This window comes from Salvelinus fontinalis, chromosome 38 (assembly GCF_029448725.1).
Source record: "Salvelinus fontinalis isolate EN_2023a chromosome 38, ASM2944872v1, whole genome shotgun sequence".
In the NCBI taxonomy this organism is placed as follows: Eukaryota; Metazoa; Chordata; class Actinopteri; order Salmoniformes; family Salmonidae; genus Salvelinus; species Salvelinus fontinalis.
The window spans coordinates 8,823,249-8,895,337 of NC_074702.1; the positions used below are offsets into that span (position 1 = coordinate 8,823,249).

Here is a 72,089-nt window from a genome sequence, read left to right on the forward strand (position 1 = left end):
CAGTAGTCTATATATGATATGTACCATACAGTAGTCTATATATGGTATGTACCGTACAGTACCATACAGTAGTGTATATATGGTATGTACTGCACAGTAGTCTATATATGGTATGTACTGTACAGTAGTCTATATATGGTACGTACCATACAGTAGTCTATATATGGTATGTACCGTACAGTTGTCTATATATGGTATGTTCCGCACAGTAGTCTATATATTATATGTACTGTACAGTAGTCGATATATGGTATGTACTGTACAGTAGTCTATATATGGTATGTACTGTACATTAGTATATATATGGTATGTACTTTACAGTACCATACAGTAGTGTATATATGGTATGTATCGTACAGTAGTCTATATATGGTATGTACCGCACAGTAGCCTATATATGGTATGTACCATACAGTAGTCTATATATGGTATGTACCGTACAGTTGTCTATATATGATATGTACTGTACAGCAGTCTATATATGGTATGCACTATACAGTAGTCTATATAGGATATGTACTGTACATTAGTCTATGTATGGTATGTACTGTACATCAGTCTATATATGGTATGTACTGTGCAGTAGTCTATATATGATATGTACTGCACAGTAGTCTATATATGGTATGTGCCGTACAGTAGTCTATATATGGTATGTACCATACAGTAGTCTATATATGGTATGTACCATACAGTTGTCTATATATGATATGTACTGTACAGTAGTATATATATGGTATGTACTGTACATTAGTCTATATATGGAATGTACTGTACAGTAGTCTATATATGATATATACCGTAGAGTAGTCTATATATGGTATGCACTGTACAGTAGTCTATATATGCTATGTGCCATACAGCAGTCTATATATGGTATGTACCGTACAGTAGTCTATATATGGTATGTACCATACAGTTGTCTATATATGATATGTACTGTACAGTAGTATATATATGGTATATACCGTAGAGTTGTCTATATATGGAATGCACTGTACAGTAGTCTATATATGCTATGTGCCATACAGCAGTCTATATATGGTATGTACTGTACAGTTGTCTATATATGATATGTACCGTTCAGTAGTCTATATATGATATGTACCATACAGTAGTCTATATATGGTATGTACCGTACAGTACCATACAGTAGTGTATATATGGTATGTACTGCACAGTAGTCTATATATGGTATGTACTGTACAGTAGTCTATATATGGTACGTACCATACAGTAGTCTATATATGGTATGTAACGTACAGTTGTCTATATATGGTATGTTCCGCACAGTAGTCTATATATTATATGTACTGTACAGTAGTCGATATATGGTATGTACTGTACAGTAGTCTATATATGGTATGTACTGTACATTAGTATATATATGGTATGTACTGTACAGTACCATACAGTAGTGTATATATGGTATGTATCGTACAGTAGTCTATATATGGTATGTACCGCACAGTAGCCTATATATGGTATGTACCATACAGTAGTCTATATATGGTATGTACCGTACAGTTGTCTATATATGATATGTACTGTACAGCAGTCTATATATGGTATGCACTATACAGTAGTCTATATAGGATATGTACTGTACATCAGTCTATATATGGTATGTACTGTACAGTAGTCTATATATGATATGTACTGCACAGTAGTCTATATATGGTATGTACCGTACATTAGTATATATATGGTATGTACTGTACAGTAGTCTATATATGATATGTACCGTACAGTACAATACAGTAGTGTATATATGGTATGTACCGTACAGTAGTCTATATATGGTATGTACTGCACAGTAGTCTATATATGGTATGTACTGCACAGTAGTCTATATACGGTATGTACCGTACAGTAGTCTATATATGGTATGTACCATACAGTAGTCTATATATGGTATGTACCGTACAGTTGTCTAAAATGATATGAACTGTACAGTAGTCTATATATGATATGTACTGTACAGTTGTCTATAAATGGTATGTACTGTACAGTAGTCTATATATGGTATGTACTGCACAGCAGTCTATATATTATATGTACCGTACAGTAGTCTATATATGGTATGTACTGTACAGTAGTCTATATATGGTATGTACTGTACAGTAGTCTATATATGAAATGTACTGTACAGCAGTCTATATATGGTATGTACTGTACAGTTGTCTATATATGATATGTACCGTACAGTAGTCTATATATGATATGTACCATACAGTAGTCTATATGTGGTATGTACCGTACAGTACCATAAAGTAGTGTATATATGGTATGTACTGCACAGTAGTCTATATATGGTATGTACTGTACAGTAGTCTATATATGGTACGTACCATACAGTAGTCTATATATGGTATGTACCGTACAATACAATACAATACAGTAGTGTATATATGGTATGTACCGTACAGTAGTCTATATATGGTATGTACTGTACATTAGTATATATATGGTATGTCCTGTACATTAGTATATATATGGTATGTACCGTACAGTACAATACAGTAGTGTATATATGGTATGTACCGTACAGTAGTCTATATATGGTATGTACTGCACAGTAGTCTATATATGGTATGTACCGTACAGTAGTCTATATATGGTATGTACCATACAGTAGTCTATATATGGTATGTACCATACAGTTTTCTATATATGATATGTACTGTACAGTAGTATATATATGGTATGTACTGTACATTAGTCTATATATGGTATTGACTGTACAGTAGTCTATATATGATATATACCGTAGAGTAGTCTATATATGGTATGCACTGTACAGTAGTCTATATATGCTATGTGCCATACAGCAGTCTATATATGGTATGTACTGTACAGTTGTCTATATATGATATGTACCGTACAGTAGTCTATATATGATATGTACCATACAGTAGTCTATATATGGTATGTACCGTACAGTACCATACAGTAGTGTATATATGGTATGTACTGCACAGTAGTCTATATATGGTATGTACTGTACAGTAGTCTATATATGGTACGTACCATACAGTAGTCTATATATGGTATGTACCGTACAGTTGTCTATATATGGTATGTTCCGCACAGTAGTCTATATATTAATGTACTGTACAGTAGTCGATATATGGTATGTACTGTACATTAGTATATATATGGTATGTACCGTACAGTACCATACAGTAGTGTATATATGGTATGTATCGTACAGTAGTCTATATATGGTATGTACCGCACAGTAGCCTATATATGGTATGTACCATACAGTAGTCTATATATGGTATGTACCGTACAGTTGTCTATATATGATATGTACTGTACAGCAGTCTATTTATGGTATGCACTATACAGTAGTCTATATAGGATATGTACTGTACATTAGTCTATATATGGTATGTACTGTACATCAGTCTATATATGGTATGTACTGTACAGTAGTCTATATATGATATGTACTGCACAGTAGTCTATATATGGTATGTACCGTACATTAGTATATATATGGTATGTACTGTACAGTAGTCCATATATGATATGTACCGTACAGTACAATACAGTAGTGTATATATGGTATGTACCGTACAGTAGTCTATATATGGTATGTACTGCACAGTAGTCTATATACGGTATGTACCGTACAGTAGTCTATATATGGTATGTACCATACAGTAGTCTATATATGGTATGTACCGTACAGTTGTCTAAAATGATATGAACTGTACAATAGTCTATATGATATGTACTGTACAGTTGTCTATAAATGGTATGTACTGTACAGTAGTCTATATATGGAATGTACTGTACAGTAGTCTATATATGGTATGTACTGCACAGCAGTCTATATATGATATGTACCATTCAGTAGTCTATATATGGTATGTACTGTACAGTAGTCTATATATGGTATGTACTGTACAGTAGTCTATATATGATATGTACTGTACAGCAGTCTATATATGGTATGTACTGTACAGTTGTCTATATATGATATGTACCGTACAGTAGTCTATATATGAAATGTACCATACGGTAGTCTATATGTGGTATGTACCGTACAGTACCATACAGTAGTGTATATATGGTATGTACTGCACAGCAGTCTATATATGATATGTACCATTCAGTAGTCTATATATGGTATGTACTGTACAGTAGTCTATATATGATATGTACTGCACAGTCGTCTATATATGGTATGTACCGTGCATTAGTATATATATGGTATGTACTGTACAGTAGTCTATATATGATATGTACCGTACATTAGTATATATATGGTATGTACTGTACAGTTGTCTATATATGGTATGTACCGTACAGTAGTCTATATATGATATGTACTGTACAGTAGTCTATATATTGTATGTACTGTACAGTAGTCTATATATGGTATGTACTGTACATTAGTATATATATGGTATGTACTGTACATTAGTATATATATGGTATGTACCGTACAATACAATACAATACAGTAGTGTATATATGGTATGTACCGTACAGTAGTCTATATATGGTATGTACTGCACAGTAGTCTATATATGGTATGTACCGTACAGTAGTCTATATATGGTATGTACTGTACAGTAGTCGATAAATGTAATGTACTGTACTGTAGTCTATATATGGTATGTACTGTACATTAGTATATATATGGTATGTCCTGTACATTAGTATATATATGGTATGTACCGTACAGTACAATACAGTAGTGTATATATGGTATGTACCGTACAGTAGTCTATATATGGTATGTACTGCACAGTAGTCTATATATGGTATGTACCGTACAGTAGTCTATATATGGTATGTACCATACAGTAGTCTATATATGCTATGTGCCATACAGCAGTCTATATATGGTATGTACTGTACAGTTGTCTATATATGATATGTACCGTACAGTAGTCTATATATGATATGTACCATACAGTAGTCTATATATGGTATGTACCGTACAGTACAATACAGTAGTGTATATATGGTATGTACCGTACAGTAGTCTATATATGGTATGTACTGCACAGTAGTCTATATACGGTATTCACCGTACAGTAGTCTATATATGGTATATACCATACAGTAGTCTATATATGGTATGTACCGTACAGTAGTCTATATATGGTATGTACTGTACATTAGTATATATATGGTATGTCCTGTACATTAGTATATATATGGTATGTACCGTACAGTACAATACAGTAGTGTATATATGGTATGTACCGTACAGTAGTCTATATATGGTATGTACTGCACAGTAGTCTATATATGGTATGTACCGTACAGTAGTCTATATATGGTATGTACCATACAGTAGTCTATATATGGTATGTACCATACAGTTTTCTATATATGATATGTACTGTACAGTAGTATATATATGGTATGTACTGTACATTAGTCTATATATGGTATTGACTGTACAGTAGTCTATATATGATATATACCGTAGAGTAGTCTATATATGGTATGCACTGTACAGTAGTCTATATATGCTATGTGCCATACAGCAGTCTATATATGGTATGTACTGTACAGTTGTCTATATATGATATGTACCGTACAGTAGTCTATATATGATATGTACCATACAGTAGTCTATATATGGTATGTACCGTACAGTACCATACAGTAGTGTATATATGGTATGTACTGCACAGTAGTCTATATATGGTATGTACTGTACAGTAGTCTATATATGGTACGTACCATACAGTAGTCTATATATGGTATGTACCGTACAGTTGTCTATATATGGTATGTTCCGCACAGTAGTCTATATATTAATGTACTGTACAGTAGTCGATATATGGTATGTACTGTACATTAGTATATATATGGTATGTACCGTACAGTACCATACAGTAGTGTATATATGGTATGTATCGTACAGTAGTCTATATATGGTATGTACCGCACAGTAGCCTATATATGGTATGTACCATACAGTAGTCTATATATGGTATGTACCGTACAGTTGTCTATATATGATATGTACTGTACAGCAGTCTATTTATGGTATGCACTATACAGTAGTCTATATAGGATATGTACTGTACATTAGTCTATATATGGTATGTACTGTACATCAGTCTATATATGGTATGTACTGTACAGTAGTCTATATATGATATGTACTGCACAGTAGTCTATATATGGTATGTACCGTACATTAGTATATATATGGTATGTACTGTACAGTAGTCCATATATGATATGTACCGTACAGTACAATACAGTAGTGTATATATGGTATGTACCGTACAGTAGTCTATATATGGTATGTACTGCACAGTAGTCTATATACGGTATGTACCGTACAGTAGTCTATATATGGTATGTACCATACAGTAGTCTATATATGGTATGTACCGTACAGTTGTCTAAAATGATATGAACTGTACAATAGTCTATATGATATGTACTGTACAGTTGTCTATAAATGGTATGTACTGTACAGTAGTCTATATATGGAATGTACTGTACAGTAGTCTATATATGGTATGTACTGCACAGCAGTCTATATATGATATGTACCATTCAGTAGTCTATATATGGTATGTACTGTACAGTAGTCTATATATGGTATGTACTGTACAGTAGTCTATATATGATATGTACTGTACAGCAGTCTATATATGGTATGTACTGTACAGTTGTCTATATATGATATGTACCGTACAGTAGTCTATATATGAAATGTACCATACGGTAGTCTATATGTGGTATGTACCGTACAGTACCATACAGTAGTGTATATATGGTATGTACTGCACAGCAGTCTATATATGTTATGTACCATACAGTAGTCTATATATGGTATGTACTGTACAGTAGTCTATATATGATATGTACTGCACAGTCGTCTATATATGGTATGTACCGTGCATTAGTATATATATGGTATGTACTGTACAGTAGTCTATATATGATATGTACCGTACATTAGTATATATATGGTATGTACTGTACAGTTGTCTATATATGGTATGTACCGTACAGTAGTCTATATATGATATGTACTGTACAGTAGTCTATATATTGTATGTACTGTACAGTAGTCTATATATGGTATGTACTGTACATTAGTATATATATGGTATGTACTGTACATTAGTATATATATGGTATGTACCGTACAATACAATACAATACAGTAGTGTATATATGGTATGTACCGTACAGTAGTCTATATATGGTATGTACTGCACAGTAGTCTATATATGGTATGTACCGTACAGTAGTCTATATATGGTATGTACTGTACAGTAGTCGATAAATGGTATGTACTGTACTGTAGTCTATATATGGTATGTACTGTACATTAGTATATATATGGTATGTCCTGTACATTAGTATATATATGGTATGTACCGTACAGTACAATACAGTAGTGTATATATGGTATGTACCGTACAGTAGTCTATATATGGTATGTACTGCACAGTAGTCTATATATGGTATGTACCGTACAGTAGTCTATATATGGTATGTACCATACAGTAGTCTATATATGCTATGTGCCATACAGCAGTCTATATATGGTATGTACTGTACAGTTGTCTATATATGATATGTACCGTACAGTAGTCTATATATGATATGTACCATACAGTAGTCTATATATGGTATGTACCGTACAGTACAATACAGTAGTGTATATATGGTATGTACCGTACAGTAGTCTATATATGGTATGTACTGCACAGTAGTCTATATACGGTATTCACCGTACAGTAGTCTATATATGGTATATACCATACAGTAGTCTATATATGGTATGTACCGTACAGTTGTCTAAAATGATATGAACTGTACAGTAGTCTATATATGATATGTACTGTACAGTTGTCTATAAATGGTATGTACTGTACAGTAGTCTATATATGGTATGTACTGCACAGCAGTCTATATATGATATGTACCGTACAGTAGTCTATATATGGTATGTACTGTACAGTAGTCTATATATGGTATGTACTGTACAGTAGTCTATATATGATATGTACTGTACAGCAGTCTATATATGGTATGTACTGTACAGTTGTCTATATATGATATGTACCGTACAGTAGTCTATATATGATATGTACCATACAGTAGTCTATATGTGGTATGTACCGTACAGTACCATACAGTAGTGTATATATGGTATGTACTGCACAGTAGTCTATATATGGTATGTACTGTACAGTAGTCTATATATGGTACGTACCATACAGTAGTCTATATATGGTATGTACCGAACAGTTGTCTATATATGGTATGTTCCGTACAGTAGTCTATATATTATATGTACTGTACAGTAGTCAATATATGGTATGTACTGTACAGTAGTCTATATATGGTATGTACTGTACATTAGTATATATATGGTATGTACCGTACAGTACCATACAGTAGTGTATATATGGTATGTATTGTACAGTAGTCTATATATGGTATGTACCGCACAGTAGCCTATATATGGTATGTACCATACAGTAGTCTATATATGGTATGTACCGTACAGTTGTCTATATATGATATGTACTGTACAGCAGTCTATATATGGTATGCACTATACAGTAGTCTATATAGGATATGTACTGTACATTAGTCTATATATGGTATGTACTGTACATCAGATGATATATGGTATGTACTGTACAGTAGTCTATATATGATATATGGTATGTACTGTACATTAGCCTATATATGGTATGTACCATACAGTAGTCTATATATGGTATGTACCGTACAGTAGTCTATATATGGTATGTACCGTACAGTAGTCTATATATGGTATGTACTGTACAGTAGTCGATAAATGGTATGTACTGTACAGTAGTCTATATATGGTATGTACTGTACATTAGTATATATATGGTATGTCCTGTACATTAGTATATATATGGTATGTACCGTACAGTACAATACAGTAGTGTATATATGGTATGTACCGTACAGTAGTCTATATATGGTATGTACTGCACAGTAGTCTATATATGGTATGTACCATACAGTAGTCTATATATAGTATGTATCATACAGTTGTCTATATATGATATGTACTGTACAGTAGTATATATATGGTATGTACTGTACATTAGTCTATATATGGTATGTACTGTACAGTAGTCTATATATGATATATACCGTAGAGTAGTCTATATATGGTATGCACTGTACAGTAGTCTATATATGCTATCTGCCATACAGCAGTCTATATATGGTATGTACTGCACAGTCGTCTATATATGGTATGTACCGTACATTAGTATATATATGGTATGTACTGTACAGTAGTCTATATATGATGTGTACCGTACATTAGTATATATATGGTATGTACTGTACAGTTGTCTATATATGGTATGTACCGTACAGTAGTCTATATATGATATGTACTGTACAGTAGTCTATATATTGTATGTACTGTACAGTAGTCTATATATGGTATGTACTGTACATTAGTATATATATGGTATGTACTGTACATTAGTATATATATGGTATGTACCGTACAATACAATACAATACAGTAGTGTATATATGGTATGTACCGTATAGTAGTCTATATATGGTATGTACTGCACAGTAGTCTATATATGGTATGTACCGTACAGTAGTCTATATATGGTATGTACTGTACATTAGTATATATATGGTAAGTACTGTACATTAGTATATATATGGTATGTACCGTACAGTAGTCTATATATGGTATGTACCATACAGTAGTCTATATATGGTATGTACCATACAGTTGTCTATATATGATATGTACTGTACAGTAGTATATATATGGTATGTACTGTACATTAGTCTATATATGGTATGTACTGTACAGTAGTCTATATATGATATATACCGTAGAGTAGTCTATATATGGTATGCACTGTACAGTAGTCTATATATGCTATGTGCCATACAGCAGTCTATATATGGTATGTACAGTACAGTTGTCTATATATGACATGTACCATACAGTAGTCTATATATGATATGTACCATACAGTAGTCTATATATGGTATGTACCGTACAGTACCATACAGTAGTGTATATATGGTATGTACTGCACAGTAGTCTATATATGGTATGTACTGTACAGTAGTCTATATATGGTACGCACCATACAGTAGTCTATATATGGTATGTACCGTACAGTTGTCTATATATGGTATGTTCCGCACAGTAGTCTATATATTATATGTACTGTGCAGTAGTCGATATATGGTATGTACTGTACAGTAGTCTATATATGGTATGTACTGTACATTAGTATATATATGGTATGTACCGTACAGTACCATACAGTAGTGTATATATGGTATGTATCGTACAGTAGTCTATATATGGTATGTACCGCACAGTAGCCTATATATGGTATGTACCATACAGTAGTCTATATATGGTATGTACCGTACAGTTGTCTATATATGATATGTACTGTACAGCAGTCTATATATGGTATGCACTATACAGTAGTCTATATAGGATATGTACTGTACATTAGTCTATGTATGGTATGTACTGTACATCAGTCTATATATGGTATGTACTGTGCAGTAGTCTATATATGGTATGTACTGCACAGTAGTCTATATATGGTATGTACTGTACATTAGTATATATATGGTATGTACCGTACAGTACCATACAGTAGTGTATATATGGTATGTATTGTACAGTAGTCTATATATGGTATGTACCGCATAGTAGCCTATATATGGTATGTACCATACAGTAGTCTATATATGGTATGTACCGTACAGTTGTCTATATATGATATGTACTGTACAGCAGTCTATATATGGTATATACCATACAGTAGTCTATATATGGTATGTACCGTACAGTTGTCTAAAATGATATGAACTGTACAGTAGTCTATATATGATATGTACTGTACAGTTGTCTATAAATGGTATGTACTGTACAGTAGTCTATATATGGTATGTACTGCACAGCAGTCTATATATGATATGTACCGTACAGTAGTCTATATATGGTATGTACTGTACAGTAGTCTATATATGGTATGTACTGTACAGTAGTCTATATATGATATGTACTGTACAGCAGTCTATATATGGTATGTACTGTACAGTTGTCTATATATGATATGTACCGTACAGTAGTCTATATATGATATGTACCATACAGTAGTCTATATGTGGTATGTACCGTACAGTACCATACAGTAGTGTATATATGGTATGTACTGCACAGTAGTCTATATATGGTATGTACTGTACAGTAGTCTATATATGGTACGTACCATACAGTAGTCTATATATGGTATGTACCGAACAGTTGTCTATATATGGTATGTTCCGTACAGTAGTCTATATATTATATGTACTGTACAGTAGTCAATATATGGTATGTACTGTACAGTAGTCTATATATGGTATGTACTGTACATTAGTATATATATGGTATGTACCGTACAGTACCATACAGTAGTGTATATATGGTATGTATTGTACAGTAGTCTATATATGGTATGTACCGCATAGTAGCCTATATATGGTATGTACCATACAGTAGTCTATATATGGTATGTACCGTACAGTTGTCTATATATGATATGTACTGTACAGCAGTCTATATATGGTATGCACTATACAGTAGTCTATATAGGATATGTACTGTACATTAGTCTATATATGGTATGTACTGTACATCAGATGATATATGGTATGTACTGTACAGTAGTCTATATATGATATATGGTATGTACTGTACATTAGCCTATATATGGTATGCACCATACAGTAGTCTATATATGGTATGTACCGTACAGTAGTCTATATATGGTATGTACTGTACAGTAGTCGATAAATGGTATGTACTGTACAGTAGTCTATATATGGTATGTAATGTACATTAGTATATATATGGTATGTCCTGTACATTAGTATATATATGGTATGTACCGTACAGTACAATACAGTAGTGTATATATGGTATGTACCGTACAGTAGTCTATATATGGTATGTACTGCACAGTAGTCTATATATGGTATGTACCATACAGTAGTCTATATATGGTATGTACCATACAGTTGTCTATATATGATATGTACTGTACAGTAGTATATATATGGTATGTACTGTACATTAGTCTATATATGGTATGCACTGTACAGTAGTCTATATATGCTATCTGCCATACAGCAGTCTATATATGGTATGTACTGCACAGTCGTCTATATATGGTATGTACCGTACATTAGTATATATATGGTATGTACTGTACAGTAGTCTATATATGATGTGTACCGTACATTAGTATATATATGGTATGTACTGTACAGTTGTCTATATATGGTATGTACCGTACAGTAGTCTATATATGATATGTACTGTACAGTAGTCTATATATTGTATGTACTGTACAGTAGTCTATATATGGTATGTACTGTACATTAGTATATATATGGTATGTACTGTACATTAGTATATATATGGTATGTACCGTACAATACAATACAATACAGTAGTGTATATATGGTATGTACCGTATAGTAGTCTATATATGGTATGTACTGCACAGTAGTCTATATATGGTATGTACCGTACAGTAGTCTATATATGGTATGTACCATACAGTTGTCTATATATGATATGTACTGTACATCAGTCTATATATGGTATGTACTGTGCAGTAGTCTATATATGATATGTACTGCACAGTAGTCTATATATGGTATGTGCCGTACAGTAGTCTATATATGGTATGTACCATACAGTAGTCTATATATGGTATGTACCATACAGTTGTCTATATATGATATGTACTGTACAGTAGTATATATATGGTATGTACTGTACATTAGTCTATATATGGAATGTACTGTACAGTAGTCTATATATGGTATGTACTGTACATTAGTCTATATATGGTATGTACTGTACAGTAGTCTATATATGGTATGTACCGTACAGTAGTCTATATATGGTATGTACTGTGCAGTAGTCTATATATGGTATGTACCGTACATTAGTCTATCTATGGTATGTACTGTACATTAGTCTATATATGGTATGTAATGTACAGTAGTCTATATATGGTATGTACTGTACATTAGTCTATATATGGTATGTACTGTACATTAGTCTATATATGGTATGTACTGTACATTAGTCTATATATGGTATGTACTGTACATTAGTCTATATATGGTATGTACTGTACAGTAGTCTATATATGGTATGTACTGTACAGTAGTCTATATATGATATGTACCATACAGTAGTCTATATGTGGTATGTACCGTACAGTACCATACAGTAGTGTATATATGGTATGTACTGCACAGTAGTCTATATATGGTATGTACTGTACAGTAGTCTATATATGGTACGTACCATACAGTAGTCTATATATGGTATGTACCGAACAGTTGTCTATATATGGTATGTTCCGTACAGTAGTCTATATATTATATGTACTGTACAGTAGTCAATATATGGTATGTACTGTACAGTAGTCTATATATGGTATGTACTGTACATTAGTATATATATGGTATGTACCGTACAGTACCATACAGTAGTGTATATATGGTATGTATTGTACAGTAGTCTATATATGGTATGTACCGCATAGTAGCCTATATATGGTATGTACCATACAGTAGTCTATATATGGTATGTACCGTACAGTTGTCTATATATGATATGTACTGTACAGCAGTCTATATATGGTATGCACTATACAGTAGTCTATATAGGATATGTACTGTACATTAGTCTATATATGGTATGTACTGTACATCAGATGATATATGGTATGTACTGTACAGTAGTCTATATATGATATATGGTATGTACTGTACATTAGCCTATATATGGTATGCACCATACAGTAGTCTATATATGGTATGTACCGTACAGTAGTCTATATATGGTATGTACTGTACAGTAGTCGATAAATGGTATGTACTGTACAGTAGTCTATATATGGTATGTAATGTACATTAGTATATATATGGTATGTCCTGTACATTAGTATATATATGGTATGTACCGTACAGTACAATACAGTAGTGTATATATGGTATGTACCGTACAGTAGTCTATATATGGTATGTACTGCACAGTAGTCTATATATGGTATGTACCATACAGTAGTCTATATATGGTATGTACCATACAGTTGTCTATATATGATATGTACTGTACAGTAGTATATATATGGTATGTACTGTACATTAGTCTATATATGGTATGCACTGTACAGTAGTCTATATATGCTATCTGCCATACAGCAGTCTATATATGGTATGTACTGCACAGTCGTCTATATATGGTATGTACCGTACATTAGTATATATATGGTATGTACTGTACAGTAGTCTATATATGATGTGTACCGTACATTAGTATATATATGGTATGTACTGTACAGTTGTCTATATATGGTATGTACCGTACAGTAGTCTATATATGATATGTACTGTACAGTAGTCTATATATTGTATGTACTGTACAGTAGTCTATATATGGTATGTACTGTACATTAGTATATATATGGTATGTACTGTACATTAGTATATATATGGTATGTACCGTACAATACAATACAATACAGTAGTGTATATATGGTATGTACCGTATAGTAGTCTATATATGGTATGTACTGCACAGTAGTCTATATATGGTATGTACCGTACAGTAGTCTATATATGGTATGTACCATACAGTTGTCTATATATGATATGTACTGTACATCAGTCTATATATGGTATGTACTGTGCAGTAGTCTATATATGATATGTACTGCACAGTAGTCTATATATGGTATGTGCCGTACAGTAGTCTATATATGGTATGTACCATACAGTAGTCTATATATGGTATGTACCATACAGTTGTCTATATATGATATGTACTGTACAGTAGTATATATATGGTATGTACTGTACATTAGTCTATATATGGAATGTACTGTACAGTAGTCTATATATGGTATGTACTGTACATTAGTCTATATATGGTATGTACTGTACAGTAGTCTATATATGGTATGTACCGTACAGTAGTCTATATATGGTATGTACTGTGCAGTAGTCTATATATGGTATGTACCGTACATTAGTCTATCTATGGTATGTACTGTACATTAGTCTATATATGGTATGTAATGTACAGTAGTCTATATATGGTATGTACTGTACATTAGTCTATATATGGTATGTACTGTACATTAGTCTATATATGGTATGTACTGTACATTAGTCTATATATGGTATGTACTGTACATTAGTCTATATATGGTATGTACTGTACAGTAGTCTATATATGGTATGTACTGTACAGTAGTCCATATATGATATGTACTGTACAGTAGTCTATATATGACATGTACTGTTTAGTAGTCTATATATGATATGTACTGTACAGTAGTTTATATATGCTATGTGCCATATAGTAGTCTATATATGGTATGTACTGTACAGTAGTCTATATATGATATGTACTGCACAGTAGTCTATATATGATATGTACCGTACATTAGTATATATATGGTATGTACTGTACAGTAGTCTATATATGGTATGTACCATACAGTAGTCTATATAAGGTATGTACTGTACAGTAGTCTATATATGGTATGTACCGTACAGTACCATACAGTAGTGTATATATGGTATGTACTGTACAATAGTCTATATATGGTATGTACTGTACAGTAGTCTATATATGGTATGTACCGTACAGTAGTCTATATTTGATGATAGGGATGAGAAATGGTGTTGGGAGGAGTTTCATACACTATTTACTCTAGAAGCAATAGAAGGTGATCTGCTGCCTCATGGTATGTAACTGACGTTGGGTGTGTCGCTGTGTGTGTGTGTGTGTGTGTGTGTGTGTGTGTGTGTGTGTGTGTGTGTGTGTGTGTGTGTGTGTGTGTGTGTGTGTGTGTGTGTGTATTTGCAATATGCGTATGTGTGTTAGTAAAACTCACATCTGGCCTTAGCCCAGATTTCCCTGAGTTCATCATGTCATGTGGCAGTAAAGCAGCCAATCCCCTAATGTGTTGTATCTGGTACAACAATGAATGATTCCTCTCATAGTGTATCAGTAAGCAGAAGCCATGTATTATGAGAGTTTATTGGATTAGAACAGGACGGAGGGTGTGGAATCAGAAGTCCTCTGAGGTGCTTGGAGGGTGGAATCTGTGTATGAGGTTAGAGATGGACAAGGAGGGTTAGTTTGTGTATAAATCTCTGTGTGTGTGGAATTATATGTGTGAGTGTTTGTGGAATCTCTCTGAGGTTATGGTTGGGGTAGAAGAGAAGCCCAGGTCTCCCCAGGGGACAAATGTGTTTTCTCCTGTACGCAGCAGGTTACGTCAGCTCACACATGCACACACACGCACACACACACACACACACACACACACACACACACACACACACACACACACACACACACACACACACACACACACACACACACACACACACACACACACACACACACACACACACACACACATCTTATAAAGAACCCCTGTGAGGTCAGCTCCTACAGGCTGAGGCTGCCCACTGTTAGCCTGGCTAGCCAGCTAAGCCCCACAGTCTCCCAGGCGGCTCCAGCCACCAACCACCCTGCTGCCCTGCACTCTCTCTCTCTCTCTATCTCTCCTGCTCTCTCTTTCTCTCTCTATCTCTCCTGCTCTCTCTCCTGCTCTCTCTATCTCTCCTGCTCTCTCTCTCTCTCTCTCCTGCTCTCTCTCTTTCTCTCTCCTGCTCTCTCTCTTTCTCTCTCCTGCTCTCTCTCTCTATCTCTCATACTCTCTCTCTTTCTCTCTGCTGCTCTCTCTCTCTATTTCTCCTGCGCTCTCTCTCTATCTCTCCTGCATTCGCTCTCTCTCTCTCTCTCTCTCTCTCTCTCTCTCTCTCTCTCTCTCTCTCTCTCTCTGTCTCTCTCTCTGTCTCTCTCTCTGTCTCTCTCGCTGTCTCTCTCTCTCTCTCTCTCTCTCTCTCTCTCTCTCTCTCTCTCTCTCTCTCTCTCTCTCTCTCTCTCTCTCTCTCTCTCTCTCTCTGTCGGCTGTCTGTCCCCTTGTTGGCTCTCTGGAAGGGTGTGTGTATTGGGGAGGGGGTCAGTGCTGCAGACTGGGGCCTGGTGGTCTTTTCCTAAAATGTCGGCACCCCTCCTCTCGTCTTCCCCCTCTACCCGTTCCTCTCTTTTTCTCCCTTTCTCAGGGGCTTTGGGGGCTGTGGGCAGGGGCCTTATTCCGTCAGCCCCGGGGCTTCTGTCGGAGGCTTGTTCCATTTTGCGTCATGGTGTTGACTAAGCGGACCCCACACTTAACTCCCATAGAGCAGTAGGCTGGGCGGGCAGGCGGGCGGCGCGGGGTAACGCTGCCCCATGTTCACAGACTGGTGATCTGATGGCCGTGTTATTTTATGTAGCACTCGTTTGAAGGAGCAGAAAATGTCTTTGGTCTTTTTGTTTCAGAACTTTCACTGCCAGGTCAGAGGTGCTCATCGTGGTAATGCTCAGGAAGAATAATATTTGCTTTCATATTCGCTCCAAGCAGGCTTTTTTCCGTGTGTGTGTGTGTGTGCGTGCGTGCGTGTGTGTGTGTGCTTGCGTGTGTGAGTGTGTGTGGTGTCAGGGATATTCGTTATGCTTTTCTTCCACTGATTCGGCACATTGTAGGTGAGGGGTAGAGAGGGGGTGAGTCGACCGCACCGCGATAGCATCTCATTCCAGGAGGAGAGGGTGTTGTTCAGGTCACAGAGGTAGGGCTATCCCTGCACCCCTGACTGAACCCCTGGCTGTCACAGCCCATGGAGAGGCCCAGAGAAGGCCTTCACGGCCACATAAAGCCCTGACGTGAAGGAGAACGCACACACACACTCCTACATATACACACGCACCTGTAACGGGTGACGCTCTCCTCATCCTCAGATGAGGTGAGGAGAGAAGGATCCTCAGACCAAAACGCAGGCTTTGGGAAATAAGCCATCTTTATTAACACAACGATAAAGATGGCAACACGAAACGAAACAAACACTTGCAAAACTACAAAATAACAAAACGACGTTGACGAGACCTGAACATAAACTTACATAACTAAACATAAACTTACGTACAGGTAACAGACGACATCGAAACGAAAACGAAACAAACAAACGCTACAGTCCTATGTGGTACGAACATAACATACGGACACAGGAGACAATCACCCAACAAACAAACAGTGAGAATGCCCTACCTAAATATGACTCTTAATTAGAGGCAAACGCAAACCACCTGCCTCTAATCAAGAGCCATACCAGGCAAACCAAAACCAACATAGAAACAGATAACATAGAATGCCCACCCAACCTCACGTCCTGACCAACTAACACACAAAAACTAACATAAATAGGTCAGGAACGTGACAGTACCCCCCCCACAAGGTGCGAACTCCGGACGCACCAGCACAAAGTCTAGGGGAGGGTCTGGGTGGGCATCTAACCACGGTGGTAGTTCAGGCTCGGGGCGCGGTTCCCACCCCACCATAATCCATCCTAACTTCCTCCCTCCAAGAATGTCCACCCTCTTTTGACCCCCACAAAATTCCCTTAACAACATATCTAATAGGGACAACACCGGGACAGAGAGATAAATCAAGAAAGAGGGATAGATAAGAATATAGAGATAGATGAAGATAGAGAGGGAGATTAGGATAGAGGGGCAACTCCGGACTGAAAGGCAGCTCCGGACAGAGAGACAGCTCTGGACTGATGGGCAGTTCTGGGTATCCAGCCTTTTCAGGCTGAAGGACAGCTCATGGCTGACTGACGAATCTCGACGCTCATGGCTGGCTGACGGCTCTCGACGCTCATGGCAGGCTGACGGCTCTCGACGCTCATGGCAGGCTGACGGCTCTCGACGCTCATGGCAGGCTGACGGCTCTCGACGCTCATGGCAGGCTGACGGCTCTCGACGCTCATGGCAGGCTGACGGCTCTCGACGCTCATGGCGCTCTGACGGCTCTGGCTGCTCATGGCGCTCTGACGGCTCTGGCTGCTCATGGCGCTCTGATGGCTCTGGCTGCTCATGGCGCTCTGACGGCTCTGGCTGCTCATGGCTCGCTGGCGGCTCTGGCAGATCCTGTCTGGTTGGCGGCTCTGGCAGATCCTGTCTGGTTGGCGGCTCTGGCAGATCCTGTCTGGTTGGCGGCTCTGGCAGATCCTGTCTGGTTGGCGGCTCTGGCAGATCCTGTCTGGTTGGCGGCTCTGGCAGATCCTGTCTGGCTGACGGCTCTAGCGGCTCCTGTCTGGCTGATGGCTCTAGCGGCTCCTGTCTGGCTGACGGCTCTGTAGGCTCATGGCAGACGGGCGGCTTTGCAGGCTCATGGCAGACGGGCGGCTTTGCAGGCTCCTGGCAGACGGATGGCTCAGACGGCGCTGGGGAGACGGATGGCTCAGATGGCGCTGGGGAGACGGATGGCTCAGATGGCGCTGGGGAGACGGATGGCTCAGATGGCGCTGGGGAGACGGATGGCTCAGATGGCGCTGGGGAGACGGATGGCTCTGGCCGGATATGGCGCACTGTAGACCTGGTGCGTGGTGCCAGAACTGGAGGCACCGTGCTAATGACAAGCACCTTCCTACTAGTGCGGGGAGCAGGGACAGGGCACACTGTATTCTCAAAGCCTACTCTATCCCTGATGCGTGGTACCGGCACTGTTGACACCGGGCTGAGGACAAGCACATCAGGATTAGTAGGGGGAGAAGATACAGTGGGTTCAGGGCTCTGGAGACGCACAGGTAGCTTAGTGCGTGGGCCCGGAACTGGAGGCACCGGGCTAGATACACGCACTACAGGGAGAGTGCGTGGAGGAGGAACAGGGCTCAGGATACGCACTGGTAGCCTAGTGCGTAGTGTATACACTGTAGGTACTAGGCTGGGGCGGGGAGGTGGTGCCGGAAATACCGGACCGTGGAGGCGTACTGGCTCTCTTGAGCATTGAGCCTGCCCGACCTTACCTGGTTGAATGCTCCCGGTTGCCCGACCAGTGCGGGGAGGTGGAATAACCCGCACCGGCCTATGTAGGCGAACCGGAGAAACCATGCGTAAGGCCGGTGCCATGTATGCCGGCCCGAGGAGACGCACTGGAGACCAGACGCGTTGAGCCGGCCTCATGACACCTGGCTCAATACCCAATCTAGCCCTCCCAGTGCGGGGAGGTGGAATAACCCGCACTGGGCTATGCACTCGTACAGGAGACACCGTGCGCTCTACTGCGTAACACGGCACCTGCCCGTACTCCCGCTCTCCACGGTAAGCCTGGGAAGTGGGCGCAGGTCTCCTACCTGCCCTTGGCCCACTATCTCCTAGCCCCCCCCCCCAAGAAATTTTTGGGAATTACTTACGGGCTTTTTTGGCTTCCGTGCCAGACGCGTTCCCTCATAGCTCCGGTTCCTCTCTCCGGTAGCCTCCGCTCTCCTCAGTGCCTCCAGCTGTTCCCATGGGAGGCGATCTCTACCAGCTAGGATCTCCTCCCATGTGTAGACACCCTTTCCATCCAAAACATCGTCCCATGTCCATTGCTCCTTTCTCTCCTGTCCCCTACTCCGTTTCGTTTTCCCTTGCCGCTTGGTCTTAGCGTGTTGGTGGGTGATTCTGTAACGGGTGACGCTCTCCTCATCCTCAGATGAGGTGAGAAGAGAAGGATCCTCAGACCAAAACGCAGGCTTTGGGAAATAAGCCATCTTTATTAACACAACGATAAAGATGGCAACACGAAACGAAACAAACACTTGCAAAACTACAAAATAACAAAACGACGTTGACGAGACCTGAACATAAACTTACATAACTAAACATAAACTTACGTACAGGTAACAGACGACATCGAAACGAAAACGAAACAAACAAACGCTACAGTCCTATGTGGTACGAACATAACATACAGGAGACAATCACCCAACAAACAAACAGTGAGAATGCCCTACCTAAATATGACTCTTAATTAGAGGCAAACGCAAACCACCTGCCTCTAATCAAGAGCCATACCAGGCAAACCAAAACCAACATAGAAACAGATAACATAGAATGCCCACCCAACCTCACGTCCTGACCAACTAACACACAAAAACTAACATAAATAGGTCAGGAACGTGACAGCACCGTCTCTCTCCCTCCCTGTGGGGGCTGCAGGTATGCTAGCGGTTAAGATCGTTCGGCCAGTAACCGATTGTTCAAATCCCAGAGCCGGCAAGGAGACAAAATCTGCCGTTCTGCCCTTGAGTAAGGCAGTTAACCCCCAACAACAGCTTCTCCCTGGGCGCTGATGACATGGACGTCGATCAGAGAGGTTGGGCCAAATGTGGAAGACACATTCGGTTGAATGCATTCAGTTGTGCAACTGACTCGGTATCCCATTCCCCCATGCCCCTGGCTCCCCCTCAGCTCTCTTGATTGTCAAAGCTTCCCGGGCGTTAATTCACTTGAACGGAGTTTGAAAAGTAAATTTCAGGAGTGGCACAGCAGCAACACCGCCAGCTCCTTCAGCACTTTAACAAGCCTGGCCTATTAAAACTCACACACCCACCTATCTAAACCGCGTCAGCTGGTTTACATAATGCCTGTCAAACAAAGCGCCAGAAACCCCTGAGCAGAGTCGTTAAGTTTGTGTGTGGTGCAAACAAACAGCAAGGAGAAAAATAAGTAGTCGAACTACATAGCTCCTGTACCCAGCTACTGAGGTAGAACTAGAACTCTTGTACCAAGCTACTGAGATAGAAGAGGTAGAACTATAACTCATGTACCCAGCTACTGAGATAGAAGAGGTAGAACTATAGCTCCTGTACCAAGCTACTGAGATAGAAGAGGTAGAACTATAACTCCTGTACCAAGCTACTGAGATAGAAGAGATAGAACTATAGCTCCTGTACCCAGCTACTGAGATAGAAGAAGTAGAACTATAACTCCTGTACCAAGCTACTGAGATAGAAGAAGTAGAACTATAACTCCTGTACCAAGCTACTGAGATAGAAGAGGTAGAACTATAACTCCTGTACCCAGCTACTGAGGTAGAACTATAACTCCTGTACCCAGCTACTGAGATAGAAGAGGTAGAACTATAACTCCTGTACCCAGCTACTGAGATAGAAGAAGTAGAACTATAACTCCTGTACCAAGCTACTGAGATAGAAGAGGTAGAACTATGACTCATGTACCCAGCTACTGGGATAGAAGAGGTAGAACTATAACTCCTGTACCAAGCTACTGAGATAGAAGAGGTAGAACTATAACTCCTGTACCAAGCAACTGAGATAGAAGAGGTAGAACTATAACTCCTGTACCAAGCTACTAGAAAGAAGAGGTAGAACTATAACTCATGTACCAAGCTACTGAGATAGAAGAGGTAGAACTATAACTCCTGTACCAAGCTACTGGGATAGAAGAGGTAGAACTATAGCTCCTGTACCAAGCTACTGAGATAGAAGAGGTAGAACTATAGCTCCTGTACTTAGCTACTGAGAAAGAAGAGGTAGAACTATAACTCATGTACCAAGCTACTGGGATAGAAGAGGTAGAACTATAGCTCCTGTACCAAGCTACTGAGATAGAATAGGTAGAACTATAGCTCCTGTACCAAGCTACTGAGAAAGAAGAGGTAGAACTATAACTCATGTACCAAGCTACTGGGATAGAAGAGGTAGAACTATAACTCCTGTACCCAGCTACTGGGATAGAAGAGGTAGAACTATAACTCCTGTACCAAGCTACTGAGAAAGAAGAGGTAGAACTATAACTCCTGTACCAAGCTACTGAGAAAGAAGAGGTAGAACTATAACTCCTGTACCAAGCTACTGAGATAGAAGAAGTATAACTATAACTCCTGTACCAAGCTACTGAGATAGAAGAGGTAGAACTATAACTCCTGTACCAAGCTACTGGGATAGAAGAGGTAGAACTATAGCTCCTGTACTTAGCTACTGAGAAAGAAGAGGTAGAACTATAACTCCTGTACCCAGCTACTGAGGTAGAACTATAACTCCTGTACCAAGCTACTGAGATAGAAGAAGTAGAACTATAACTCCTGTACCAAGCTACTGAGATAGAAGAGGTAGAACTATAACTCCTGTACCAAGCTACTGGGATAGAAGAGGTAGAACTATAGCTCCTGTACTTAGCTACTGAGAAAGAAGAGGTAGAACTATAGCTCCTGTACCCAGCTACTGAGATTGAAGAGGTAGAACTATAACTCCTGTACCAAGCTACTGAGATAGAAGAGGTAGAACTATAACTCCTGTACCAAGCTACTGAGATAGAAGAAGTAGAACTATAACTCCTGTACCAAGCTACTGAGATAGAAGAGGTAGAACTATAGCTCCTGTACCAAGCTACTGAGATAGAATAGGTAGAACTATAGCTCCTGTACCAAGCTACTGAGAAAGAAGAGGTAGAACTATAACTCATGTACCAAGCTACTGGGATAGAAGAGGTAGAACTATAACTCCTGTACCCAGCTACTGGGATAGAAGAGGTAGAACTATAACTCCTGTACCAAGCTACTGAGATAGAAGAGGTAGAACTATAACTCCTGTACCAAGCTACTGAGATAGAAGAGGTAGAACTATGACTCATGTACCCAGCTACTGAGAAAGAAGAGGTAGAACTATAACTCCTGTACCAAGCTACTGAGAAAGAAGAGGTAGAACTATAACTCCTGTACCAAGCTACTGAGAAAGAAGAGGTAGAACTATAACTCCTGTACCAAGCTACTGAGATAGAAGAAGTATAACTATAACTCCTGTACCAAGCTACTGAGATAGAAGAGGTAGAACTATAACTCCTGTACCAAGCTACTGGGATAGAAGAGGTAGAACTATAGCTCCTGTACTTAGCTACTGAGAAAGAAGAGGTAGAACTATAACTCCTGTACCCAGCTACTGAGGTAGAACTATAACTCCTGTACCAAGCTACTGAGATAGAAGAAGTAGAACTATAACTCCTGTACCAAGCTACTGAGATAGAAGAGGTAGAACTATAACTCCTGTACCAAGCTACTGAGATAGAAGAGATAGAACTATAGCTCCTGTACTTAGCTACTGAGAAAGAAGAGGTAGAACTATAACTCCTGTACCCAGCTACTGAGGTAGAACTATAACTCCTGTACCAAGCTACTGAGATAGAAGAAGTAGAACTATAACTCCTGTACCAAGCTACTGAGATAGAAGAGGTAGAACTATAACTCCTGTACCAAGCTACTGGGATAGAAGAGGTAGAACTATAGCTCCTGTACTTAGCTACTGAGAAAGAAGAGGTAGAACTATAGCTCCTGTACCCAGCTACTGAGATTGAAGAGGTAGAACTATAACTCCTGTACCAAGCTACTGAGATAGAAGAGGTAGAACTATAACTCCTGTACCAAGCTACTGAGATAGAAGAAGTAGAACTATAACTCCTGTACCAAGCTACTGAGATAGAAGAGGTAGAACTATAACTCCTGTACCAAGCTACTGGGATAGAAGAGGTAGAACTATAACTCCTGTACCAAGCTACTGAGATAGAAGAAGTAGAACTATAACTCCTGTACCAAGCTACTGAGATAGAAGAGGTAGAACTATAACTCCTGTACCAAGCTACTGGGATAGAAGAGGTAGAACTATAGCTCCTGTACTTAGCTACTGAGAAAGAAGAGGTAGAACTATAACTCCTGTACCCAGCTACTGAGGTAGAACTATAACTCCTGTACCAAGCTACTGAGATAGAAGAAGTAGAACTATAACTCCTGTACCAAGCTACTGAGATAGAAGAGGTAGAACTATAACTCCTGTACCAAGCTACTGGGATAGAAGAGGTAGAACTATAGCTCCTGTACTTAGCTACTGAGAAAGAAGAGGTAGAACTATAGCTCCTGTACCCAGCTACTGAGATTGAAGAGGTAGAACTATAACTCCTGTACCAAGCTACTGAGATAGAAGAGGTAGAACTATAACTCCTGTACCAAGCTACTGAGATAGAAGAAGTAGAACTATAACTCCTGTACCAAGCTACTGAGATAGAATAGGTAGAACTATAGCTCCTGTACCAAGCTACTGAGAAAGAAGAGGTAGAACTATAACTCATGTACCCAGCTACTGGGATAGAAGAGGTAGAACTATAACTCCTGTACCAAGCTACTGAGATAGAAGAGGTAGAACTATAGCTCTTGTACCAAGATACTGAGAAAGGAGAGGTGTAACTATAACTCCTGTACCAAGCTACTGGGATAGAAGAGGTAGAACTATAACTCCTGTACCAAGCTACTGGGATAGAAGAGGTAGAACTATAACTCCTGTACCAAGCTACTGAGATAGAAGAGGTAGAACTATAGCTCTTGTACCAAGATACTGAGAAAGGAGAGGTGTAACTATAACTCCTGTACCAAGCTACTGAGAAAGAAGAGGTAGAACTATAACTCCTGTACCAAGCTACTGGGATAGAAGAGGTAGAACTATAACTCCTGTACCAAGCTACTGAGATAGAAGAGGTAGAACTATAGCTCTTGTACCAAGATACTGAGAAAGGAGAGGTGTAACTATAACTCCTGTACCAAGCCAAGCTACTAGAAAGAAGAGGTAGAACTATAGCTCCTGTACTTAGCTACTGGGATTAAAGAGGTAGAACTATAACTCATGTACCAAGCTACTGGGATAGAAGAGGTAGAACTATAACTCATGTACCAAGCTACTGGGATAGAAGAGGTAGAACTATAACTCCTGTACCAAGCTACTGAGATAGAAGAGATAGAACTATAGCTCCTGTACTTAGATACTGAGATAGAAGAGGTAGAACTATAACTCATGTACCAAGCTACTGGGATAGAAGAGGTAGAACTATAGCTCCTGTACCAAGCTACTGAGATAGAAGAGGTAGAACTATAACTCCTGTACCAAGCCAAGCTACTGAGAAAGAAGAGGTAGAACTATAACTCATGTACCCAGCTACTGAGATAGAAGAGGTATAACTATAACTCCTGTACCAAGCTACTGGGATAAAAGAGGTAGAACTATAACTCCTGTACCAAGCTACTGAGATAGAAGAAGTAGAACTATAACTCCTGTACCAAGCTACTGAGATAGAAGAGGTAGAACTATAACTCCTGTACCAAGCTACTGGGATAGAAGAGGTAGAACTATAACTCCTGTACCAAGCTACTGAGATAGAAGAAGTAGAACTATAACTCCTGTACCAAGCTACTGAGATAGAAGAGGTAGAACTATAACTCCTGTACCAAGCTACTGAGATAGAAGAAGTAGAACTATAACTCCTGTACCAAGCTACTGAGATAGAAGAGGTAGAACTATAACTCCTGTACCAAGCTACTGAGATAGAAGAGGTAGAACTATAGCTCCTGTACTTAGCTACTGAGAAAGGAGAGGTGTAACTATAACTCCTGTACCAAGCCAAGCTACTAGAAAGAAGAGGTAGAACTATAGCTCCTGTACTTAGCTACTGGGATTAAAGAGGTAGAACTATAACTCCTGTACCAAGCTACTGAGATAGAAGAGGTAGAACTATAACTCATGTACCAAGCTACTGGGATAGAAGAGGTAGAACTATAACTCCTGTACCAAGCTACTGAGATAGAAGAGATAGAACTATAACTCCTGTACCAAGCTACTGGGATAGAAGAGGTAGAACTATAACTCCTGTACCAAGCTACTGGGATAGAAGAGGTAGAACTATAACTCATGTACCCAGCTACTGGGATAGAAGAGGTAGAACTATAACTCCTGTACCAAGCTACTGAGATAGAAGAGGTAGAACTATAACTCCTGTACCAAGCTACTGGGATAGAAGAGGTAGAACTATAACTCCTGTACCAAGCTACTGGGATAGAAGAGGTAGAACTATAACTCATGTACCCAGCTACTGGGATAGAAGAGGTAGAACTATAACTCCTGTACCAAGCCAAGCTACTGAGAAAGAAGAGGTAGAACTATAACTCATGTACCCAGCTACTGAGATAGAAGAGGTATAACTATAACTCCTGTACCAAGCTACTGGGATAAAAGAGGTAGAACTATAACTCCTGTACCAAGCTACTGGGATAGAAGAGGTAGAACTATAACTCCTGTACCAAGCTACTGGGATAGAGGAGGTAGAACTATAACTCCTGTACCAAGCTACTGAGAAAGAAGAGGTAGAACTATAGCTCCTGTACCAAGCTACTGAGAAAGAAGAGGTAGAACTATAGCTCCTGTACCAAGCTACTGAGATAGAAGAGGTAGAACTATAACTCCTGTACCAAGCTACTGAGAAAGAAGAGGTAGAACTATAGCTCCTGTACCAAGCTACTGAGAAAGTATATGAACACCAATCGTCCCTCTTACCCAATTCACCTCAGCCTCTATCACCAAATGTACAGCAACTGGAATTTCCCTGGACTCCAAATACAAAACAGTCCATTCTCTATATGTCACTTAGCAGTGATGAGAGAGGATTGAAGTGGAGTGTTAGCTGAGAGGCTATCAGCGTCAGTACTGGCCCCTGGAGACTGGAACTGTGTAACATTTACTGTAAGTGTGTGAGAGTCACAATACTGCCAACCTCAAATGATAGCCATCGTGAAACCGGTTCACACTACATGACACAGACACTTTCTCTGCTTCTTGAGACTGACTCTGATGTGTTTCACAATAAGGAAAATCACTGTGGCTCTAGTACTAACACTACATTGGTCTGCTTAGTCCTCTCTCCCTTCCCTCTCTATCTCTCTTTCTCTATCCATTCTGTTCTCTTCTGACTCACCTGTTATGTAGGAAACCCTGTCCCTTTGAAGAGTGGAAGAATCTTTCATTACTCGACAGAAGAGAGAGAGAAGGAAGGAGGGAGATGATAGGGAGAGAATAACTGGTCCATTGTCTTCGCCCCCCTTCCCTTGCCCCCCTTCTCCCACCAATGATAATTGTCCTGAGCTAATTACAGAGAAACGCTCCAACAGGTGTGGAACTCTGCACCTGGGGACAGAGGTGTGTTTGAGAGAGTATGAGAGAGAAAGAGTAAGAGAGAGAGAAAAGGAGAAAGAGAAGATAGTTCTCCCTGTATGTCTATTTACATCCATATGACAGAATGTATGCACATATCAATTCGGCTGAATGTGTAGCTACTGGTGTGATGTATGTGTGTGTGTGTGTGTGTGTGTCGGTGTGCATATATGAATGTGTGAGTGTGTGTCACACACAGACTAATGACCAAACCTTAGACATGACACACATTCAAACTCAGACAGGGATCAGAGAGGTTAACTGTAGAGCATATAAACTGGACACAATATTACACAATCAGCACAGTGCGGTTACTCTCCCCTCCAGATCTATTTTCCATACATCTGGGTTAAATTACTGGAAAGTACAAATTTGCACACACAGACACACATTCTCACTCACTCTCACTCATACACCGCATTGAATTTCAAATGAGAGACATTACAAAGTCACTTATTGATAAATGTAACCACAGGGGTCTCTTAGAGATGATTCACAAGCGACGCGTGCATGTTTGTTGATTACAGCCGAGTAAGACAGAGACAGGACCCCAGTTAGAATTGGAGACGGTGACAATGATGTAAGCCCTTTCTCTCACGACTGTTTTCGGCCTTTTTGCCATAAAAACGTTGAGCCAAAGTTGTTGACCGGAAGAAAGGAAAAGGTTTGGCTACCAGCCAAAGCATTATAGGATAAAACACGCACATCTTCTTGAGATTTGAGCTAAATACCACTTCATTAAGTCGTGAGAATTTGAGGATGCTCCAAAACTGAAGAACTAAGATAAATTGCAGACTACTTTTTCCACTCTCACTAGGCTATTATGGGGACGTAGGCTACTTTGTTTATTTCGAAATTCGGCATGAGTCTACTGAGTGACAACAAATAGTTAGGTTACTTACAGTAACATGGTTTATGAGACGGTCGCAGGCCGTCACACAAACAGATGTTACTCACACCACACTGTCTGACATCACCCGTCTGCTGCCCGTCCACGAAAACCGCGCACTAATTTCACTTAAACGAGCTACTGGACATTTTATGAGACCAACTATCGGATATGGCGCATTAATGAAATAAAGGAACAAACTGATTAGACTGTTCAGCGTGTGTCATCACCGCACAGAGAGGAAATGAAAAATCTTACCCACTGCATTGGAGTCATTCTCTCTGACCCCTCAGACAGTTCACCTTGGCACGGCCAGGCATCATCATCGAGTGTGGTCGTCATCTGCTTCCTAAGCCATGGAAGCACCATCGTGCGTATGTTATGTCTATGTTGGAATAACCTATTAATCACACAGGAAATATGATATTTCGGAAATCGGGTTGATTGACAGGGACCCCCGCTAATTCCATAGTCTAGTAACTGTTGAGTCTTCATTCCAGGGGTTGACTGTCGCCACCTTGTGGTACTTTCATTGTGGCACCCCGGGTACAAAATGAGTCGGACATTCAGCTAGACAGGGTCTGGAAAGGTGTTGAGTAGTGTGGTACAATCAAAGTAATAAAAAAACAAGGACAAAACAGCCATAACAAAGGAAACACACTATGGACAGATCATAGGGTACCAACATTTTATTTATAATATGAGGACAGTTAGAAATAAAATACACATGGTAAAACAGTTTCCTTCATAGTGTTAGTGTTTACTTTGGTATACAATCTAATGTTCTGTGACAATACACATTTACTATATTCTTTATATGAGAATATCTGTGAGCCTCCATCCATCCAGTATAAAGCTGACCTACAGGGATATCTTCTACATAATAACATTGTCATACCATCATTTATGCTTCATTTTGCAGGACTTTTCTTTTTCAGGCAACCACTGCATTCAGGCAATGTGTTACATAATAAAGAGTGTTTAGAGAACAGTAAAAGAACAGTTGTAATGTCTTACGGTTAGATAACTATTACATTGTGTTATAACTTTCTTTTGACAGTTGCCATTCCCCACACCAGTTGCTATTCCTCACACCAGTTGCCATTCCTATCCATTGCATCTGCCTTACGACAGAGGGTTCAATATAGTGTTAATATCAAAGTTGCCTGAGATGGATGAGGTTGCCCCTAGATGCTGATCAAGGGTCAGTTTTGTGTCTTTCCCCCTTCATGGTTAAAGCGGATGGTGAACGGATCCTAGAACTGTGCCTAAGGGTAGCTTCTACCCAGAGATTAACTTTCCAGCGCTCACAGCCTGGTCCTCTGATTGGCTGGCAGCTCATCTTGGTCGAGTCCCCACAGGAAGTTGCGCAGGCGTGTCACTTCCTTTTGTAGCTCGGGGCTGGGGATTGGCTGGGAGAGGTCCAGCTGAGGTGTCTCATTTGGCAGGATGAGAGGGGGGTGGTCCAGGAAACTTTCGAAGATGTCTTGGACAGAAAAGCATGAATAGATATTTAGTGGTCTGAGATTCTTAGGACGAAATCATACCCCTTCTATACATGTGTACTTACATTGTTCGGAATGTCTAAGGGCTGAATCCTGACTTGAGATCAAACATTTTCTAATTGACATCAATGCATAATTTACATGAACATTCTACTTATCTCAAGTTTGCAGTTGTATCTAATGTTGTGTTCATAACCAAGTTGGAAGTTGTGAAGTCGTAAATACCAGTTAGATGCGTTCACATGCTTTAAACTCATTGAGGAACACCGATTGGCTAATGGCCAACAAGCTTCATCAACCAAATCAAATCAAATTTGTCACATGCGCCGAATACAACAGGTGTAGACCTTACAGTGAAATGTTTACTTATGAGCCCCTAACCAATAGCGCAGTTTTAAAAAATATGGATAAGAATAAGAGATAAAAGTAACAAGTAATTAAAGAGCTGCAGTATATAAATAACAATATATGAAGGGAGTACAGAGTCAATGTGCAGGGGCACCGGTTAGTTGAGGTAGTATGTACATGTAGGTAGAGTTATTAAAGTGACTATGGATAGATGACAACAGAGAGTGGCAGTGGTGTGGGGGGGGGGGGGGGGGGCAATGCAAATAGTCTGGGTAGCCATTTGACTAGATGTTCAGGAGTCTTATGGCTTGGGGGTAGAAGCTGTTTAGAAGCCTCTTGGACCTAGACTTGGCGCTCCAGTACCGCTTGCCGTGTGGTAGCAGAGAGAACAGTCTATGACTTGGGTGGCTGGAGTCTTTGACAATTTTCAGGGCCTTCCTCTGACACCGCCTGGTATAGAGGTCCTGGATGGCAGGAAGCTTGGCCCCAGTGATGTACTGGGCCGGTTGCACTACCCTCTGTAGTGCCTTACGGTCGGAGGCCGAGCAGTTGCCATACCAGGCAGTGATGAAACCTGTCAGGATGTTCTCGATGGTGCAGCTGTAGAACCTTTTGAGGATCCCATGCCAAATCTTTTCAGTCTCCTGAGGGGGAATAGGTTTTGTCGTGCGCTCTTCACAACTGTCTTGGTGTGCTTGGATCAAGTTAGTTTGTTGGTGATGTGGACACCAAGGAACTTGAAGCTCTCAACCTGCTCCACTGCAGCCCCGTTTTTTTTACAATTAGCAACTATTACATGTATACAAATACAGTGACTCACGTGTAGGCCGTTTCACTGCTCTTCAGACTGGGCTGCTGCATCCTGACTGCGCTCTGCAGTGTTCTCTTCTTCTGAAGCCCGCGGTGCAGGTGTGTTTGTTCGGGAGAAGAACATAGTGATAGGCAGCTGTTGTCGCTCTTTTTTCTTCTTTGCAAAAAGATCCTTGTACACCGACATGCCACCATCGATTACGTTGGAGAACTGTAATGAACGGCTCATCAAAGGGTCCCATTCCTCAGCTACTCGCTTAAGTTCAGTGGCCATTCGCACCATGGTTGCTAAGCGACCAAGCGTTAGTCCTTCCTCCTCATCTCTCGTGTCCAATTCGTAGCATGTTTTGATACAAGAAGCGGGAGTGAGTTTTTAGCGAATCAGAATGCAGAGCACAATGCACCAAAAAAAAAAAAAAAATGCATTATGAAAATCCGCGAAATAGCGAATCCGCGATAAGTGAACCGCGAAGTGGCGAGGGATCACTGTAGTCCACAATCATCTCATTTGTCTTGATCACGTTGAGGGAGAGGTTGTTGTCCTGGCACCACACGGCCCTGTCTCTGACCTCTTCCCTATAGGCTGTCTCGTTGTTGTCGGTGATCAGGCCTACCACAGTTGTGTCATCAACACCATCATTAAATTTGCCGGAGTCGTGCCTGGCAGTGCAGCCATGAGTGAACAGGGAGTACAGGAGGGGGCTGAGCACGCACCCCTGAGGGGCCCCTGTGTTGAGGATCAGCGTGGCGGATTTGTTGTTACCTACCCTTACCACCTGGGGGCGGCCTGTCCAGAAGTCCAGGATCCAGTTGCAGAGGGAGGAGTTCAGTCCCAGGGTCCTTAGCTTGTTGATGAGCTTTGTGGGCCCTATGGTGTTGAACGCTGAGATGTAGTCAATGAATATCATTCTCACATAGGTGTTCCTTTTGTCCAGGTGGGAAAGGGCAGTGTTGAGTGCAATAGAGACTGCATCATCTGTGGATCTGTTGGAGCTGTATGCAAATTGGAGTGGGTCTAGGGTCTAGCCAAGAGTCTTCTAACCATAATCTAAAAGTAGAGCTATCATGCTTGTAAACAAATTATAGTGTTCAAAAACCATATTAATAGATTGCTATTTATAATACATTTTTTGTTGTTACATTTATCTACCGAAAATGCTGTTATAGAAGTCTATTCCTTAGTAGGTGATGTCAGAGATCAGCATGTGGGAGAAGTCGGAGCTTAGGGATGATAGACGAGTTTCCCACTAGTAATTACTAGTTGGAGGAGTGTTCACATGGATTTTTTCCCAGTCGTATATGGTAAATACTACCTTCCCACTTGGTTATGAATGCAGCATTAGCTCCTACATAATGACCCTCCAGGACTCCCAACTCCTCCCCTCTCGTGTCTCACCTCCACTGAGCTCCGTCCCAGGGGGAGGGGCCCAGGAGGTCGGTGGGGCTCTGGTCGGTCCCAGCTTGTAATGGGTCAGCAGATGGTGCAGCTGGGTGGGGCTTAGCAAGGCATGGTCCTCCTGTAGGCTGGCCCAGGATGACTGGCAGGGGAGAGACAAGAGAAGAACCAATGAGCAACAGAACAGAGAAGGAGGAAAGGTGGACGATATCAGCAATGTCTACAACTGAGATGGGATGCCAAATCTAAAATCTACCCCTAGCCCCTTGTCACCTCTAGATGACCCCTTATATCTTAAAATAACTAAATGGGTGTGAACAAATTAATGGAAAAACGTGTCTATCTGGCTTCCTAGAGCGGTTATCATACAGTTTATACCTATCTGATCCAATCAGCTTTAGGAGAAGGCATCAGGAAGTGTCTAGAGGTAGGGGCTAGGGGTGGATGTGTGATAAGTCAAATAGGTTTAGAGGAAGAACAACACAACAACAAAAACAACGAGACCAAAACATGATTCTTTATCCAGAATGTTTTGTTTTGGGTCATTATCTTGCTAAATCGACTGATTGTTACCTGGCTAAACCAGCATTATTTTTACCTGGATGAGGCGGGTCTTAGGGATGCACAGGAAATTGACTGTGACGGACAGCTTCTTCAGGAACTCAGAGGCGATATCTCCAAGTCCCGCGCCCTGCAGCCAGTCCAGAACCAGGTCCAGGTTTGTACGGATCTGGACCGCTCTAGACCAGGAGAACAGACCATCTGAGAGAGGGAGGGAGAGAGGCGGGAGGGAGAGAGGGTGGAGGGAGACAGAAAGAGAGAGAGAAGAGGAAGAAGAGACAGAAAGAGAGGGAGTGTGGGTGTGTGTGTTAGTGCACATCTGAACCAGGGTTGGAAAGTTCAAGTTATTTCAGAGCCGCACCCAGATTCTCTGTCTCGCTGTGCTTGGTAGCGCTCATCCCCTTATGACCTCTACACTAAATGGTTCGTGCACAAACAATGGCTTGTGTAGCAGAAAGCAATTTCTGCATGTGTAATGTGGAACCCACTTAGCTCATGACTGCAGCTTCCTCAGACCAACCCCTGACCTTGGGCCCCAGTATGACCCCTGCCCTCTCACCTCTCTCCAGCAGTGTGTTGAGCAGGGAGGTGTTGGTGAAGAAGAAGAGGTAGCCGAAGGTTTGGGAGGTGAGTGGGGGGGAGAGGCACGCCTCCCGGGACAGCATCAGGGAGCAGCGGTACACCTCCACCAGCCCAGCCACCGTAGGGGGGAGGGAGGACACGTCCTCCCCTTCTCCCTCCCCTCCACCACCCTCACCCCCATCCATCTCCCTTGCCTCATCTCTCTCCTTCTCTTTTTCCAGGCTGGAGAAAGGGTTGTTGTCCAGGAGAGCTGGGAGGAGGGAGTACAGCGTCTGACAGAGACAGAGCGACAGAGAGAGATTCATTCATGTATTGATCGGGATATAATTATGTACGGTAACTGGATTGTGTCTTGAGTGTGAGGTAACTCAACCTCCCTCACCTTTGTGAGGTGGTACACGCACTGCTGGAAGGTGTGCATTATCACGTCATCAAGCTGCGCCAGGGCCTCGGAGCAGGTGTCCAGGTCAGCTGACAACACCAGGTCACCAGGAGCTGAGGGTAAATATATATTCATTAAATTCTAACTACTGTCATATAACTACTGGATTGCAGAACAATCCAAAATATATTTCACTTCAATGATGAAACTAACTCTTGTTTTGACTACTGTGGGGCTAAATTATGATAGCAGGAATGTCACACAGGAAGAGGAAGACACAAAGATACAACAGCCATGTGACGTCAAAAAGAGTGATAAGGTTGATATTACAAAATGCTTTTCTTGGAGAACGAAGCTTTTTGTCAGATGATCGATGGTGATCTGCATTGATCAAGAGGAAACAGACTCTTATGACACGGGTGTCTCACCCTCAAACTCCCAGTCTCTCTCCATGGCCTCAACTTTGACCTGGAAGAAGTTGAGGAGCTCTGTGGCATTGGACATCCAGAACATCAGAGGTCGAAGGTCAGAGGACAGCTTCTGTGCACTGGGCGCACTCAGTTCAACCTCCTGCTCTGTGGAACTGGGCAGACCAGACCAGAACACACACAGTGTTATAGAAGTTGTTGTCACTATCTATTCATCTATCTCAAGGAGTTACAGCAAGTCCTTGATCTATTTTAATGAGCGTGCAGTGACTGTGTTCAGTAACACTATATTTGCATAGTTGCTCTACAGACTTTCAGTAACATTTCAACAAACTGTCTACTAACCCTAACCCTTAACCCAACCCTCAACTTAACCTTTATCCTAGACCTTATTCTAAACATAACCCAAACCTTAGCATGCAGTTACTTATCAACAGATAGTTTGTTGATAATATGACCATATGTAGAGCATCTACAGATGGACAATCCAGACTATCCACATAAAGTGTGATCCAGGGTCCCACTACATCTGATTACATCTGTTAATTGCTATTCGCTTGGGATAACATCTGCTAAATGAACATTAATATTAATAGATATTTGTGTACAGTATTAGTTTATCAGTATCATAAACAGTTTATACTTTGTGTAAACGTCACATATTTGAATCATGAATCCCTGCATAATGCTAAATAGTATCTGCATGTTCAACACATAATTTACAGACACACAAGCTGGACAATCAGTGCTCTTGATTCCCCCTAATACAGCCCTAAGGGAAGTTCCAAACACAGGAAACAGCTGAAATATGACGTCGAGCAGAAATGATCTTACTTTTGCGTGGGCTGCTTATCCCCGAATTCCTTAATGTTATCCTGTAAAAAGAGTTGGAGAGGAAAGAGAGGACATGAGAGGAGAGACACGTCTCGGCTTAGTGGCAGAGGAGGAAAAGGGGGGGATTACAAAGTCTGGACAGGCCACCAGGACAATTACAACACAGTTTCCAGAAGGAAGTGACATCAGCTCATCCCCTGTTCTGTTCATCTACAGCGACAGGCGTCTGTCTGTCTGTCTGTCTGTCTGTCTGTCTGTCTGTCTGAATCCCTGTTCACAGCCTACATTGTTTCAGAGAAAGACGTGTCAGTCTGGGGCTGGCTTTATAGCCCTTTACAATCCTATTTTATCTGCTGTGTATCTTTCTCTGTCAGTCTTGACTGAGCTACGGCTAGTTAGCGTTATTACAACTGAGATGATTCTAGACAGTTTTTCAAATGAACTCACCCAAACGATCCCTTTGATCTGATTGGCTGCTTTCAGCAGCAACTGAGGTGTGAGGGCGGGATCCAGGTGTTTGGAGGCGTGGTCAATCATGATTGACAGGAGAAAGGCTGGGGCTAAAGGCCCGCCCTCTGAGTCTGGAGAGGAGTTCTTAGAGATTATCTCCTGATGGAGAAACAGTTGCTTTAAATGTATAGTCCTGTTTCAGCTCATATGTACCCGTTATCAACCAATAAAGTAATATATGTGGTAACAATAGATACTTTAAGTTTCAGGTACCTCCCGCCACTTATATAACACAGTTCTATACTCTAATCTGTAGCAGACAGGTAACAGACACAGTGGTGTAACTAACAGACACAGGGGTCTTTCTTCTCTCACCTGTAGCAGAGCGTCAGTGTGGCGGGGCTGGAACCGCAGCAGAGCCTCAGTGGACCCCAGGTACTGCCTCAACGCTTCCTGTCTGTCCACCAATCCCGAGAGGCAGCAGGTGGAGGGAACGTCGGCTTGCCAAGGCAGCACCAATACCAGCGGAGGGGCCGGGGTCACGCGGGGGTCACGATACAGGAAGAGAAAATGACCTCCTATGCCAATCACGTCCCCAGGTTTAAGCACCGCCTCCCGGTAGAGAGCTTCTCCGTTGTGTGTGACAACTCCTCCTCTGAAGGGACGCATCAGAGCTGGGGAGAGAGAGAAAATAGGTTGATTAACTAGTAACATTATAATTGAAGTTCTGCTCATAAACTGCTTATAAAAAGGTATGACAGTTTTCTAACCATATATAAGGGGGTATCAAGAAGTGTCTAGTGGTAGGATCTCTAGAGGTTGATTGTGGACAGGGAAATACTGTAAAATCAGGTGTCAACGTGTAGTAAGGAATTGTTCCTTCTTTGGATAGATGTAAGCACATATGGAAAAGGCTCCCTATTTTGCAGCCACTTTTCTGTTTGTTCAGGTCTGCAAACATCACAGGAGTGGGGCCAGGATTTAGGACTAGGGTTGTTTGTGGACCAGGCCTACCTTGCCCAGAGGGAGCGTCGGGTATGGCTGAGTCTCTCCTGACCAACAGGTGCCTGGCCAGCATGTCTGGAGCAGAGAGGAACGTTTCCACCTTCAGAGGCCTCTTCCCCTTCCTCTCCCTTTCTCTGTCCTTCTCTCTCTCCCTCATCGTTGGCTTCCGCCCAAACACGTGTGTGTGCCCTGCCATGATGTACAATACAAAGTCCTGTAGAAAACACAGAAAACACACACAGAGGAGAACGGAAGAAGGAAATAAAGAAAGAAAGAGAGAGAAGGGAGTCTGTTATCATCCGAAGGCCATGGTTATGATAAGGGGACATCTTGGAGATCTTAAGTTGTGTGGAGGTCAGGAGATAAGGAATGAAGTGTGTCACAGTTTGCTACAATGAAGACCTGTGTGAGGTCACTGTGAGAGATGGAGTGATGTACACAGTGGGGTTTTGTGTGTCTCCAAAGGTATTGTGTTGCTGTAAGTCTGTTTTGTGTTCAGGGTTGAATGGGAGAGGCTGGGGAAGGGTTGGAAACAGTGATGGTATGTGGCGATTAGGGGAATGCAGGTATGATGTCATGTTCAGGGTGTGTGTGTGTGATCATCTGGGAGGCGCAGGTCTAACCTTGCTCTGGTCGTAGCCCTGCAGCAACAGGAAGTAGGGTCGGTCCGTGGGCGGGAGGATCAGGCTCTGTGACATCACTTCCAGGTCGCAGGCTGAGTAGTCTTTCTCCTCCTCTACTGCCTTGTCTGCTTTGTTCCTCCGCTCCACCTCGTCTCTGACCTTTGACCTCATCATCTAAGACAGAGGGAGGAGTCTTTATGGTCAGACTGCTGCACTGCTGAGATTAGGTGGGGTTGACCTGTTGCTATCATGTTGCAATATGTGTTGAAACATCCTCTCATCCTCACCTCTCCGTGCTCCAATGGAGCTATCATGCTCACAATGTTCTTCCTGTCCTGGAGTCCTGCACTGTTGTTAGGGTGGTTTCCGGAGCGACGGGGGTCATTGCCGACATGGTTTCCTTGGCGACGCCTCAGGCTGAGGTTCATGTCGCTGATGCTCCTCCTGAGTTCCGAGTTCCGTCCTCGATGACCTCGCTCGCCTTCCTCAGCCCCGCCCCCCGACTGTATGCGGCTCCGCCTCCAACGTACACCTGTTACCACGACAACCAGACATATCATTAAAAACAAAAAAACTACACTTTCACTGGATGACTGTAGGAAACCCCAGATGTAAGAGCTGGTCATCTAGAGACACTATATTGTCCTTTTACCTGTGTGGTTCTCTCCTTCCCTCTCTCGCTCCTTCTCTTTCTCCCTCTCCTCTTTTTCGTAGTCGTCCCGTCTCTGGATCTCAAAGCGGCGTTCAAACCCATCCTTGGGCCGCCACATGTCCACCAATAGCAGCGGGCATTCCCATTCTGCCACGCCCCTACGACACTCTGTCTCCCATTGGACGGCTCCATCCGGTTGTTGGATGGGCTTTCCAATGACATCACACAACAGGAAGTCTTCCGGGCTGTGTTTCTGTAGGGCTAGGAGAAGGAGGCAGGGCGACCAGGCTAATTATTTTTCCTATGAATATGACTTGCATAAACTGGACATTATTGCTCAATTAAGGTGTTCACAGCTGTGGTTTATTTACTGGAACAATTCTGGCTAGGTGCCTGACTTCATGGTGCAATGATATGTGTCAACAAGCAATATGAAAACCAGTAAGCCACTGGCCCTTTCTCTACAGTTACCGTCATTTTCTGTCATTTTGCCATGACAGGCATAGGCTACATACTGAAACTCCCAAAGCTTTTGGCTATAATAGTTATTGTGTGGTAATCATACAATAATTTAATCCCATGTTTATCTGAACTTTCACGCCTCTCTTACATGAATCCCTGTACTGTACTCGGTCTGTACTCTCTCTCTCTTTCTGCCTCTTACCTGCATCACCCGTCTCCTCCCTCTCTCTCTCCGTATAGCGGGTGATGACCTGGGCGATGAGCTGTTTGGCTGTAGAGTGGGCGGTAGCCAGCAAGGAGCGGTAGTTAGCCCCACTAGACAGAGCATCCCCATAGATCTTGATGAGGCCTGGGGCTGTGGAGGAAGCAGGGGGCAGGTAGTGGTGGGAGGAAGGGGCAGCAGAGTGGGCCCACACCTCCCTCTCCTTCTCCCCTATGGCCTTGTCTCGGTCACTGCTGGAGCGCCCCCTCAGGAAGAGGTGGGAAAGACGCTTTGTGCGGGACTGGGGCCCGGCAGGACGGGGCCGGAGGAAGGCCGGAGAGGGAGAGGGGGATGGGGGAGCGAGGGAGGGGGTGGAGATGGAGAGGGACGAGGAAGGGGCAGAGGGGGCCTCGTGGAGGGACGCTGCATCAGAGCTGGTGGTGGACCTAGTGAGAGAGAAGGAGAGGAGGGGGAAAGAAAGATGGGAAGTCAGCTGTAAGTTATGGCTGACAGAACTGAACATAGACAATATTAACTGCTAGAAAACGGTCACAGGATTCAAGGAACACTGCATGACATGTGACACATGACCATACAATCAAATCAGTCCATAACGAGCTGTTCTCTTGGTTAATTTATTGTATGCAAAAACATGTCAGACACTTAACTTGACTGTGGCTGGAGATATAGTGAGGAGGACTGAAGGATAAACAAACTGAATACAGAACTGAAAAAACAGCGAGTCAGCAGACCGGCAGACAGACCGAAAATACCAATGGAGTTAAGAGACCTGGGATGATGTGTGATAAGTTGATTAGTTGAGTCAGATGTGTTAGTGCTGGACTAGAACAAAATCGTTGAGAATCAACATTGGATGAAGTGACATTGAGGTACTGTACATACAGTTGAAGTCGGAAGATTACATACACTTAGGTTGGAGTCATTAAAACTAGTTTTCAACCACTCCACAAATTTCTTGTTAACAAATTATAGTTTTGGCCAGTCGGTTAGGACATCTACTTTGTGCAATGCCAAGTCATTTTCCAACAATTGTTTACAGATAGATTGTTTCACTTATAATTCACTGTATCACAATTCCAGTGGGTCAGAAGTTTACATACACTAAGTTGACTGTGCCTTTAAACAGCTTGGAAAATTCCAGAAAATTATGTCATGGCTTTTGAAGCTTCTGATAGGCTAATTGACATAATTTGAGTCAATTGGAGGTGTACCTATGGATGTATTTCAAGGCCTACCTTCAAACTCAGTGCCTTTTTGCTTGACATCATGGGACAATCAAAAGAAATAAGAAAGACCTCAGAAAATAAATTGTAGACCTCCACAAGTCTGGTTCATCCTTGGGAGCAATTTCCAAACGCCTGAAGGTACCACGTTCATCTGTACAAACAATAGTACGCAAGTAAAAACACCATGGGACCACGCAGCCATCATACCACTCAGGAAGGCGACGCGTTCTGTCTCCTAGAGATGAACGTACTTTGGTGCGAAAAAGTGCAAATCAATCCCAGAACAACAGCAAAGGACCTTGTGAAGATGCTGGAGGAAACAGGTACAAAAGTATCTATATCCACAGGAAAATGAGTGCTACATCGACATAACCTGAAAGGTCGCTCAGCAAGGAAGAAGCCACTGCTCCAAAACCACCATAAAAAAGCCAGACTATGGTTTGCAACTGCACATGGGGACAAAGATCGTACTTTTTGGAGAAATGTCCTCTGGTCTGATGAAACAAAAATAGAACAATTTGGCCATAATGACCATCGTTATGTTTGGAGGAAAAACGGGAGGCTTGCAAGCCGAAGAACACCATCCCAACCGTGAAGCATGGGGGTGGCAGCATCATGTTGTGGGGGTGCTTTGCTGCAGGAGGGCCTGGTGCACTTCACAAAATAGATAGCATCATGAGGCAGGACAATTATGTGGATATATTGAAGCAACATCTCAAGACATCAGTCAGGAAGTTAAAGCGTGGTCGCAAATGGGTCTTCCAAATAGACAATGACCCCAAGCATACTTCCAAAGTTGTGTCAAAATGGCTTAAGGACAAGAAAGCCAATGTATTGGAGTGGCCATCACAAAGCCCTGACCTCAATCTTGTCGAAAATTTGTGGGCAGAACTGAAAAAGCGTGTGCAAGCAAGGAGGCCTACAAACCTGACTCGGTTACACCAGCTCTGTCAGGAGGAATGGGACAAAATTCACCCAACTTATTGTGGGAAGCTTGTGGAAGGCTACCCAAAACGTTTGCCCCAAGTTAAACAATTTAAAGGCAATGCTACCAAATACTAATTGAGTGTATGTAAACTTCTGACCCACTGGGAATGTGATGAAAGAAATCAAAGCTGAAATAAATAATTCTCTCTGCTATTATTCTGACATTTCACATTTTTTAAATAAAGTGGTGATCCTAACTGACCTAAGACAGGGAATTTTTACTCGGATTAAATGTCAGGAATTGTGAAAAACTGAGTTTAAATGTATTTGGCTAAGGAGTATGTAAACTTCCGACTTCAACTGTAGGTAGCAGAGAGACTGACTTGACAGAGACAGCGCTGGGCCAGCGGCCCCCCAGCTTGGCAAAGTGTTTCCTGGGAGAGTTGATCCACAGACCCACAGGGAAATGGAGCTTCCTGAAGCGAGGACTGTCAGTCCCCTCCATCTGATCCATCTGAGAACCAAAGAGAGAGAGAGAGAAAGGTATTATGTAATGTGAGAACTCAAAGAACACAGATCAAATGTTCATAATCTTTGAGTTAATTAATTAAGATGTGTGTGGACTATACTGTTAAACATTCTATTCATGAGGGCCTGAAAGAGGCCCTTGATATATTTGGACAAAAATCAAAGGTTAAATCATCAGGGGGAGGAAGACTGACCTTTTCCTCCAAACAACCCAACTGGGGGTATGTAATCCTAAACTTGTCAAATAATGACATCATCATCATGAATAGTTTGAGATCCTCCGGATCCTTGTGGAATTGTTCATTGTTACACACCAAAGGAATTTGGCTGTGGAAAGGATTGTTGCCCCCCATTGGTAAAAAAATACATATATTTTTTGAAAACGGTAGATAGGTTACACTTGGCTCAAATCATCTCAAATTCTACAGCACTGTAAATTACATCTTTGTCACAAAGGTACTCTAAATTGAATGTGTTTTTTTAAATGTTAAATTTTTGTATTCTACTTTCTATAATGCAATGTGGCAAAAGAAACAGCAAGAATATATCAGCAACATTTTACGGTGGAAAATGATCAATATTGTGACCTCTAGCTTATCATGGATGACAGCTCAAATGTTAAAATGTCATGGAAAAGTAACGAACCAATGCAACACAATATGCCCTCTACAATAAAAGCGTACTTGAAAGTACTTACCGAGAACGACTGCAGTTCCCTCTTCGTATAAATGTTTTATTAGTCCTTCTCAACAGAAAAAAAGAGAATTGTTAAAAACAACTTCGTATTTTCCTTTTTCCCGAAGACAAAAACTCCATTTTCAAAACGTCTATCTGCGCCACAGGTATCTCTCTTTCTCTCGAACACGTTCTCTTCATCAATATAGTCGCTCTCTTTAAAATCAGAACATATTTTTCTCCACTTTCTCTCTTTTTCTTTGTGTTTTCTGTCTGTCTTCTAGGTAATGGTGGTAAGGGCTCCTTCTCTCTCTCTCTGCCTCTGTGGGTCTATAGATAGAGAAACAGGCCCATTGTTCTAAGTGACAGAATTTCCTTCCTTCACGCTGGACAACACCTATATCCTGAGAGAGAGAGAGAGAGAGAGGAAATGGGGAGATTATTTTGTGATGCACACACTTGCTGGCCCCTTGTACCCTCCCTGGACATACTGTATATACTGTACATACACACTATAAAGAGATAAGACTAGGAATAGAGAATGGGGGAGGGGTTAATCCAGCATTCCCCTGTCTCCCTCAAGCACACATGCACACTCGTGGACACTGGTCGGATTCCGTTAGACCATTGCCTTTGGCATTAGGATGCTTTGGAGCGCTGGGGTTGGGTACAGAGAAAATTGGGTGGGGGCGGGGGCTGGGGGGCAGTGAGAATCTGTGATTAATTTGGACAACTAATTACTTTAACACAGCCACTGAGAAAAGAGATTTATGCTCCCAGCTTAAAAATTATAGCAGTCAGTCAGAACGTATACCCTTTGTCTAGTTGTCCACAGGAATGTTACTTTTGAAGTGTAGTCCAGAGTTCAGATCTTTGATTGTCCAAGAAATTGCATTGTAGTGCATCAAGAAACAGGCCTATAATGTTTTCTAGAAAAAGACATAATTTGAGCAGCAGGTTTTTGCTGAAAAGAGGAAGGAGGAAACAGTGAGACAGGAAGTCAGAGAAAGAGGGACACCTGTGACCTCTGACCTTGTCTACAACAGGAAGATGGCGACAGGAAAAGAGAGGACAGGCAGGGAGAGAGGGGGAGCAAGAAAATGAGAAAGAGAGAAAGTTACATTGGATTCATCATAATATCTGAACCAGTTGGCTAAGGCTACATACATCCCTTCCACTATAATAACATATATAGTGGATGGGATGCATGTAGACATCCATTCTTACAATGTGTTAATAAATGTACATTAAATCTTGAAACTATGCAACTGAAGTTATAGGCTATTACAGGTAGTACCAAAACAAACAAAAACTAGACGCTTCCTTCGAAATGAGACAGTGTTCCAAACCACACAGTGTACTTCCACTGAGTAGGTAGTGAGCTCGTCCAGACACCCGGAGGTCTTTGGTTTGGAGAGGTGCTCACAGACAGGGATGGACGGGTGACAGCAACCTGTGAACACTCCTTTGCGTCATGGAGTTTCTTTGTTATGTTTGCTTTTGACGCAACGGTGACAACTCATCCCCTTTTCCAGGTAGATAACCCTCTGTTGGTTTTCGTTGGAATAACTGTCAACTAAAAAAATGACACTTGACACTTGGCACAGTTCAGGTGTGGGCCTGCACAATATTCTCTTCCTTGTTCTCCTCTCTCTTTTCTTTGGGAACAGATACGAGTTAGAAGCTATTTATCTTTACTATTGTTAGACATACTGACACAGTTGCGGGGGATCTTTTTTAGCCTGGGCAAAGCTTTATCACAATGTCCATTTTGGCCTGGTACTGTGGGCCCTGTATTTTCGAAAAACAAAACAAACAAGTTCTTCTCACAGCCTACATTGCTTACAAATGTGTGAGCAACTTTTATGAGCAAGACAACGCTGCTGGAGGACAGAGATTTGCAGAGGTTTCTAGATGTTGAAAGGCAGGGGTAAAAATAGATGACTCATAGCATTGGCCATCCTGTTGATTTTGGGACAGACATAAATAAGGCTGTTGATTTGGGACAGGAGGTCATCCTGTTGATTTGAGACAGGAGGTCATCCTGTTGATTTGGGACGGAATTTCATCCTGTTGATTTGAGATCAGGCTTTTGATTTGGGACTGGATCAGGTGTTTTTGTCCGGGGCTACAGCATAAAATGTGCTGTTGGGGGTAATGGGAGACTGGCTTTGGGAAACACTGGACTAGGCTATCACCGACATGTTTGACATGATCTTCTTAGTGTAAATAAATTATGCTAAATTCAGTGATTACACTTCCTATCGCTTAAATATCCCAAAGTGATTCCCATAATTTATTTCTGTTTCTAATCATTGTTAATAGACAACAGAGAAAAAAAGTATGCATAAAACCTGGGAAACGATTACTTTTTTCTCATTCCCATACCATGGTGATTACATTTGCTAATCCACTCACAACGTCCAACATCCCAGCATACATTGCGCTACGGTCTTCCGGTGAGAGAGGACACAAGAAACAGTCCAAGGTAGGTCGTGTAAAACTGCCGGAAAATCATAACAATTTGTCTCTTTCAATTATTATACTGAGGTTCGGTATTGTTTTGTTTGTGTGGAAGTATTTCAATTCATTGGATATAACGTGTGCCGTGCCACTTTTGGTATACAGCCGGCTAGCTAGCTGAGTTCAAGCTAATGTAGCAAGCAAGCCAACAAATACATTTGAAGCTATGCCAACTATGCTAGCAAGCTATGCTACATTAGTTCATTCGATGTGGTTAGTGAGCTGTAATTTCTAGCTAGTCAGAAATCTCCATTAAAGTAGTTTACTTATTTGTTAACTAACGTTAGTTACCAGGAAATAAGGATTGATAAGTCACCTTCCACGACTGAATTCAAGCTAGCTAAGGTTACAACTTCGGCGATGTCATTTACAAAATAGCCTCCAACACTCTACTCAGCAAATTGGATGTAGTCTATCACAGTGCCATCCGTTTTGTCACCAAAGCCCCATTATACTACTGACATTCCTGACATTTAATCTTAATAAAAATTCAGTCAGGTTTGTAGGCCTCCTTACTCACACGCTTTTTCAGTTCTGCCCACAAATTTGACAGGATTGAGGTCAGGGCTTGTGATGACCACTCCAATACCTTGACTTTGTTGTCCTTATGCCATTTTGCCACAACTTTGGAAGTATGCTTGGGGTCATTGTCCATTTGGAAGACCCATTTGCGACCAAGCTTTAACTTCCTGACTTGAGGTTGCTTCAATCAATCAATCAATTTTATTTTATATAGCCCTTCGTACATCAGATAATATCTCGAAGTGCTGTACAGAAACCCAGCCTAAAACCCCAAACAGCTAGAATGCAGGTGTAGAAGCGTATATCCACATAATTTTACTGCCTCATGAAGTCATCTATTTTGTGAAGTGCACCAGTCCCTCCTGCAGCAAAGCACCCCCACAACATGGGGGGTGCTTGCAAGCCTCCCCCTTTTCCCTCCAAACATATCGATGGTCATTATGGCCAAACAGTTCTATTTTTGTTTCATCAGACCAGAGGACATTTCTCCAAAAAGTACGATCTTTGTCCCCATGTGCAGTTGCAAACCGTAGTCTGGCTTTTTTATGGCAGTTTTGGAGCAGTGACTTCCTTGATGAGCGGCCTTTCAGGTTATGTCGATATAGGACTCATTTTCCTGTGGATATAGATACTTCTGTACTTGTTTCCTCCAGCATCTTCACAAGGTCCTTTTGCTGTTGTTCTGGGATTGATTTGCACTTTTCGCACCAAAGTACGTTCATCTCTAGGATGCAGAACGCTCCTTCCTGAGCGGTATGATGGCTGCGTGATCCCATGGTGTTTGTACTTGCGTACTATTTTTTGTACAGATGAATGTGGTACTTTCAGGCATTTGGAAATTGCTCCCAAGGATGAACCAGACTTGTGGAGGTCTTCAATTTATTTTCTGAGGTCTTGGCTGATTTCTTTTGATTGTCCCATGATGTCAAGCAAAAAGGCACAGAGTTTGAAGGTAGGCCTTGAAATATATCCACAGGTACACCTCCAATTTACTCAAATGATGTCAATTAGCCTATCAGAAGCTTCTAAAGCCATGACATAATTTTCTGGAATTTTCCAAGCTGTTTAAAGGCACAGTCAACTTAGTGTATGTAAACTTCTGACCCACCGGAATTGAGATACAGTGAAATAATCTTTCTGTAAACAATTGTTGGAATAATTACTTATGTCGTGCAGAAAGTAGATGTCCTAACTTACTTGCCAAAACTATAGTTTGTTAACAAGAAATTTGTGGAGTGGTTGAAAACTAGTTTTAATGACTCCGACCTAGGTGTATGTAATCTTCCAACTTAAACTGTATTTGTTGCCAAACCCACTGGCTCCAGGTCATCTATAAGTCTTTGCTAGGTAAAGCCCCACCTTATCTCAGCTCACTGGTCACCATAGCAACACCCACCCATAGCACGCTCTCCAGCAGGTATATTTCACTGGTCATCCCCAAAGCCAATTCCTCCTTTGGCCGCCTTTCCTTCCAGTTCTCCGCTGCCCATGATTAGAAGTGATTTTTGCAATTTGTTCCATCTCCCTCTCTAACTTTAAGCATCAGCTGTCAGAGCAGCTTACCGATCACTGTACCTGTACACAGCCCATCTGTAAATAGCACACCCAACTACCTCATCCCCAATATTGTTTTTCTTTATTTTTTTGCTCTTTTGCATCCCGGTGTCTCTACTTGCACATAATCATTTGCACATCTATCACTCCAGTGTTTAATTGCTAAATTGTAATTATTTTGCCTCTGGCCTATTTATTGCCTTACCTCCCTAATCTTACTACATTTGCACACACTGTATATAGATTTTTCTATTGTGTTACTGACTACGTTTGTTTATCCCATGTGTAACTTTGTTGTTTTTGTCGCACTACTTTGCTTTGTCTTGGCCAGGTCGTAGTTGTAAATGAGAACTTGTTCTCAACTGGCCTACCTGGTTAAATAAAGGTGAAATAAATAAGCTTTCTATCGGTCTGTTAGTCCTAGTTGTGAGTTGTCATTGCGCTAGCTATGATCTAGTCAAATAGACAGCTGTACAGGCTCTCATGGATAAGTATTTTGCTAGCTAATAGGCCTATCTGAACTAGTCCATTTCATATTCTATTATCATGACAACAAGATCATTTCCAACTGTGTGCAAGTGTATAGTTAGCTTCGGAAGCCCAGGCCAGTCAACGAGAGCAGATTTGGAAGGATGGCCTCGTGATACTAGTGTACAACTCATATTTAGTTTCATGACATTATATGACAGCTCCCTATCGATGTGTTTCAGTGTTGACATAGTGAGACCGCCAGCTAGCCAGCATGTCTGATGTTATTGAGGAGAAGATAAAGAACTACAGGACGGCTCCCTTTGACGCCCGCTTCCCCAACACCAACCAGACCCGCAACTGCTTTCAGAACTATCTGGGTAAGTTAGCTAGCTGATCAACTACTTCTCTTTTCTGAACCGACACACACTCTATCTCCCTCTCCCCCTCTTTCTCCAGGGCCTGCCAGCAGTCTACTGCTCATTTCTACCTCCCAACTGACACACACACACACACACACACACACACACACACACACACACACACACACACACACACACACACACAATGGTGCAAAGACAGGATACTTCTAGCCATCAGGCTCTTCTGCCACCCTGAACACTCTAGGTTCCCTTCAAAGCAATTTTCTTCACAAAGATTAAGATCTGGGTTGGTTAACAAAACAAGGATTGTTATCTGAAGGCCAATTTTAAACTAATTTGCCTGTACTTTGAATCATGCGGTTGATGATTTGCAGTTGATGTGCATTGTAAACGGTGGTATTTGCTCTCGAAGCATTGATGCATGTCCAACTTCTTTGGTTGATAAGAGCCCCATGAGAAGCACCTCCTCAGACAGAGTGATCTAAATCAGTATCGGTTCACATTAGACCAGATAGAATGTTGGCTGTCCGTCAGCTATTCACCAAGGTATGCCATCATAAGCCAACTGTCTGTACAGACTGATATGTCCGTTAGGCAAGGGTACTACTTGGGTATGCCAGGTCTTTTCGGTCTTCAACACTCGTTTAGTAAGGATAGCCTAATGTATCTGTCGGTGTACTTTTCTTTTTACGTTGACATTTTAGTAATTTAGCAGACTAACAGTAGTGAGTGCATACATTTATTTATTTAGTTTCATACTGGTCTCTCGTGGGATTCAAACCCACAACCTTGGCGTTGCACGCGTCCGTGCTCAACCGACTGAGCCACACGGGACCCCACTGTCAGTTTTAATTAGTGTCAGATTTCTGTTGACATCATTTAGCACATCAGATAAGGGTCCATTTGTGGTGGCTGTTTGCTATTAGATTTTTAGGTCCAGAAACGTAACACCAGTGTCAGTAAAAGTTGTAATAACTGTCTTAATGCTTACCACTTCATTCTGTCAATATTAACTCTCTCCTCCCTCTCTTTCTAGACTTCCACAGGTGCAACAAAGCTTTGTCAGACAAAGGCCAGGATGTGGCTCCCTGTGACTGGTACCAGAGGGTCTACAAGAGTATCTGTCCCATGAGCTGGGTACGTATGCTGCTACTGTGGCTCATAGTATGGTGCGGGCACTACTTTAGAAGGTTAAGCAGAGCTATAGAGTGGCAAACTATTCAAACAGAGCCTAAAGGAGTGGGCATACACACAATACCCCCTAACTGCCTTCCCATGGTTGTGTAGTATTGTCAGCAATGATTGGACCTCCCCTAGAGATGGATGATGAATCACTTTAATCAGCTCACATTAGAACCTACTTTCACTCACATTAGCAGTGCCTCAACTATTCACAATGTGCCAACAGTCTGATGAGCACCACATTCCATAGAAGCCTTTAGTAGTTCCGGCATGTCTAAGCTCTGCCAACAGTCTGTTCTGACATGTCCACTGAGTGGTACAGTTATGAATGTACCTGTTCTTCTGTGTCTCAAATGTCCTTACCTGAAGTGGTAGTTGGTATACAGTGTGGACCTCTGTTATGTTGCAAGTGTTTATACACTCTGTTTGTTGTGAGTCCAAAGCTGACCATGGTTCCAGTCTGAAGTGGATTCCTACCCCCTACCCTTAGACACTTTTCATAGATCTGAAAGCATGGGATGGGTGTACAGTGAAGGCAGAATGAAGGCTACAGTAGCTACTGTGTTATAACAAAGTTACACTGTTTAACCTTATGAGCACATTTCCTCCTGCAGGTCGCCAAGTGGGACGACCAGATAGAGGCCGGAAGCTTTCCCGGCAAGATCTAAAATGGCTAACCTCAGGACATTCTGTTAGCCACACCTTCAACTTTGACCCCTGTAGCGTGCCTAAGGACATGTGTTGACCACGTACCACACCATTCTAAATGTTATTAACAGTGTTACTTATGTTACAAGCACTTAATAAAAATACGCCCCCGTTTTGAACCTGTCTGGTGGTGGTTCATTTGGTATTTTATTAGGATCCCCATTAGCTGTTGCAGCAGTTACTCTTCCTGGGTCCACACACAACCTAAAACGTGGCAAAATACATAACACTGATAGACAGGAACAGAAACACATTTTAAATAAGAACAATACAACTAAAAAAGGTCCTATACTGCATACATATACACAGCATATACATACAAGATTTTAGGAAATACAGCAGGGTTTTCCAACTGGTGGGCCGAATCAGGCCCGCAGGTTATTTTATTTGGACCCCCAAGTTATTGCATTTTTTATTGTTGGACATAAAAGACTAAAAAAACAACAGCAAATCAGCTCAGTGATTTACATTTTGGTAATCCAAAGTGTTCCCTCACATAATAGAGACGTATATGAAAGTAAGCAAGATTTGAACTCTTATGTTTTTTTGTGGTCAATTTGCCGTCTACAAATTATTTGTAGTTCGGTCCACGGCTGAATCTAGTTTATGATCCCTGTCATACAGGGTCAGAGGCTGTGAGGTGTTGCCTCACTTTGTTTAAAAAAAAAACTAACTTAGCTGCTTGCCTGAGTGACCCGAGTTGGAAGTGAGTTCCATGCAACCATCGCTCGATACGATACTGTGCATTACCTTGAGTGCATTCTGGATTTGGGGACCGTGTAGAGACCCCTGGTGGGGTAAGTACTGTGTCAGCTGTATGTAAGTGAGATACAAACAATTTGGAATTTTCAACAGTATTTTTCTTACAAGAGTGATGTGGTCAATCTCATCTACTTTGAGCCAGGAGAGACATTGAATCTTGAAAATACAACCTATTCTCGCTATTTTGACAGGGTTCTTTTTAATTTGATATACCACTTAATTCAGCTGAACATCTTTGAGTTACAATGATGTTTCTGTGATAGTCGGTCTATTGAATAGTTGTTGGTCATTAGGAATGCAATTTTTTTGACTGAAAAATTTCAATCAATCTTATACATTTTATGACAGGGCTCAGTCACATCATAGACTGACATTGATTCTGCAGCTTCCAAGTCTTCCATAGCAGCTAATCTCCATATGATGGCAGTAGTCATTACTAGAAATAAATTCAATGCAATGCCCACTTTGTAACACAGGGTGGCAGTGTTGGATCAATTCAATGCATATCTGCTGAAGTCAGCAGTTTCTGCATACTGGCAATCTTGAAGAGCTTTCTGATCAGTGAGAATGTCTGCTGATTTTGTATTTATTTTTTTGTGCCATATATCATGACCACCTCAGTGGGGTGGAGATGGAGTGTGTGAGTGCACGTAACACACCACACACACCTCTCCCCCTCCCTCTGTTGACTATAGCAGGCTTTCATAGCTCCCTGGCATGGCAATGTTATTGGCTTAGCGTGACCAGTGGAGATGTTGGTCGATTGGTTTCTCTGGCAACAGCTCTGCGACCACAGACAGGATGTAACAGGAGGGAGGGAGTGATAGACTACACAAAAGTAATGTCTGTCAATCCCATGTAATCAAACTTTTGGGTCCCTGTCAAATGACCAAATTCCTTTTGTATTTGTCAGGATTTACTTGTTTTTGGACTGAAAGCAAACGCATTCCAAACTAGACTTAAGCAATGCATGTCATTCAGATATTTTATGGATAGTTGAAACTGTTTCTTCTGCAGGGTTTTTCTTCTCAGTAGTGAAGGTGCCTCTACATCCCTCTCATTTGATAGATGTTTCATAAGTCGTGACGTGTTGGAGGACAGGCAGGGTTTCATAAGTAGTGACGTGTTGGAGGAGGACAGGCAGGGTTTCATAAGTAGTGAAGTGTTGGAGGAGGACAGGCAGGGTTTCATAAGTAGTGAAGTGTTGGAGGAGGACAGGCAGGGTTTCATAAGTAGTGACGTGTTGGAGGAGGACAGGCAGGGTTTCATAAGTAGTGAAGTGTTGGAGGAGGACAGGCAGGGTTTCATAAGTAGTGACGTGCTGGAGGAGGACAGGCAGGGTTTCATAAGTAGTGACGTGTTTGAGGAGGACAGGCAGGGTTTCATAAGTCGTGAAGTGTTGGAGGAGGACAGGCAGGGTTTCATAAGTCGTGACGTGTTGAAGGAGGACAGGCAGGGTTTCATAAGTTGTGAAGTGTTGGAGGAGGACAGGCAGGGTTTCATAAGTAGTGACGTGTTGGAGGAGGACAGGCAGGGTTTCATAAGTAGTGAAGTGTTGGAGGACAGGCAGGGTTTCATAAGTCGTGACGTGTTGAAGGAGGACAGGCAGGGTTTCATAAGTTGTGAAGTGTTGGAGGACAGGCAGGGTTTCATAAGTTGTGAAGTGTTGGAGGAGGACAGGCAGGGTTTCATAAGCAGTGACGTGTTGGAGGAGGACAGGCAGGGTTTCATAAGTAGTGACGTGTTGGAGGAGGACAGGCAGGGTTTCATAAGTCGTGAAGTGTTGGAGGAGGACAGGCAGGGTTTCATAAGTCGTGAAGTTTTGGAGGAGGACAGGCAGGGTTTCATAAGTAGTGACGTGTTGGAGGGGGACAGGCAGAGTTTCATAAGTCGTGAAGTGTTGGAGGAGGACAGGCAGGGTTTCATAAGTAGTGACGTGTTAGAGGAGGACAGGCAGGGTTTCATAAGTAGTGAAGTGTTGGAGGGGGACAGGCAGGGTTTCATAAGTAGTGAAGTGTTGGAGGACAGGCAGGGTTTCATAAGTAGTGAAGTGTTGGAGGACAGGCAGGGTTTCATAAGTAGTGAAGTGTTGGAGGACAGGCAGGGTTTCATAAGTAGTGACGTGTTGGAGGAGGACAGGCTGGGTTTCATAAGTAGTGACGTGTTGGAGGAGGACAGGCAGGGTTTCATAAGTCGTGACATGTTGGAGGAGGACAGGCAGGGTTTCATAAGTCGTGACGTGTTGGAGGAGGACAGGCAGGGTTTCATAAGTAGTGAAGTGTTGGAGGAGGACAGGCAGGGTTTCATAAGTAGTGACGTGTTGGAGGAGGACAGGCAGGGTTTCATAAGTAGTGACGTGTTGGAGGACAGGCAGGGTTTCATAAGTAGTGACGTGTTGGAGGAGGACAGGCAGGGTTTCATAAGTAGTGACGTGTTGGAGGAGGACAGGCAGGGTTTCATAAGTAGTGACGTGTTGGAGGAGGACAGGCAGGGTTTCATAAGTCGTGAAGTGTTGGAGGAGGACAGGCAGGGTTTCATAAGTCGTGAAGTTTTGGAGGAGGACAGGCAGGGTTTCATAAGTAGTGACGTGTTGGAGGGGGACAGGCAGAGTTTCATAAGTCGTGAAGTGTTGGAGGAGGACAGGCAGGGTTTCATAAGTAGTGACGTGTTAGAGGAGGACAGGCAGGGTTTCATAAGTAGTGAAGTGTTGGAGGGGGACAGGCAGGGTTTCATAAGTAGTGAAGTGTTGGAGGACAGGCAGGGTTTCATAAGTAGTGAAGTGTTGGAGGACAGGCAGGGTTTCATAAGTAGTGAAGTGTTGGAGGACAGGCAGGGTTTCATAAGTAGTGACGTGTTGGAGGAGGACAGGCTGGGTTTCATAAGTAGTGACGTGTTGGAGGAGGACAGGCAGGGTTTCATAAGTCGTGACATGTTGGAGGAGGACAGGCAGGGTTTCATAAGTCGTGACGTGTTGGAGGAGGACAGGCAGGGTTTCATAAGTAGTGAAGTGTTGGAGGAGGACAGGCAGGGTTTCATAAGTAGTGACGTGTTGGAGGAGGACAGGCAGGGTTTCATAAGTAGTGACGTGTTGGAGGACAGGCAGGGTTTCATAAGTAGTGACGTGTTGGAGGAGGACAGGCAGGGTTTCATAAGTAGTGACGTGTTGGAGGAGGACAGGCAGGGTTTCATAAGTAGTGAAGTGTTGGAGGAGTACAGGCAGGGTTTCATAAGTAGTGAAGTGTTGGAGGAGGACAGGCAAGGTTTCATAAGTAGTGACGTGTTGGAGGAGGACAGGCTGGGTTTCATAAGTAGTGACGTGTTGGAGGAGGACAGGCAGGGTTTCATAAGTAGTGACGTGTTGGAGAAGGACAGGCAGGGTTTCATAAGTAGTGACGTGTTGGAGGAGGACAGGCAGGGTTTCATAAGTAGTGATGTCTTGGAGCAGGACAGGCAGGGTTTCATAAGTAGTGACGTGTTGGAGGAGGACAGGCAGGGTTTCATAAGTAGTGAAGTGTTGGAGGAGGACAGGCAGGGTTTCTTAAGTAGTGAAGTGTTGGAGGAGGACAGGCAGGGTTTCATAAGTAGTGACGTGTTGGAGGACAGGCAGGGTTTCATAAGTAGTGACGTGTTGGAGGAGGACAGGCAGGGTTTCATAAGTAGTGAAGTGTTGGAGGAGGACAGGCAGGGTTTCATAAGTAGTGACGTGTTGGAGGAGGACAGGCAGGGTTTCATAAGTAGTGACGTGTTGGAGGACAGGCAGGGTATCATAAGTAGTGACGTGTTGGAGGAGGACAGGCAGGGTTTCATAAGTAGTGACGTGTTGGAGGACAGGCAGGGTTTCATAAGTAGTGACGTGTTGGAGGAGGACAGGCAGGGTTTCATAAGTAGTGAAGTGTTGGAGGAGTACAGGCAGGGTTTCATAAGTAGTGAAGTGTTGGAGGAGGACAGGCAAGGTTTCATAAGTAGTGAAGTGTTGGAGGAGGACAGGCAGGTTTTCATAAGTCGTGACGTGTTGGAGGAGGACAGGCAGGGTTTCATAAGTCGTGACGTGTTGGAGGAGGACAGGCAGGGTTTCATAAGTAGTGACGTGTTGGAGGAGGACAGGCAGGGTTTCATAAGTAGTGAAGTGTTGGAGGAGGACAGGCAGGGTTTCATAAGTAGTGACGTGCTGGAGGAGGACAGGCAGGGTTTCATAAGTAGTGACGTGTTGGAGGAGGACAGGCAGTGTTTCATAAGTCGTGAAGTGTTGGAGGAGGACAGGCAGGGTTTCATAAGTCGTGAAGTGTTGGAGGAGGACAGGCAGGGTTTCATAAGTTGTGAAGTGTTGGAGGAGGACAGGCAGGGTTTCATAAGTAGTGACGTGTTGGAGGAGGACAGGCAGGGTTTCATAAGTAGTGAAGTGTTGGAGGAGGACAGGCAGGGTTTCATAAGTAGTGACGTGTTGGAGGAGGACAGGCAGGGTTTCATCAGTAGTGACGTGTTGGAGGAGGACAGGCAGGGTTTCATAAGTAGTGACGTGTTGGAGGAGGACAGGCAGGGTTTCATAAGTCGTGAAGTTTTGGAGGAGGACAGGCAGGGTTTCATAAGTAGTGACGTGTTGGAGGAGGACAGGCAGGGTTTCATAAGTCGTGAAGTGTTGGAGGAGGACAGGCAGGGTTTCATAAGTAGTGAAGTGTTGGAGGGGGACAGGCAGGGTTTCATAAGTCGTGAAGTGTTGGAGGAGGACAGGCAGGGTTTCATAAGTAGTGACGTGTTGGAGGAGGACAGGCAGGGTTTCATAAGTAGTGACGTGTTGGAGGAGGACAGGCTGGGTTTCATAAGTAGTGACGTGTTAGAGGAGGACAGGCAGTGTTTCATAAGTAGTGAAGTGTTGGAGGAGGACAGGCAGGGTTTCATAAGTAGTGACGTGTTGGAGGAGGACAGGCAGGGTTTCATAAGTAGTAACGTGTTGGAGGACAGGCAGGGTTTCATAAGTAGTGAAGTGTTGGAGGACAGGCAGGGTTTCATAAGTAGTGACGTGTTGGAGGAGGACAGGCTGGGTTTCATAAGTAGTGACGTGTTGGAGGAGGACAGGCAGGGTTTCATAAGTAGTGACGTGTTGGAGAAGGACAGGCAGGGTTTCATAAGTAGTGACGTGTTGGAGGACAGGCAGGATTTCATAAGTAGTAACGTGTTGGAGGACAGGCAGGGTTTCATAAGTAGTGACGTGTTGGAGGAGGACAGGCAGGGTTTCATAAGTCGTGAAGTGTTGGAGGAGGACAGGCAGGGTTTCATAAGTTGTGAAGTGTTGGAGGAGGACAGGCAGGGTTTCATAAGTAGTGAAGTGTTGGAAGAGGACAGGCAGGGTTTCATAAGCAGTGACGTGTTGGAGGAGGACAGGCAGGGTTTCATAAGTAGTGACGTGTTGGAGGAGGACAGGCAGGGTTTCATAAGTAGTGACGTGTTGGAGGAGGACAGGCAGGGTTTCATAAGTAGTGACGTGTTGGAGGAGGACAGGCAGGGTTTCATAAGTCGTGAAGTGTTGGAGGACAGGCAGGGTTTCATAAGTCGTGAAGTTTTGGAGGAGGACAGGCAGGGTTTCATAAGTAGTGACGTGTTGGAGGAGGACAGGCAGGGTTTCATAAGTCGTGAAGTGTTGGAGGAGGACAGGCAGGGTTTCATAAGTAGTGAAGTGTTGGAGGGGGACAGGCAGGGTTTCATAAGTCGTGAAGTGTTGGAGGAGGACAGGCAGGGTTTCATAAGTAGTGACGTGTTGGAGGAGGACAGGCAGGGTTTCATAAGTAGTGACGTGTTGGAGGAGGACAGGCTGGGTTTCATAAGTAGTGACGTGTTAGAGGAGGACAGGCAGTGTTTCATAAGTAGTGAAGTGTTGGAGGAGGACAGGCAGGGTTTCATAAGTAGTGACGTGTTGGAGGAGGACAGGCAGGGTTTCATAAGTAGTAACGTGTTGGAGGACAGGCAGGGTTTCATAAGTAGTGAAGTGTTGGAGGACAGGCAGGGTTTCATAAGTAGTGACGTGTTGGAGGAGGACAGGCTGGGTTTCATAAGTAGTGACGTGTTGGAGGAGGACAGGCAGGGTTTCATAAGTAGTGACGTGTTGGAGAAGGACAGGCAGGGTTTCATAAGTAGTGACGTGTTGGAGGAGGACAGGCAGGGTTTCATAAGTAGTGATGTCTTGGAGCAGGACAGGCAGGGTTTCATAAGTAGTGACGTGTTGGAGGAGGACAGGCAGGGTTTCATAAGTAGTGACGTGTTGGAGGACAGGCAGGATTTCATAAGTAGTAACGTGTTGGAGGACAGGCAGGGTTTCATAAGTAGTGACGTGTTGGAGGAGGACAGGCAGGGTTTCATAAGTCGTGAAGTGTTGGAGGAGGACAGGCAGGGATCATAAGTCGTGAAGTGTTGGAGGAGGACAGGCAGGGTTTCATAAGTTGTGAAGTGTTGGAGGAGGACAGGCAGGGTTTCATAAGTAGTGAAGTGTTGGAAGAGGACAGGCAGGGTTTCATAAGCAGTGACGTGTTGGAGGAGGACAGGCAGGGTTTCATAAGTAGTGACGTGTTGGAGGAGGACAGGCAGGGTTTCATAAGTAGTGACGTGTTGGAGGAGGACAGGCAGGGTTTCATAAGTAGTGACGTGTTGGAGGAGGACAGGCAGGGTTTCATAAGTCGTGAAGTGTTGGAGGACAGGCAGGGTTTCATAAGTCGTGAAGTTTTGGAGGAGGACAGGCAGGGTTTCATAAGTAGTGAAGTGTTGGAGGAGGACAGGCAGGGTTTCATAAGTCGTGAAGTGTTGGAGGAGGACAGGCAGGGTTTCATAAGTAGTGAAGTGTTGGAGGGGGACAGGCAGGGTTTCATAAGTCGTGAAGTGTTGGAGGAGGACAGGCAGGGTTTCATAAGTAGTGACGTGTTGGAGGAGGACAGGCAGGGTTTCATAAGTAGTGACGTGTTGGAGGAGGACAGGCAGGGTTTCATAAGTAGTGACGTGTTAGAGGAGGACAGGCAGTGTTTCATAAGTAGTGAAGTGTTGGAGGAGGACAGGCAGGGTTTCATAAGTAGTGACGTGTTGGAGGAGGACAGGCAGGGTTTCATAAGTAGTAACGTGTTGGAGGACAGGCAGGGTTTCATAAGTTGTGAAGTGTTGGAGGACAGGCAGGGTTTCATAAGTAGTGACGTGTTGGAGGAGGACAGGCTGGGTTTCATAAGTAGTGACGTGTTGGAGGAGGACAGGCAGGGTTTCATAAGTAGTGACGTGTTGGAGAAGGACAGGCAGGGTTTCATAAGTAGTGACGTGTTGGAGGAGGACAGGCAGGGTTTCATAAGTAGTGATGTCTTGGAGCAGGACAGGCAGGGTTTCATAAGTAGTGACGTGTTGGAGGAGGACAGGCAGGGTTTCATAAGTAGTGAAGTGTTGGAGGACAGGCAGGGTTTCATAAGTAGTGACGTGTTGGAGGAGGACAGGCAGGGTTTCATAAGTAGTGACGTGTTGGAGGAGGACAGGCAGGGTTTCATAAGTAGTGAAGTGTTGGAGGAGGACAGGCAGGGTTTCATAAGTAGTGACGTGCTGGAGGAGGACAGACAGGGTTACATAAGTAGTGAAGTGTTGGAAGAGGACAGGCAGGGTTTCATAAGCAGTGACGTGTTGGAGGAGGACAGGCAGGGTTTCATAAGTAGTGAAGTGTTGGAGGAGGACAGGCAGGGTTTCATAAGTAGTGAAGTGTTGGAGGGGGACAGGCAGGGTTTCATAAGTCGTGAAGTGTTGGAGGAGGACAGGCAGGGTTTAATAAGTAGTGACGTGTTAGAGGAGGACAGGCAGTGTTTCATAAGTAGTGAAGTGTTGGAGGAGGACAGGCAGGGTTTCATAAGTAGTGACGTGTTGGAGGACAGGCAGGATTTCATAAGTAGTAACGTGTTGGAGGACAGGCAGGGTTTCATAAGTAGTGAAGTGTTGGAGGACAGGCAGGGTTTCATAAGTAGTGACGTGTTGGAGGAGGACAGGCTGGGTTTCATAAGTAGTGACGTGTTGGAGGAGGACAGGCAGGGTTTCATAAGTATTGACGTGTTGGAGAAGGACAGGCAGGGTTTCATAAGTAGTGACGTGTTGGAGGAGGACAGGCAGGGTTTCATAAGTAGTAATGTCTTGGAGCAGGACAGGCAGGGTTTCATAAGTAGTGACGTGTTGGAGGAGGACAGGCAGGGTTTCATAAGTAGTGAAGTGTTGGAGGAGGACAGGCAGGGTTTCATAAGTAGTGACGTGTTGGAGGAGGACAGGCAGGGTTTCATAAGTAGTGACGTGTTGGAGGACAGGCAGGGTTTCATAAGTAGTGACGTGTTGGAGGAGGACAGGCAGGGTTTCATAAGTAGTGAAGTGTTGGAGGAGGACAGGCAGGGTTTCATAAGTAGTGAAGTGTTGGAGGAGGACAGGCAGGGTTTCATAAGTAGTGACGTGTTGGAGGAGGACAGGCAGGGTTTCATAAGTCGTGAAGTGTTGGAGGAGGACAGGCAGGGTTTAATAAGTAGTGACGTGTTAGAGGAGGACAGGCAGTGTTTCATAAGTAGTGAAGTGTTGGAGGAGGACAGGCAGGGTTTCATAAGTAGTGACGTGTTGGAGGACAGGCAGGATTTCATAAGTAGTAACGTGTTGGAGGACAGGCAGGGTTTCATAAGTAGTGAAGTGTTGGAGGACAGGCAGGGTTTCATAAGAAGTGACGTGTTGGAGGAGGACAGGCTGGGTTTCATAAGTAGTGACGTGTTGGAGGAGGACAGGCAGGGTTTCATAAGTATTGACGTGTTGGAGAAGGACAGGCAGGGTTTCATAAGTAGTGACGTGTTGGAGGAGGACAGGCAGGGTTTCATAAGTAGTAATGTCTTGGAGCAGGACAGGCAGGGTTTCATAAGTAGTGACGTGTTGGAGGAGGACAGGCAGGGTTTCATAAGTAGTGAAGTGTTGGAGGAGGACAGGCAGGGTTTCATAAGTAGTGACGTGTTGGAGGAGGACAGGCAGGGTTTCATAAGTAGTGACGTGTTGGAGGACAGGCAGGGTTTCATAAGTAGTGACGTGTTGGAGGAGGACAGGCAGGGTTTCATAAGTAGTGAAGTGTTGGAGGAGGACAGGCAGGGTTTCATAAGTAGTGAAGTGTTGGAGGAGGACAGGCAGGGTTTCATAAGTAGTGACGTGTTGGAGGACAGGCAGAGTTTCATAAGTAGTGACGTGTTGGAGGAGGACAGGCAGGGTTTCATAAGTAGTGACGTGTTGGAGGAGGACAGGCAGGGTTTCATAAGTAGTGAAGTGTTGGAGGACAGGCAGGGTTACATAAGTAGTGAAGTGTTGGAGGAGGACTGGCAGGGTTTCATAAGTAGTGACGTGTTGGAGGAGGACAGGCAGGGTTTCATAAGTAGTGAAGTGTTGGAGGACAGGCAGGGTTTCATAAGTAGTGACGTGTTGGAGGACAGGCAGGGTTTCATAAGTAGTGACGTGTTGGAGGAGGACAGGCAGGGTTTCATAAGTAGTGACGTGTTGGAGGAGGACAGGCAGGGTTTCATAAGTAGTGACGTGTTGGAGGAGGACAGGCAGGGTTTCATAAGTAGTGAAGTGTTGGAGAAGGACAGGCAGGGTTTCATAAGTAGTGAGGTGTTGGAGGAGGACAGGCAGGGTTTCATAAGTAGTGAAGTGATGGAGGACAGGCAGGGTTTCATAAGTAGTGATGTGTTGGAGGAGGACAGGCAGGGTTTCATAAGTAGTGACGTGTTGGAGGAGGACAGGCAGGGTTTCATAAGTCGTGACGTGTTGGAGGAGGACAGGCAAGGTTTCATAAGTAGTGACGTGTTGGAGGAGGACAGGCAGGGTTTCATAAGTAGTGACGTGTTGGCGGGGTTTCATAAGTAGTGACGTGTTGGAGGACAGGCAGGGTTTCATAAGTAGTGAGGTGTTGGAGGAGGACAGGCAGGGTTTCATAAGTAGTGAAGTGTTGGAGGACAGGCAGGGTTTCATAAGTTGTGATGTGTTGGAGGAGGACAGGCAGGGTTTCATAAGTAGTGACGTGTTGGAGGAGGACAGGCAGGGTTTCATAAGTCGTGACGTGTTGGAGGAGGACAGGCAAGGTTTCATAAGTAGTGACGTGTTGGAGGAGGACAGGCAGGGTTTCATAAGTAGTGACGTGTTGGCGGGGTTTCATAAGTAGTGACGTGTTGGAGGACAGGCAGGGTTTCATAAGTAGTGACGTGTTGGAGGAGGACAGGCAGGGTTTCATAAGTAGTGAAGTGTTGGAGGACAGGCAGGGTTTCATAAGTAGTGAAGTGTTGGAGGAGGACAGGCAGGGTTTCATAAGTAGTGACATGTTGGAGGAGGACAGGCAGGGTTTCATAAGTTGTGACGTGTTGGAGGAGGACAGGCAGGGTTTCATAAGTAGTGACGTGTTGGAGGAGGACAGGCAGGGTTTCATAAGTAGTGAAGTGTTGGAGGAGGACAGGCAGGGTTTCATAAGTAGTGACGTGCTGGAGGAGGACAGGCAGGGTTTCATAAGTAGTGAAGTGTTGGAAGAGGACAGGCAGGGTTTCATAAGCAGTGACGTGTTGGAGGAGGACAGGCAGGGTTTCATAAGTAGTGAAGTGTTGGAGGAGGACAGGCAGGGTTTCATAAGTAGTGAAGTGTTGGAGGGGGACAGGCAGGGTTTCATAAGTCGTGAAGTGTTGGAGGAGGACAGGCAGGGTTTCATAAGTAGTGACGTGTTGGAGGACAGGCAGGGTTTCATAAGTAGTGACGTGTTGGAGGAGGACAGGCAGGGTTTCATAAGTAGTGAAGTGTTGGAGGACAGGCAGGGTTTCATAAGTAGTGAAGTGTTGGAGGAGGACAGGCAGGGTTTCATAAGTAGTGACATGTTGGAGGAGGACAGGCAGGGTTTCATAAGTTGTGACGTGTTGGAGGAGGACAGGCAGGGTTTCATAAGTAGTGACGTGTTGGAGGAGGACAGGCAGGGTTTCATAAGTAGTGAAGTGTTGGAGGAGGACAGGCAGGGTTTCATAAGTAGTGACGTGCTGGAGGAGGACAGGCAGGGTTTCATAAGTAGTGAAGTGTTGGAAGAGGACAGGCAGGGTTTCATAAGCAGTGACGTGTTGGAGGAGGACAGGCAGGGTTTCATAAGTAGTGAAGTGTTGGAGGAGGACAGGCAGGGTTTCATAAGTAGTGAAGTGTTGGAGGGGGACAGGCAGGGTTTCATAAGTCGTGAAGTGTTGGAGGAGGACAGGCAGGGTTTAATAAGTAGTGACGTGTTAGAGGAGGACAGGCAGTGTTTCATAAGTAGTGAAGTGTTGGAGGAGGACAGGCAGGGTTTCATAAGTAGTGACGTGTTGGAGGACAGGCAGGATTTCATAAGTAGTAACGTGTTGGAGGACAGGCAGGGTTTCATAAGTAGTGAAGTGTTGGAGGACAGGCAGGGTTTCATAAGTAGTGACGTGTTGGAGGAGGACAGGCTGGGTTTCATAAGTAGTGACGTGTTGGAGGAGGACAGGCAGGGTTTCATAAGTATTGACGTGTTGGAGAAGGACAGGCAGGGTTTCATAAGTAGTGACGTGTTGGAGGAGGACAGGCAGGGTTTCATAAGTAGTAATGTCTTGGAGCAGGACAGGCAGGGTTTCATAAGTAGTGACGTGTTGGAGGAGGACAGGCAGGGTTTCATAAGTAGTGAAGTGTTGGAGGAGGACAGGCAGGGTTTCATAATTAGTGACGTGTTGGAGGAGGACAGGCAGGGTTTCATAAGTAGTGACGTGTTGGAGGACAGGCAGGGTTTCATAAGTAGTGACGTGTTGGAGGAGGACAGGCAGGGTTTCATAAGTAGTGACGTGTTGGAGGAGGACAGGCAGGGTTTCATAAGTAGTGACGTGTTGGAGGACAGGCAGGGTTTCATAAGTAGTGACGTGTTGGAGGAGGACAGGCAGGGTTTCATAAGTAGTGAAGTGTTGGAGGAGGACAGGCAGGGTTTCATAAGTAGTGAAGTGTTGGAGGAGGACAGGCAGGGTTTCATAAGTAGTGACGTGTTGGAGGAGGACAGGCAGGGTTTCATAAGTAGTGACGTGTTGGAGGACAGGCAGAGTTTCATAAGTAGTGACGTGATTGGAGGAGGACAGGCAGGGTTTCATAAGTAGTGACGTGTTGGAGGAGGACAGGCAGGGTTTCATAAGTAGTGAAGTGTTGGAGGACAGGCAGGGTTACATAAGTAGTGAAGTGTTGGAGGAGGACTGGCAGGGTTTCATAAGTAGTGACGTGTTGGAGGAGGACAGGCAGGGTTTCATAAGTAGTGAAGTGTTGGAGGACAGGCAGGGTTTCATAAGTAGTGAGGTGTTGGAGGAGGACAGGCAGGGTTTCATAAGTAGTGAAGTGTTGGAGGACAGGCAGGGTTTCATAAGTAGTGATGTGTTGGAGGAGGACAGGCAGGGTTTCATAAGTAGTGACGTGTTGGAGGAGGACAGGCAGGGTTTCATAAGTCGTGACGTGTTGGAGGAGGACAGGCAAGGTTTCATAAGTAGTGACGTGTTGGAGGAGGACAGGCAGGGTTTCATAAGTAGTGACGTGTTGGCGGGGTTTCATAAGTAGTGACGTGTTGGAGGACAGGCAGGGTTTCATAAGTAGTGACGTGTTGGAGGAGGACAGGCAGGGTTTCATAAGTAGTGAAGTGTTGGAGGACAGGCAGGGTTTCATAAGTAGTGAAGTGTTGGAGGAGGACAGGCAGGGTTTCATAAGTAGTGACATGTTGGAGGAGGACAGGCAGGGTTTCATAAGTTGTGACGTGTTGGAGGAGGACAGGCAGGGTTTCATAAGTAGTGACGTGTTGGAGGAGGACAGGCAGGGTTTCATAAGTAGTGAAGTGTTGGAGGAGGACAGGCAGGGTTTCATAAGTAGTGACGTGCTGGAGGAGGACAGGCAGGGTTTCATAAGTAGTGAAGTGTTGGAAGAGGACAGGCAGGGTTTCATAAGCAGTGACGTGTTGGAGGAGGACAGGCAGGGTTTCATAAGTAGTGAAGTGTTGGAGGAGGACAGGCAGGGTTTCATAAGTAGTGAAGTGTTGGAGGGGGACAGGCAGGGTTTCATAAGTCGTGAAGTGTTGGAGGAGGACAGGCAGGGTTTAATAAGTAGTGACGTGTTAGAGGAGGACAGGCAGTGTTTCATAAGTAGTGAAGTGTTGGAGGAGGACAGGCAGGGTTTCATAAGTAGTGACGTGTTGGAGGACAGGCAGGATTTCATAAGTAGTAACGTGTTGGAGGACAGGCAGGGTTTCATAAGTAGTGAAGTGTTGGAGGACAGGCAGGGTTTCATAAGTAGTGACGTGTTGGAGGAGGACAGGCTGGGTTTCATAAGTAGTGACGTGTTGGAGGAGGACAGGCAGGGTTTCATAAGTATTGACGTGTTGGAGAAGGACAGGCAGGGTTTCATAAGTAGTGACGTGTTGGAGGAGGACAGGCAGGGTTTCATAAGTAGTAATGTCTTGGAGCAGGACAGGCAGGGTTTCATAAGTAGTGACGTGTTGGAGGAGGACAGGCAGGGTTTCATAAGTAGTGAAGTGTTGGAGGAGGACAGGCAGGGTTTCATAAGTAGTGACGTGTTGGAGGAGGACAGGCAGGGTTTCATAAGTAGTGACGTGTTGGAGGAGGACAGGCAGGGTTTCATAAGTAGTGACGTGTTGGAGGAGGACAGGCAGGGTTTCATAAGTAGTGACGTGTTGGAGGACAGGCAAGGTTTCATAAGTAGTGACTTGTTGGAGGAGGACAGGCAGGGTTTCATAAGTAGTGAAGTGTTGGAGGAGGACAGGCAGGGTTTCATAAGTAGTGAAGTGTTGGAGGAGGACAGGCAGGGTTTCATAAGTAGTGACGTGTTGGAGGAGGACAGGCAGGGTTTCATAAGTAGTGACGTGTTGGAGGACAAGCAGAGTTTCATAAGTAGTGACGTGTTGGAGGAGGACAGGCAGGGTTTCATAAGTAGTGACGTGTTGGAGGAGGACAGGCAGGGTTTCATAAGTAATGAAGTGTTGGAGGACAGGCAGGGTTACATAAGTAGTGACGTGTTGGAGGAGGACTGGCAGGGTTTCATAAGTAGTGACGTGTTGGAGGAGGACAGGCAGGGTTTCATAAGTAGTGAAGTGTTGGAGGAGGACAGGCAGGGTTTCATAAGTAGTGAAGTGTTGGAGGAGGACAGGCAGGGTTTCATAAGTAGTGACGTGTTGGAGGAGGACAGGCAGGGTTTCATAAGTAGTGACGTGTTGGAGGACAGGCAGAGTTTCATAAGTAGTGACGTGTTGGAGGAGGACAGGCAGGGTTTCATAAGTAGTGACGTGTTGGAGGAGGACAGGCAGGGTTTCATAAGTAGTGAAGTGTTGGAGGACAGGCAGGGTTACATAAGTAGTGAAGTGTTGGAGGAGGACTGGCAGGGTTTCATAAGTAGTGACGTGTTGGAGGAGGACAGGCAGGGTTTCATAAGTAGTGAAGTGTTGGAGGACAGGCAGGGTTTCATAAGTAGTGACGTGTTGGAGGACAGGCAGGGTTTCATAAGTAGTGACGTGTTGGAGGAGGACAGGCAGGGTTTCATAAGTAGTGAAGTGTTGGAGGAGGACAGGCAGGGTTTCATAAGTAGTGACGTGTTGGAGGAGGACAGGCAGGGTTTCATAAGTAGTGAAGTGTTGGAGGAGGACAGGCAGGGTTTCATAAGTAGTGACGTGTTGGAGGAGGACAGGCAGGGTTTCATAAGTAGTGAACTGTTGGAGGAGGACAGGCAGGGTTTCATCAGTAGTGACGTGTTTGAGGAGGACAGGCAGGGTTTCATAAGTAGTGAAGTGTTGGAGGAGGACAGGCAGGGTTTCATAAGTAGTGACGTGTTGGAGGAGGACAGGCAGGGTTTCATAAGTAGTGAAGTGTTGGAGGAGAACAGGCAGGGTTTCATAAGTAGTGACGTGCTGGAGGAGGACAGGCAGGGTTACATAAGTAGTGAAGTGTTGGAAGAGGACAGGCAGGGTTTCATAAGCAGTGACGTGTTGGAGGAGGACAGGCAGGGTTTCATAAGTAGTGAAGTGTTGGAGGAGGACAGGCAGGGTTTCATAAGTAGTGAAGTGTTGGAGGGGGACAGGCAGGGTTTCATAAGTCGTGAAGTGTTGGAGGAGGACAGGCAGGGTTTAATAAGTAGTGACGTGTTAGAGGAGGACAGGCAGTGTTTCATAAGTAGTGAAGTGTTGGAGGAGGACAGGCAGGGTTTCATAAGTAGTGACGTGTTGGAGGACAGGCAGGATTTCATAAGTAGTAACGTGTTGGAGGACAGGCAGGGTTTCATAAGTAGTGAAGTGTTGGAGGACAGGCAGGGTTTCATAAGTAGTGACGTGTTGGAGGAGGACAGGCTGGGTTTCATAAGTAGTGACGTGTTGGAGGAGGACAGGCAGCGTTTCATAAGTATTGACGTGTTGGAGAAGGACAGGCAGGGTTTCATAAGTAGTGACGTGTTGGAGGAGGACAGGCAGGGTTTCATAAGTAGTAATGTCTTGGAGCAGGACAGGCAGGGTTTCATAAGTAGTGACGTGTTGGAGGAGGACAGGCAGGGTTTCATAAGGAGTGAAGTGTTGGAGGAGGACAGGCAGGGTTTCATAAGTAGTGACGTGTTGGAGGAGGACAGGCAGGGTTTCATAAGTAGTGACGTGTTGGAGGACAGGCAGGGTTTCATAAGTAGTGACGTGTTGGAGGAGGACAGGCAGGGTTTCTCAAGTAGTGAAGTGTTGGAGGAGGACAGGCAGGGTTTCATAAGTAGTGAAGTGTTGGAGGAGGACAGGCAGGGTTTCATAAGTAGTGACGTGTTGGAGGAGGACAGGCAGGGTTTCATAAGTCGTGAAGTGTTGGAGGAGGACAGGCAGGGTTTAATAAGTAGTGACGTGTTAGAGGAGGACAGGCAGTGTTTCATAAGTAGTGAAGTGTTGGAGGAGGACAGGCAGGGTTTCATAAGTAGTGACGTGTTGGAGGACAGGCAGGATTTCATAAGTAGTAACGTGTTGGAGGACAGGCAGGGTTTCATAAGTAGTGAAGTGTTGGAGGGGGACAGGCAGGGTTTCATAAGTAGTGACGTGTTGGAGGAGGACAGGCAGGGTTTCATAAGTAGTGACGTGTTGGAGGACAGGCAGGGTTTCATAAGTAGTGACGTGTTGGAGGAGGACAGGCAGGGTTTCATAAGTAGTGAAGTGTTGGAGGAGGACAGGCAGGGTTTCATAAGTAGTGAAGTGTTGGAGGACAGGCAGGGTTTCATAAGTAGTGACGTGTTGGAGGACAGGCAGGGTTTCATAAGTAGTGACGTGTTGGAGGAGGACAGGCAGGGTTTCATAAGTAGTGAAGTGTTGGAGGACAGGCAGGGTTTCATAAGTAGTGAAGTGTTGGCGGAGGACAGGCATGGTTTCATAAGTAGTGAAGTGTTGGAGGAGGACAGGCAGGGTTTCATAAGTAGTGACGTGTTGGAGGAGGACAGGCAGGGTTTCATAAGTAGTGAACTGTTGGAGGAGGACAGGCAGGGTTTCATCAGTAGTGACGTGTTTGAGGAGGACAGGCAGGGTTTCATAAGTAGTGAAGTGTTGGAGGAGGACAGGCAGGGTTTCATAAGTAGTGACGTGTTGGAGGAGGACAGGCAGGGTTTCATAAGTAGTGAAGTGTTGGAGGAGAACAGGCAGGGTTTCATAAGTAGTGACGTGCTGGAGGAGGACAGGCAGGGTTACATAAGTAGTGAAGTGTTGGAAGAGGACAGGCAGGGTTTCATAAGCAGTGACGTGTTGGAGGAGGACAGGCAGGGTTTCATAAGTAGTGAAGTGTTGGAGGAGGACAGGCAGGGTTTCATAAGTAGTGAAGTGTTGGAGGGGGACAGGCAGGGTTTCATAAGTCGTGAAGTGTTGGAGGAGGACAGGCAGGGTTTAATAAGTAGTGACGTGTTAGAGGAGGACAGGCAGTATTTCATAAGTAGTGAAGTGTTGGAGGAGGACAGGCAGGGTTTCATAAGTAGTGACGTGTTGGAGGACAGGCAGGATTTCATAAGTAGTAACGTGTTGGAGGACAGGCAGGGTTTCATAAGTAGTGAAGTGTTGGAGGACAGGCAGGGTTTCATAAGTAGTGACGTGTTGGAGGAGGACAGGCTGGGTTTCATAAGTAGTGACGTGTTGGAGGAGGACAGGCAGGGTTTCATAAGTATTGACGTGTTGGAGAAGGACAGGCAGGGTTTCATAAGTAGTGACGTGTTGGAGGAGGACAGGCAGGGTTTCATAAGTAGTAATGTCTTGGAGCAGGACAGGCAGGGTTTCATAAGTAGTGACGTGTTGGAGGAGGACAGGCAGGGTTTCATAAGGAGTGAAGTGTTGGAGGAGGACAGGCAGGGTTTCATAAGTAGTGACGTGTTGGAGGAGGACAGGCAGGGTTTCATAAGTAGTGACGTGTTGGAGGACAGGCAGGGTTTCATAAGTAGTGACGTGTTGGAGGAGGACAGGCAGGGTTTCATAAGTAGTGAAGTGTTGGAGGAGGACAGGCAGGGTTTCATAAGTAGTGAAGTGTTGGAGGAGGACAGGCAGGGTTTCATAAGTAGTGACGTGTTGGAGGAGGACAGGCAGGGTTTCATAAGTCGTGAAGTGTTGGAGGAGGACAGGCAGGGTTTAATAAGTAGTGACGTGTTAGAGGAGGACAGGCAGTGTTTCATAAGTAGTGAAGTGTTGGAGGAGGACAGGCAGGGTTTCATAAGTAGTGAACTGTTGGAGGAGGACAGGCAGGGTTTCATCAGTAGTGACGTGTTTGAGGAGGACAGGCAGGGTTTCATAAGTAGTGAAGTGTTGGAGGAGGACAGGCAGGGTTTCATAAGTAGTGACGTGTTGGAGGAGGACAGGCAGGGTTTCATAAGTAGTGAAGTGTTGGAGGACAGGCAGGGTTTCATAAGTAGTGATGTGTTGGAGGAGGACAGGCAGGATTTCATAAGTAGTGACGTGTTGGAGGAGGACAGGCAGGGTTTCATAAGTCGTGACGTGTTGGAGGAGGACAGGCAAGGTTTCATAAGTAGTGACGTGTTGGAGGAGGACAGGCAGGGTTTCATAAGTAGTGACGTGTTGGCGGGGTTTCATAAGTAGTGACGTGTTGGAGGACAGGCAGGGTTTCATAAGTAGTGACGTGTTGGAGGAGGACAGGCAGGGTTTCATAAGTAGTGAAGTGTTGGAGGACAGGCAGGGTTTCATAAGTAGTGAAGTGTTGGAGGAGGACAGGCAGGGTTTCATAAGTAGTGACATGTTGGAGGAGGACAGGCAGGGTTTCATAAATTGTGACGTGTTGGAGGAGGACAGGCAGGGTTTCATAAGTAGTGACGTGTTGGAGGAGGACAGGCAGGGTTTCATAAGTAGTGAAGTGTTGGAGGAGGACAGGCAGGGTTTCATAAGTAGTGACGTGCTGGAGGAGGACAGGCAGGGTTTCATAAGTAGTGAAGTGTTGGAAGAGGACAGGCAGGGTTTCATAAGCAGTGACGTGTTGGAGGAGGACAGGCAGGGTTTCATAAGTAGTGAAGTGTTGGAGGAGGACAGGCAGGGTTTCATAAGTAGTGAAGTGTTGGAGGGGGACAGGCAGGGTTTCATAAGTCGTGAAGTGTTGGAGGAGGACAGGCAGGGTTTAATAAGTAGTGACGTGTTAGAGGAGGACAGGCAGTGTTTCATAAGTAGTGAAGTGTTGGAGGAGGACAGGCAGGGTTTCATAAGTAGTGACGTGTTGGAGGACAGGCAGGATTTCATAAGTAGTAACGTGTTGGAGGACAGGCAGGGTTTCATAAGTAGTGAAGTGTTGGAGGACAGGCAGGGTTTCATAAGTAGTGACGTGTTGGAGGAGGACAGGCAGGATTTCATAAGTAGTGACGTGTTGGAGGAGGACAGGCAGGGTTTCATAAGTATTGACGTGTTGGAGAAGGACAGGCAGGGTTTCATAAGTAGTGACGTGTTGGAGGAGGACAGGCAGGGTTTCATAAGTAGTGACGTGTTGGAGGAGGACAGGCAGGGTTTCATAAGTCGTGACGTGTTGGAGGAGGACAGGCAAGGTTTCATAAGTAGTGACGTGTTGGAGGAGGACAGGCAGGGTTTCATAAGTAGTGACGTGTTGGCGGGGTTTCATAAGTAGTGACGTGTTGGAGGACAGGCAGGGTTTCATAAGTAGTGACGTGTTGGAGGACAGGCAGGATTTCATAAGTAGTAACGTGTTGGAGGACAGGCAGGGTTTCATAAGTAGTGAAGTGTTAGAGGAGGACAGGCAGTGTTTCATAAGTAGTGAAGTGTTGGAGGAGGACAGGCAGGGTTTCATAAGTAGTGACGTGTTGGAGGACAGGCAGGATTTCATAAGTAGTAACGTGTTGGAGGACAGGCAGGGTTTCATAAGTAGTGAAGTGTTGGAGGACAGGCAGGGTTTCATAAGTAGTGACGTGTTGGAGGAGGACAGGCAGGATTTCATAAGTAGTGACGTGTTGGAGGAGGACAGGCAGGGTTTCATAAGTATTGACGTGTTGGAGAAGGACAGGCAGGGTTTCATAAGTAGTGACGTGTTGGAGGAGGACAGGCAGGGTTTCATAAGTAGTGACGTGTTGGAGGAGGACAGGCAGGGTTTCATAAGTCGTGACGTGTTGGAGGAGGACAGGCAAGGTTTCATAAGTAGTGACGTGTTGGAGGAGGACAGGCAGGGTTTCATAAGTAGTGACGTGTTGGCGGGGTTTCATAAGTAGTGACGTGTTGGAGGACAGGCAGGGTTTCATAAGTAGTGACGTGTTGGAGGACAGGCAGGATTTCATAAGTAGTAACGTGTTGGAGGACAGGCAGGGTTTCATAAGTAGTGAAGTGTTGGAGGACAGGCAGGGTTTCATAAGTAGTGACGTGTTGGAGGAGGACAGGCTGGGTTTCATAAGTAGTGACGTGTTGGAGGAGGACAGGCAGCGTTTCATAAGTATTGACGTGTTGGAGAAGGACAGGCAGGGTTTCATAAGTAGTGACGTGTTGGAGGAGGACAGGCAGGGTTTCATAAGTAGTAATGTCTTGGAGCAGGACAGGCAGGGTTTCATAAGTAGTGACGTGTTGGAGGAGGACAGGCAGGGTTTCATAAGGAGTGAAGTGTTGGAGGAGGACAGGCAGGGTTTCATAAGTAGTGACGTGTTGGAGGAGGACAGGCAGGGTTTCATAAGTAGTGACGTGTTGGAGGACAGGCAGGGTTTCATAAGTAGTGACGTGTTGGAGGAGGACAGGCAGGGTTTCTCAAGTAGTGAAGTGTTGGAGGAGGACAGGCAGGGTTTCATAAGTAGTGAAGTGTTGGAGGAGGACAGGCAGGGTTTCATAAGTAGTGACGTGTTGGAGGAGGACAGGCAGGGTTTCATAAGTCGTGAAGTGTTGGAGGAGGACAGGCAGGGTTTAATAAGTAGTGACGTGTTAGAGGAGGACAGGCAGTGTTTCATAAGTAGTGAAGTGTTGGAGGAGGACAGGCAGGGTTTCATAAGTAGTGACGTGTTGGAGGACAGGCAGGATTTCATAAGTAGTAACGTGTTGGAGGACAGGCAGGGTTTCATAAGTAGTGAAGTGTTGGAGGGGGACAGGCAGGGTTTCATAAGTAGTGACGTGTTGGAGGAGGACAGGCAGGGTTTCATAAGTAGTGACGTGTTGGAGGACAGGCAGGGTTTCATAAGTAGTGACGTGTTGGAGGAGGACAGGCAGGGTTTCATAAGTAGTGAAGTGTTGGAGGAGGACAGGCAGGGTTTCATAAGTAGTGAAGTGTTGGAGGACAGGCAGGGTTTCATAAGTAGTGACGTGTTGGAGGACAGGCAGGGTTTCATAAGTAGTGACGTGTTGGAGGAGGACAGGCAGGGTTTCATAAGTAGTGAAGTGTTGGAGGACAGGCAGGGTTTCATAAGTAGTGAAGTGTTGGCGGAGGACAGGCATGGTTTCATAAGTAGTGAAGTGTTGGAGGAGGACAGGCAGGGTTTCATAAGTAGTGACGTGTTGGAGGAGGACAGGCAGGGTTTCATAAGTAGTGAACTGTTGGAGGAGGACAGGCAGGGTTTCATCAGTAGTGACGTGTTTGAGGAGGACAGGCAGGGTTTCATAAGTAGTGAAGTGTTGGAGGAGGACAGGCAGGGTTTCATAAGTAGTGACGTGTTGGAGGAGGACAGGCAGGGTTTCATAAGTAGTGAAGTGTTGGAGGAGAACAGGCAGGGTTTCATAAGTAGTGACGTGCTGGAGGAGGACAGGCAGGGTTACATAAGTAGTGAAGTGTTGGAAGAGGACAGGCAGGGTTTCATAAGCAGTGACGTGTTGGAGGAGGACAGGCAGGGTTTCATAAGTAGTGAAGTGTTGGAGGAGGACAGGCAGGGTTTCATAAGTAGTGAAGTGTTGGAGGGGGACAGGCAGGGTTTCATAAGTCGTGAAGTGTTGGAGGAGGACAGGCAGGGTTTAATAAGTAGTGACGTGTTAGAGGAGGACAGGCAGTATTTCATAAGTA

General features: G+C 43.7%; 2 protein-coding genes across 2 annotated transcripts; one reads left to right on the forward strand and one right to left on the reverse strand.

Moving 5' to 3' along the window:
- Positions 1–29,550: 29,550 nt before the first annotated feature.
- rasip1 (Ras interacting protein 1) lies at positions 29,551–42,906 on the reverse strand. Its single transcript, XM_055903621.1, has 16 exons — positions 42,519–42,906; positions 41,677–41,807; positions 39,120–39,565; positions 38,456–38,716; positions 38,091–38,335; positions 37,804–37,977; positions 37,190–37,394; positions 36,551–36,849; positions 36,173–36,334; positions 35,726–35,766; positions 34,892–35,046; positions 34,464–34,576; positions 34,059–34,353; positions 33,537–33,700; positions 32,939–33,080; positions 29,551–30,365 (listed from the first exon to the last, which is right to left on the reverse strand). Exons 2-16 carry the CDS (start codon positions 41,805–41,807, stop codon positions 30,187–30,189), a joined length of 3,012 nt encoding a protein of 1,003 aa, XP_055759596.1. The 5' UTR covers positions 42,519–42,906; the 3' UTR covers positions 29,551–30,186.
- A 1,972-nt stretch (positions 42,907–44,878) lies between these two features.
- Positions 44,879–49,955, forward strand: LOC129837960 (cytochrome c oxidase subunit 6B1-like). The gene is made up of 4 exons (XM_055904556.1): positions 44,879–44,984; positions 47,806–47,943; positions 48,983–49,083; positions 49,743–49,955. The coding sequence occupies exons 2-4, from the start codon at positions 47,838–47,840 to the stop codon at positions 49,794–49,796; spliced, it is 261 nt and encodes an 86-aa protein (XP_055760531.1). The 5' UTR covers positions 44,879–44,984; positions 47,806–47,837; the 3' UTR covers positions 49,797–49,955.
- The last annotated feature ends 22,134 nt before the right edge of the window (positions 49,956–72,089 follow it).

Coding starts and splice junctions, on each gene's coding strand:
- LOC129837960 (XM_055904556.1), top strand. CDS start 47,838: ATGTCTGATGTTATTGAGGAGAAGATAAAGAACTACAGGACGGCTCCC. Junction 47,944..48,982: donor CTGCTTTCAGAACTATCTGG/GTAAGTTAGCTA, acceptor CTCTCTTTCTAG/ACTTCCACAGGTGCAACAAA. Junction 49,084..49,742: donor GTATCTGTCCCATGAGCTGG/GTACGTATGCTG, acceptor TTCCTCCTGCAG/GTCGCCAAGTGGGACGACCA.
- rasip1 (XM_055903621.1), bottom strand. CDS start 41,807: ATGGATCAGATGGAGGGGACTGACAGTCCTCGCTTCAGGAAGCTCCAT. Junction 35,047..35,725: donor GATAAGCAGCCCACGCAAAA/GTAAGATCATTT, acceptor TGGTCTGCCCAG/TTCCACAGAGCAGGAGGTTG. Junction 34,354..34,463: donor GCGTGTACCACCTCACAAAG/GTGAGGGAGGTT, acceptor TGTCTCTGTCAG/ACGCTGTACTCCCTCCTCCC.